This window comes from Bidens hawaiensis, unplaced genomic scaffold, assembly GCF_021521415.1.
Source record: "Bidens hawaiensis isolate Kalapana, Puna unplaced genomic scaffold, B.hawaiensis_p1.1 tig00019670_1, whole genome shotgun sequence".
NCBI classification, from domain to species: domain Eukaryota; kingdom Viridiplantae; phylum Streptophyta; class Magnoliopsida; order Asterales; family Asteraceae; genus Bidens; species Bidens hawaiensis.
The window spans coordinates 255,398-327,486 of record NW_027492986.1 but is presented as its reverse complement, the minus strand read 5'-3'; the positions used below and the strand labels follow the sequence as shown (position 1 = coordinate 327,486).

At 37.4% G+C, this 72,089-nt stretch overlaps 3 protein-coding genes across 3 annotated transcripts; 1 reads left to right on the top strand and 2 right to left on the bottom strand.

The window, feature by feature from the left end:
* Positions 1–1,105: 1,105 nt before the first annotated feature.
* On the bottom strand, positions 1,106–1,678 carry LOC143558914 (uncharacterized). Its single transcript, XM_077047651.1, has one exon. The coding sequence runs from the start codon at positions 1,676–1,678 to the stop codon at positions 1,106–1,108; it is 573 nt and encodes a 190-aa protein (XP_076903766.1).
* Positions 1,679–24,690: 23,012 nt separating this feature from the next.
* LOC143558913 (uncharacterized) lies at positions 24,691–28,044 on the bottom strand. Its single transcript, XM_077047650.1, has 2 exons — positions 26,568–28,044; positions 24,691–24,797 (listed from the first exon to the last, which is right to left on the bottom strand). The coding sequence occupies exons 1-2, from the start codon at positions 28,042–28,044 to the stop codon at positions 24,691–24,693; spliced, it is 1,584 nt and encodes a 527-aa protein (XP_076903765.1).
* A 24,386-nt stretch (positions 28,045–52,430) lies between these two features.
* Positions 52,431–57,302, top strand: LOC143558903 (uncharacterized). The gene is made up of 4 exons (XM_077047643.1): positions 52,431–52,873; positions 53,388–53,648; positions 55,100–55,966; positions 56,704–57,302. Exons 1-4 carry the CDS (start codon positions 52,450–52,452, stop codon positions 57,174–57,176), a joined length of 2,025 nt encoding a protein of 674 aa, XP_076903758.1. The 5' UTR covers positions 52,431–52,449; the 3' UTR covers positions 57,177–57,302.
* The last annotated feature ends 14,787 nt before the right edge of the window (positions 57,303–72,089 follow it).

The window sequence follows — 72,089 nt, the reverse complement described above, 5'->3', positions numbered from 1 at the left end:
CAATTATACGAGGCTCCTATTAGATAGCTATGTAGCCCCAGTTTGAAAGTAAACCGGTCATAGGCAGCCAAAAGTGTGATTATGGTTTTTATTAGATAACCATGAACATGGTCCCGGTTCCTGTTAACGCTTACATTTAGGGTTAATCGGTCATAGGCTGTTATATTGAATTAATTCAAGAGTTAACTAAATCTTATCGTATGGAATGTGTGTCGTGCTTTGTGAGAATAGTAAATAGATCAATCAAATGCAAACATAAATTCACCAATACCATTGAAAATTTAGTGTACATGAAGATATTATTCAAATGGAAAGAACAAAGACAAAATTACAAATGAAAAAAGAAAAAGAAAGTTGTCCGCAGCGTTTATCTTCTCGAGGGTAGGTGTGTCCTTGGGTAAAAGGGTTAGTGTGGACCGGTGCCATGATTTCTTAGCTGAAAATCATAGGCTTTGATGTATACGCGTCCTTGCGTACCTTGACTGGTTTGACCTGCTTGGGTTTGATCGGTTTGGTTTAATTGGGTTTGAATAGCTTGGATAGGTTGGGCTTGCATTGGTTGGGCTTGATCGGCTTGTGCTTGATTGACTTGGGCATGTGGTTGGAAGGTTTGGGCTTGATATACTTGTAGTTGATTGGTTTGGTTTGGGTAGGTTTGGATTTGATAAATGAGTTTTAGGCATGCGTTGCATAGATGATTTGGGCTAACATAATGATAGCAGGCTCGTAGGGTTGGGAGAGTGGAGGCGGGTGGTTGGGCATATGATTATTGGAGTGGTTGAATGACGGGTTGTGGGATGAAGGGTTGGTGTTGGATATGCATTGGTGCTCGACATGTGTTGGTGTGGTGACCAAAACGATCACAGTTGGAACATCTTTGGCATTGAGCGGCAGTGGGATGGTGGAATTTACACGTGTTACACAAAGGGTGTGTTCCCGTGTAAGGCTTTTTGTTAGTTTGGGTTTGGGTTGAGTTTGTGTTGGTTATGGCATAGTTTTTGCGTTTATTGTTTATAGTTGGTGTATGAGGGTTTGGATGACTCAGGCTTAGTTTCTTTTTGTTCGGATGGTGATTTCTCGGTGTTTTTCTCCAAACCCTTCATTGTCAAAGTCCCAGCTTTGACATGGTTATCAGTGAGGGTTGCAGCAAGGTTAATGGCGTCACCGAGTTCTTTAGGAGAACTGCTGAGGACACTGTCTTGGATTTCTCTCGGTAATCCTCTGATATACTTGTCGAGGCACGCGAAGTAAAGGTAACAAGGTGTGGCACCAACACGCTAAGTTCATTGAAATAGGTGGTGTAAGCAGCGTGCTCTCCACCTTCCTGCTTGAGGTTCCAGAATTCTGCTTCCAAGTTCATGAGTTCATTTGGGGGGCAAAATCGTCGGTTCATGAGATCCTTCAATTTGTTCCATGGCAAGGCTATGGCAGCTTCATCACCACGGGTCGACTTTTCCTTGACCCACCATATAAGAGCACCTTCCTCAAAAACATCTGTAGTGAATCGGGTTCGCTTATCATCAGGACACTCAATTTGGAAAAACACGCTCTCCATCTTTTCGTACCACTGAAGTAGAGCAGTGGCACCTTGAGTTCCGTCAAAATTGGTAGGGTTGGCATCAGTAAAGTTCTTATAGGTCACAACAGGAGCTGAAGGCAGAGGGTTAACGTTAGCCATGATGTTATGGTGCTTCTGGGTCATGATATTAGGGAGAACCGTTGTTAGGTGCTTAGTGATCTGGGAGGTTATCTTGTGGCTAGACGAACGACGTTGGAGGTGACGGGAAGCCATGCTGCGAACAAGGATAACAGAAATCGTGAGACTCGGAATAGTGTATGCCATATAAAGAAGCCTTTGGTAAAATATGAAGTCCATAACAATAATAAGTGTTGTGAGGGACTTTAGGGTTTTCATGAACCACCATGGACCCTTATTGTAACGATTCCGGCAAAATCAGGTACACCCTAACCGGTATATACTATTCTTGTGTTATTTAATAATGAATATGTGAATTATGATGCGTTTATACAGGTATGTATGATTCATAGTACGAATTATACTCGATTATGCAGTTAATCGTATTGGAAATACGATTAACCGATTAACGGTTATTGAAGCCCGAACGATCGCGGATTGCATTATAGACGAAATATATAATATTTAGTGATGTTTGCGAAGTATTAAAGCTTCGGGATAAGTGAACTAAAGCACAGAAAAAGGATTTCGATTTAATGATACGTCGGTACGTTAAACGAAACCTTTAATACCAAACCAAGCAAGAGACGATCGATCAAGCCGAAAAAGATGCATAATTATTAATACTATGATGTTTTAAGTCCATGAAAGTCATGGTTTAAGTTTTTAAAGTTTTTAAATCGGTTTTATATAAACTTCATTTTTAAGCCGAAAAACGACCGTTTTAGCCTCGTTTTAAGCCGAATTAAACGTTTAACCGAAAACTGAACTGAACCAGATTATCCAAAACATTATCTAGATTACGGGAATCTGAATATGTGGCTAAAAATGGAGATGGGGGTCCCACCCCACCACCTCCTTACACCGATCGGACCATATGGTCCAACCACATTCCATTTTTCTTTTTTTCATCCAATAATCCAACAAACCTTCAACTCTCTCAAGTTCTTGACCTAAAAACCGAGGCATTTAGCAAGAAAAACAAGGTAATGATCGTGTTATGTACGTGATTATGTTCGTTTCTTGAGTATTCTTGCAAGAAAATGAGGTTTCCAAGTGAAAAAAGGGTGAGAACCCGAGATGGAACCAATTCTTGCATGATCAAGTGATGTATACGGGTTATACAAGGGATCTTGGTCCAAGAAAGGAGTTAAACGAACCAAAAACGAATTTTTACGGTTAAATCTTTGTTTTTAAAGCATAATCGAAACCATGAAAGAAATGGCTTGATTGTGGGTGTAACTTGCTTGGTGTGGTGTTATTGTGCTTGTAGGTGTTGTATCTAGTTGCTAGCAAAGGCTAGAAAGCGAGATTCTTGCGGTTTGAAGCTAGAAACACAAGGTAGTTCGGTTTTGTGTGATATTTGTATTTTTGGACAGATTGTGATACGTGTAGAGTTAGGTCATGAAATTTTACAGAGGTATTAGATATATAAAAATATGAGTTCTGTGAATTTTTGGTAATTTTTGGATAAAGGATGAATATTTGGTGAATTTAGTGCTCGGTTTTGGCCAAAAATGGTGAAAAATGGTTAAATATCATGAAAAATTTTGTAAAATTTCAGATAAGCTTTTTATAACATGAATAAGCCACACACAAAATTTGAGGTCAGTTGGAGAAGTCTAAGTAGGCTTTTCGGTTAAACGAGTTCTAGGGTTTTCTAGTTCGGTTTTAGTGAAAATGGCATTTAAAAAGGGATTTTGGTTCTGGAAAAACTACAGGGAACTATGGAGATGGCAGGGGTCATCCAGGAAAAATTTGGGATTTTTCTAAGATCGTTTGGTATTTACGACATATTTAGTGTTTAAATGGTGTTTAAAAATAGATAAATAAATTTTAAATACAAAATTAATTCTTGAAATATTTTTATAAAATTCCCCACTTTCAAAAAGTTATTTGTGCAAAATTTTAAGATCCGAGACTAAACGGATAATTATTTGTGCTAAAACAAACTTTTAAAGCTTAAAACGCGTAAACCGGTAAAGTTCGCATAAGCGAGCAGACTGGTGTATAAAAACCCTAAAAATGAACTATTTTCATATAATTGAGTTAAACAAGTAAAAATGAATCATCCGAAAATAATTCGGATGATTTGAGTGTTTTTAAACTATTTAACAGTTTCCAGTACGATAATGACGGAAACGGGTCCCGCGGCCAATCGGGACGTCTAAACCGAGCCCTAATTTCACAACTTTAGATAAATTATCAATTAACCACTATTTTCGGGTCGTGTGTGGCCAAACTCATTTTTGAAACATAAAAATGGATAACCGTGCTAGGCACGCAAAACGGGAAAAACGACTAATAGTAAATCTGACTAGTGAACTCTAAACGATATCATAATCTGAGTCCGGAGAAGTGTTTCTGGGTTAACATTGCCCCCAGAACGGATACAGTACTGGGTTAACAGTGTTCCCAGATGTACCGGTTATCACGGTTACAGTTATATTAAGAGTGATTATAAAGTAACGAATTTAGGGATCGTATTACAGATCCAGATTAATAGCTGTGTATTGTGTACTGCTTGCTACTTTAAGGTGAGTTTCACGAGCCCCTTTTCTGAATTGTTTTTAAATAATTTCCCGGGGCGGAAAGCATGTTGTTATTGAAATGTTTAAATACATACTGAACGCATGGATTGCGTGGATTTATATATGTTTTATTGTACGGGAATCGTACGGAAATGTACTAAGATGGTAATTGTCTGAGTTGCTAACATTCTAAGGCCCCGGAACACGAGTGATTAACTGAAAGCCGGTAGAGTGTGGATAGTACTATTGGTCTGACAAACCCAACTGGTCCGGCATGGATTTGCTGATGTTTCCCAGCCAGTTGCACATGTCTACATTGTTGATTGATATATTTTGCTATGTAATGTTAGACATAGCGGTTTGGGGCAGTTCCGTGGGCGGGGGATATGCCACGGGTCCATGGGCGGGGGATATGCCACAGGGGGTTGTGTGTGATAGTCAGAGGTTTCACTTGTGGGCTCAGCATAATTACATCGCTAATATATGATTATTATAATGATTTGTCACTGTTGTTTAAATTAGTGAAACTCACCAACTATTCGTAGTTGACCCGTTTTCTTTCCATGCTTTCTAGGTACTCCCAAACTGGAATAAGTGCTACCTGCTTGATTGTGCGTGTTTTTGTGGAAGCCTAGTGATCATTTGTATTAATTATGTTAATGTAATATTGGTAAAACTTATGTGCTATCGCCTAGACGGTAACTAAACTCGGAACAATGTAATATGATGTAAATTAATGTAGTGGTGTTTTCTTTATAAGCAATGCTGTTGATATCAGATGTGTCTGTTGCATCCCGTTTACGTTTCCGCTGCGGTTACGGGGTGTTACAGAACTTGGTATCAGAGCCATTGGTTATAAATGAATTAGGATGTCTTAAAAAGATACCTAAAATATAACCAGTAGCTCAAGTATTATAGGATCTGAATATCAACTAATAATATATAGTGACGAGATCTGGATGAACTTGGATGGACAAGTGAGTTATTATGGTCCGGAACATAATAACAGACTTGTCCGCACGAGGGAATTCGGGGGAAGTCACGGGGAACATTAATAGGTAAAATCGGCAACATATGTGTAAGTATATGATAATATTTTCATGTGACAAGGTTGTATAAATGTGTGTATATTAATTTAATTATGATTACATTATGGAAGGAACTATATGTTTGCTAACTTGTGTACAGGTAAGGATGTCAAGATCACGAAGTTTATCAGTAGAGGAGGACCCGGAGGAGACCAGTTCCGGGGACTCTAGGAGTTTACGCTTAGCTTCCAGCACTGAGCCTACTGAGACTAGCCATAGGAGTGCTAGCTTGTCCTCCCCTGCTAGGGTTACCAGATCCCCCACCCCACCCGCACCACAGGTCACCCTTACCCCTCCCAGACCCGGTCCCCGCCTCACGGCGCGGATCAGTGCCCCTTATGTCCCACCTACCTTTACCCCACCCAGACCCACTTACCACAGGGGCGAGTCCTCCGGCCCCCAGCCCGGGCCTGTGCCTCCACCCGTGTGGGGTACCCCCAGGCCGGTGAGGGATGAGCGTCCCTCCACCGAGGCTGCATGGCTCCGAGTGCTCACCGAGCAGATGAATGAGCACACCACCGCCTTGACAGTGGGTATTCAGAGGAGGAATCACTTGGCGGACTGCATACTGGACAGCCTGTATGCGATCGCTCAGCTGAGGAGGGAGGACGCATACTCCCAGTGGATGATTGACCAGATGGAAACACGGATCCGGGGTTTGATGGCAGTGTTAGTGGGGATGGTGGCAGTGTTGGTGTGGTTGATATACCACCGTGTTTAGATCATGTTAGGGTGGTAGTAGTCAGGGTCCGCTTTTTGATACTCTGTGTAAGCAGTTAGTGACGATGCTAACATAGAGTGAATCTTGGGTAGTTATAGTACAGTCACTAGCCCATAGGGGGTCTTTTTTTTTTTTGGGATACCATTGTAGATATTTTTGATGTATCATTCAAGCACTGACCCATAGCGGGTTATGTCGAAATGATGCCGATGTAGGACTGATGTATGAAAACTTAATCTATGGGCTGACGTTAATGTAATGTGACTGATGATTATGTAAAATGTACTAATGTTTATTAATGAATGGAATATGTGTTGTGTATCGAGATTGGAATTTGTATTAATTATATGTATTTTTCTTAATGTTGTGTAGAATGGCACCTAAACGGTCAGCTCAAATGTCAGAAGTGGATGTGAGTCGTCTGATTGCTCGACAGTTAGAGGCGGCGATACCGGATATAGTATCGCGCATCGCCGCCAGTATTAACAATACGACCAATCCAGACCCTGCGAGCAATCAAACGACCACCAATAATGCTGGGGAACAAAATGTTAATCCTCCACCGAATGGTAACCCGATTCCGAGTAATGACGCACCACCTAGGGTGGTCGTTACAGATAGCAATGGCCCTATACCCAGTGTAGAAACGAACCGCACTGAACCGACTCCTGCAACAAGGGGATGTTCAATTAAAGATTTAATGTTGTGCAAACCCCTAGAATTTAGCGGGTCTGAGGGACCCAATGGGTTGGTTAAGTGGATTGAGAAAACAGAGTCGGTTGTGAACATCAGTAACTGCCCTGAGGAGTACATTGTTAAGTATGCTACCTGCACGTTCACGGACCATGCCTTGACATGGTGGAACACCATAGTGCAAACCCGCGGGCAGGCAGCGACAAACCGCATGACCTGGGCAGAACTCAAAACCCTTGTACTAGAACATTTCTGCCCGAAAAACGAACTGCAGAAGTTAGAAAACGAATTGTGGAACCTGGAGATGCAGGGGGCAGACCACTTGGGTTACACGAACCGATTTAATGAGTTGTCACGATTGGTGCCATGGTTGGTCACCCCGGAGTCAAAGAGGGTTGAGCGTTATATATGGGGACTAACTCCAGTAGTAAGGAGTATAGTCAATGCTGGGGGACACCAGACGTTTGAGGGTGCGGTGACGCAAGCTGGTATTGTCACATACGATTTCGTGAGGAGTGGGTCACTGAAGGTGGCAGGATAGTCTGCTGGGGGAAAGCGAGGTACGTATGATAATAGGACCCAGGGGAAGCAGCAGGATAAACGTGCTAGGCCCGCTACCCAGAACTACGCCATGACTAGTTCAGGCGGAAGGCAGGAACCGCAGACAAGGACGTTTCCTAGGTGTGGGAAATGCGGTTACCAGCATGGTGGCGAGTGCAGGGGGGTAGTGTGCCATCGGTGTGGCAGGAATGGGCACTACGCACAGAGTTGTAGGACAAACCTGAACAATCTGACCCGACAACCGCAACCTATCCGTGCGCAGCCATTTAGGACCCAACCAGCCCGACAACAATACCCACAAGGAAACCAAACGATGACCACCAGCCGTGCTTGCTTTGAATGCGGCAGCATAGATCACTTCAAGAGAAACTGTCCGAAACTGAACCAGGGAGGGAATGGGAGGCAAACCGTGGGTCAGGCATCGTTGTCCAATCCGGAGAGAGGTCGAGCATTTGTGATGGGGGCGAACGAAGCACGCCAGGACCCCAGCGTAGTGAGAGGTACATTCCTCGTCTCTGATCATTACGTTTCTGTATTATTTGATACAGGCGCCGATAGAAGTTTTGTTTCTGTTAAATTCCTATCGATAGCAAACCTTCCGATTAGTGAACCCATAGAACCTTATACCGTAGAAGTCGCTAACGGTAAAACCATGATAGTTAACCAGATAGTTCGGAATTGCCCTTTTATTCTGAACGATCAATCCTTCCTGATTGACTTATTACCGGTAGAATTAGGTAGTTTTGACGTGATAGTGGGAATGGATTGGTTAGCACGTAACAAAGTAGAAATAAACTGTGAAAAGAAAATCGTCAAGATCCGGGTGTCGGATGACGAAGAGGTGTTAGTGCAAGGAGAGAAGTCGGGCACAATGATACCATTTATATCCCACCTCAAGGTGTTAAAATATATATGCCAGGGATGCGTGGCATATCTAGCAAGCTTGACGGCCGCAGATTCTGATGAGAAACGGGTGGATGATATCCCGGTGGTACGCGAATTTCCACAAGTTTTCCCAGAAGAACTTCCTGGATTACCGCCAACCCGACAGGTCGAATTCAGAATCGATTTATTACCTCAAGCTGGCCCTGTTGCTAAAGCACCCTACCGACTTGCACCGTCCGAGATGCAAGAATTATCCAGTCAGTTGCAAGAATTGTTGGATAAAGGATTCATACGTCCTAGTCATTCCCCGTGGGGTGCACCTGTATTATTCGTGAAAAAGAAGGACGGGAGCCTTAGAATGTGCATTGATTACAGGGAGTTGAACAAGTTAACAATCAAAAATAGGTACCCTCTTCCTCGAATTGATGACCTGTTTGACCAGCTGCAAGGTGCGAGCTATTTCTCAAAAATCGATCTTAGATCGGGATACCATCAGGTTAGAATTCAGGAAGAAGATATCCCAAAAACCGCATTCCGGACTCGCTACGGCCATTACGAGTTCTTAGTTATGCCTTTCGGGCTAACAAATGCGCCGGCAGTGTTCATGGACCTCATGAATCGAGTCTGTAAACCCTACCTCGACAAATTCGTCATCGTGTTTATTGACGACATTCTAATTTACTCGAAAAGTAAAGAAGAGCACGAGCAACACTTAAGAATAATTTTAGAGCTTCTGGATCAGGAGAAGTTGTATGCAAAATTCTCCAAGTGTAACTTCTGGTTACAGGAAGTGCAGTTCCTCGGTCACGTTGTAAACCATCAAGGAATACACGTTGATCCGAGTAAAATTGAAGCAATTAAGAATTGGTAAGCGCCTAAAACGCCAAAGGAAATCCGCCAATTCTTAGGCTTAGCCGGATATTATCGTCGATTTATAGAAAACTTTTCTAGCATCGCGCAACCTTTAACTCTCCTGACTCAAAAGGATCGAAAGTATGAATGGGGAGAAGAGCAGGAAACGGCATTTCAAACGTTAAAGCAAAAATTGTGCCAAGCGCCGATTTTAAGTCTCCCCGATGGAGACGATGGTTTTGTCGCGTATTGTGACGCATCGCGTAGAGGGTTAGGATGCGTGTTGATGCAGAATAATAAGGTTATAGCCTATGCTTCCCGACAGTTAAAAGTACATGAGAAGAATTACACTACTCATGACTTAGAACTGGGAGCGGTTATCTTCGCACTTAAAATCTGGAGACATTATCTCTACGGTACGAAGTGCACCATCTTCACCAATCATAAAAGTTTGCAACACATATTCGATCAGAAAGAACTGAATATGAGACAACGAAGATGGGTCGAGTTGTTGAGCGACTATGACTGTGACATCCGTTATCACCCCGGCAAGGCTAACGTTGTAGCCGATGCCTTGAGTAGGAAAGATCGGGTTAAGCCATTGCGAGTGCGAGCACTGGGGATGATAGTCCAGTCGAACCTTTCGGACCTAATCCGAGTCGCTCAACGTGAGGCGTTGAAAGAGGAACAATTGGAGAAGGAGGGACTTTACGGCAATGAGAAGAATTTCGAACAGCGCGTGGACGAAATTCTCTATTTCAAAAGTCGGATTTGGATCCCGACCCTCCATGATCTTCGTGAATTAATCATGGACGAAGCACATAGATCAAAATATTCCATACATCCGGGATCGGATAAGATGTACAAGGATGTGAAGGAGTTCTATTGGTGGCCGGGTATGAAGAAGGATATAGCAACTTACGTCGGTAAGTGTACGACGTGTGCGAGAGTTAAGGCGGAGCACCAGAAATCCTCGGGGATGTTACAACAACCAGAAATTCCCGAATGGAAGTGGGAGCAAATCACGATGGATTTTGTGACACATCTTCCTAAGACGTCCCGAGGACATGATGCAATTTGGGTTACCGTGGATCGATTAACCAAATCGGCACATTTTATCCCGATTAGGAATAATTATAACACTGAGAGACTTGCGCAAATTTATATAAATGAAATTGTGTCTCGTCATGGGATACCCATCTCAATCATCTCCGATCGGGATAGCCATTTCACCTCCAATCTTTGGCAAGCTGTGCAAGAAGCGCTGGGAACACGTATTGATCTAAGCACAGCTTACCACCCTCAGACCGATGGTCAGTCTGAGAGGACTATCCAAACCCTGGAGGATTTGCTTCGTGCATGCGTACTGGATTTTAAGGGAAATTGGGATCAACACCTCCCACTCGTTGAATTTTCCTATAATAACAGTTACCATAGCAGTATAAAGGCAGCACCTTACGAAGCATTGTATGGTCGGAAGTGCCGATCACCACTCTGCTGGACTGAAGTGGGCGACACTCAGGTTATTAGATCAGACCTGGTCCAGGAAACGACCAGCAAAATCCTTGAAATTAGGAACAATCTGAAGGCCGCGCGGGATCGGCAGAAGAGTTATGCCGATACCCGTAGAAAACCGTTGTCATTTGAGAAAGGTGATAAAGTGTATTTGAAAGTATCACCTTGGAAGGGTGTAGTCAGATTTGGAAAGGCGGGGAAGTTAGCCCCGAGATATATTGGACCCTTCAATATTACTGCAAAAATCGGTCCCGTAGCGTACCGATTAGAACTACCCGATGAATTGAGTGCAGTTCACAACGTGTTTCACGTATCGAACTTGAAAAGATGTCTGGCGGATGAGACATCGGTGTTACCTTTAGAGGGTGTCCAAATAAATGATAAACTCAATTTCGTAGAGGAACCCGTAGAAATAGTGGACGGAAAAATCAAGCAACTTAGACACAACAAGATTTCGTTGGTTAAAGTTAGATGGAATTCGCAACGAGGCCCAGAATATACCTGGGAGCGAAAGGACGAATTCCGGAAGAAATACCCCCATCTATTTCCTCAAAAAGAAGTAGTCGTCGCGTAAAAATTTCGAGGACGAAATTTCTTTTACGGGGGGAGAATGTAACGATTCCGGCAAAATCAGGTATACCCTAACCGGTATATACTATTCTTGTGTTATTTAATAATGAATATGTGAATTATGATTCGTTTATACAAGTATGTATGATTCATAGTACGAATTATACTCGATTATGCAGTTAATCGTATTGGAAATACGATTAACCGATTAACGGTTATTGAAGCCCGAACGATCGGGGATTGCATTATAGACGAAATATATAATATTTAGTGATGTTTGCGAAGTATTAAAGCTTCGGGATAAGTGAATTAAAGCACAGAAAAAGGATTTCGATTTAAGATACGACGGTACGTTAAACGAAACCTTTAATACCAAACCAAGCAAGAGACGATCGATCAAGCCGAAAAAGATGCATAATTATTAATACTATGATGTTTTAAGTCCATGAAAGTCATGGTTTAAGTTTTTAAAGTTTTTAAATCGGTTTTATATAAACTTCATTTTTAAGCCGAAAAAACGACCGTTTTAGCCTCGTTTTAAGCCGAATTAAACGTTTAACCGAAAAACGAACTGAACCAGATTATCCAAAACATTATCCAGATTACGGGAATCTGAATATGTGGCTAAAAATGGAGATGGGGGTCCCACCCCACCACCTCCTTACACCGATCGGACCATATGGTCCAACCACATTCCATTTTTCTTTTTTTCATCCAATAATCCAACAAACCTTCAACTCTCTCAAGTTCTTGACCTAAAAACCGAGGCATTTAGCAAGAAAAACAAGGTAATGATCGTGTTATGTACGTGATTATGTTCGTTTCTTGAGTATTCTTGCAAGAAAATGAGGTTTCCAAGTGAAAAAAGGGTGAGAACCCGAGATGGAAACGATTCTTGCATGATCAAGTGATGTATACGGGTTATACAAGGGATCTTGGTCCAAGAAAGGAGTTAAACGAACCAAAAACGAATTTGTACGGTTAAATCTTTGTTTTTAAAGCATAACCGAAACCATGAAAAAAATGGCTTGATTGTGGGTGTAACTTGCTTGGTGTGGTGTTATTGTGCTTGTAGGTGTTGTATCTAGTTGCTAGCAAAGGCTAGAAAGCGAGATTCTTGCGGTTTGAAGCTAGAAACACAAGGTAGTTCGGTTTTGTGTGATGTTTGTATTTTTGGACAGATTGTGATACGTGTAGAGTTCGGTTATGAAATTTTACAGAGGAATTAGATATATGAAAATATGAGTTCTGTGAATTTTTGGTAATTTTTGGATAAAGGATGAATATTTGGTGAATTTAGTGCTCGGTTTTGGCCAAAAATGGTGAAAAATGGTTAAATATCATGAAAAATTCTGGAAAATTTTAGATAAGCTTTTTATAACATGTATAAGCCACACACAAAATTTGAGGTCAGTTGGAGAAGTCTAGGTAGGCTTTTCAGTTAAACGAGTTCTAGGGTTTTCTAGCTCGGTTTTAGTGAAAATGGCATTTAAAAAGTTATTTTGGTTCTGGAAAAATTACAGGGGACTATGGAGATGGCAGGGGTCATCCAGGAAAAATGTGGGATTTTTCTAAGATCGTTTGGTATTTACGACATATTTAGTGTTTAAATGGTGTTTAAAAATAGATAAATAAATTTTAAATATAAAATTAATTCTGGAAATATTTTTATAAAATTCCCCACTGTCAAAAAGTGATTTGTACAAAATTTTAAGATCCGAGACTAAACGGATAATTATTTGTGCTAAAACAAACTTTTAAAGCTTAAAACGCGTAAACCGGTAAAGTTCGCATAAGCGAGCAGACTGGTGTATAAAAACCCTAAAAATGAACTATTTTCATATAATTGAGTTAAACAAGTAAAAATGAATCATCCGAAAATAATTCGGATGATTTGAGTGTTTTTAACCTATTTAACAGTTTCCGGTACGATAATGACGGAAACGGGTCCCGCGGCCAATCGGGACGTCTAAACCGAGCCCTAATTTCACAACTTTAGTTAAATTATCAATTAACCACTATTTTCGGGTCGTGTGTGGCCAAACTCATTTTTGAAACATAAAAATGGATAACCGTGCTAGGCACGCAAAACGGAAAAAACGACTAATAGTAAATCTGACTAGTGAACTCTAAACGATATCACAATCTGAGTCCGGAGAAGTGTTTCTGGGTTAACATTGCCCCCAGAACGGATACAGTACTGGGTTAACAGTGTCCCCAGATGTACCGGTTAACACGGTTACAGTTATATTAAGAGTGATTATAAAGTAACGAATTTAGGGATCGTATTACAGATCTGGATTAATAGCTGTGTATTGTGTACTGCTTGCTACTTTAAGGTGAGTTTCACGAGCCCCTTTTCTGAATTGTTTTTAAATAATTTCCCGGGGCGGAAAGCATGTTGTTATTGAAATGTTTAAATACAAACTGAACGCATGGATTGCGTGGATTTATATATGTTTATTGTACGGGAATCGTACGGAAATGTACTAAGATGGTAATTGTCTGAGTTGCTAACATTCTAAGGCCCCGGAACACGAGTGATTAACTGAAAGCCGGTAGAGTGTGGATAGTACTATTGGTCTGACAAACCCAACTGGTCCGGCATGGATTTGCTGATGTTTCCCAGCCAGTTGCACATGTCTATTTTGTTGATTGATATATTTTGCTATGTAATGTTAGACATAGCGGTTTGGGGCAGTTCCGTGGGCGGGGGATATGCCACGGGTCCGTGGGCGGGGGATATGCCACGGGGGTTGTGTGTGATAGTCAGAGGTTTCACTTGTGGGCTCAGCATAATTACATCGCTAATATATGATTATTATAATGATTTGTCACTGTTGTTTAAATTAGTGAAACTCACCAACTATTCGTAGTTGACCCGTTTTCTTTCCATGCTTTCTAGGTACTCCCAAACTGGAATAAGTGCTACCTGCTTGATTGTGCGTGTTTTTGTGGAAGCCTAGTGATCATTTGTATTAATTATGTTAATGTAATATTGGTAAAACTTATGTGCTATCGCCTAGACGGTAACTAAACTCGGAACAATGTAATATGATGTAAATTAATGTAGTGGTGTTTTCTTTATAAGCAATGCTGTTGATATCAGATGTGTCTGTTGCATCCCGTTTACGTTTCCGCTGCGGTTACGGGGTGTTACACTTATGTTCCAGTACAAAAATCAAAATTCGAAATTAAATCAAACCAAAAGCTGGGTATTCGTGTATCACCATGAATTGACAGACTTTCGATTAAAACACATTGTAAAACATTGAGGGTCGGAGTCATACGTCACATGAATCACCATGACTTGTATGACATCCTAAGGAGTGTGACCATATCCTTATCACAAAGAGGACATGATCACGTTTTAAAACATGAAGATACGATTTATGAGGAAGAAATATTGGAAAACCCAAGTAAAAAATTCGATTTGAAAGTTTTCAAAAATCTTGGTTTTAGGCCTAAGCCTTGGAGTTTGTGTGTGAAAATGTGTGTAGGTGACGTTATGAAATATTATAAATATGATTAAGAGCCAATGAATGAACTTGTAATGTAAGTGCGGGCAAATAGCACATAGAGTATACACGCAGTTTGGGCCCTAAATAACTATAACTATACTAGGTCGATACGTCTAACAACCTATCTTATAGTTACAACTCTGATACCAATCTGTAACACCCCGGCTAAAGCGGAATACGCCCGGGTGTGACGTACTGATCACTCATAACCTCGTAACGCTATTAAAGCAACAATAATTATATTTATTTCATTTCAATACATCACAAATACACAATCAAGTAACAATACGATAAACATTGAATTTCATTATGTTGTATTTTTAATACCCTAATGGTCCAACTAATCTAGTCTTCAATCCTTAGACTTCAACCTGCAGCACGTTTAAAATAATATAATTTGTCAACAATAATGTTCGTGAGAATTCATAAAGTTTTGCATATATATAATACGAAAAGTGTAAAATTCACAAGTCAAGATGTATAGTCTCAATCATTTAGCGAAAGAAAAGTAAATACATGATATTCCTGTTCGCTTGACATAAGTCAAATCTACTAAGGAACCTCCGTTTGCCGAGCTACTTGGAGTATAGAATATGATAATGATACCGCCATTAACAAATGGACAGCGCAGGTACGTCTCGTCGGACCCTCCCACTATAAGTATATGTATGATACCACCATTAACAAATGGACGGCGCAGGTACATCCCGTCGGACCCTCCCACTATGAGTATGCGTATCCACCAACAACAAATAGTAAACAGCTAGCACATAATCACATGGGTTACAAGGAATATGATACAAAACAAATACATACAAGACACGCATGTGAATTTTAGTTTGACACAAGAAAACCAAGTTTGGACGTGCTACACCCCAAAACGTGTAAAAGTAAAAAGGGGTTATGAAAACTCACCTTTGATATGGAGTAACAAGTAAGTAAAAACCCGAAAAGCGTTAAGTGAATCAAACCGGTTGAACCTCACGAGCTGGAATTAGACTTAATTGATGTTGAACGCGACTTGGCCGGAACCGAACCTTGGACGGATTAATTGGGATTACGGAGTGTGATTTAGAGATATAAGTTGTTATGAGCAAGTTGGTATGAAGAAGCGTGATCTATTTATAGTGTAAATCGAGCCATTGGAGAATTTATTGTTGTTAATGGGTTACTAGCCGTTTTCCGACCGTTGGAGCGGATTAATTAGGCCATCACGTGACGTTATTATTTGTTTTAAAGGTTGTTTATGGTTAACCGTTAGTGGAGATGAACGTTGGAACCTTTATTGGCCGCTAATTTGGCGTTTTGGTGTGTTATTAAGGTCGCCGGAAAAGTCCTGTCGCCGGCCGGGTTCTTCGCTGGAAAACCGAGGAAGGGGAAGGGAGTGGGGGTGGGTTTTATATAATATTAATATAATTTAAATAATTTTCATTTCTGGTCGCTGGAGTTTCTTAAACCTTGTTAATGTAATTTAATTCATTTTAAGTTAATAAGGTTTACACTTTCAACCCAAAACTTTATAATTAAATTATATAGTTTTCGGTTTTGGATTATTTACGCGTTTAAGCGGGTTATCGATAAGCCTCGAGTAATGGAACGTAATAATAAATGAACGACGTTTGAATATAAATGTCGGGAATGCTTTATTAAATGATCAATAATACACCGAAACGACCCATCGGGTCGGGTTTACAAATACAAATGCGAGTCGAAATTGACGAATGTCACATCGTACAAAGAGGCTGCAAATATTCCTGCATGGCAAGATGCCATGAAAGCAGAGTTTCTAACTCTTGAGAATACTAATACTTGAGCTGTTGTTGATCTTCCTCCTGGAAAGAAGGCTATTAAGAGCAAATGGGTGTTTAAAGTTAAACACCGAGCAAATGGCACTGTTGAACGTTGTAAGGCCCGATTGGTGGTCAGAGGCGATACCCAAAAGGATAGAATTGATTACAATGAGACTTTTTTCTCCTGTTGTCAAAATGACTACCATTCGTGGTCTTGTTGCTGTTGCTACCAAACGAAGTTGGCCCCCTTTTTCAACTTGATGTTGATAATGCTTTTCTTCTTGGGGATTTAGAAGAGGAAATTTATATGCATTCACCTCCTGGTATGGATCTTCCTAATCATCAAGTTCTTAAGCTTCAAAAGTCTTTATACGGCTTAAAACAGGCATCTCGGCAATGGTATGGAAAATTGTCCACTGCTCTAAAAACACGAGGGTACATGTTTTCTTAAAATGATCATTCTTTATTTTCAAAATCTATGGGATCCTCGGTGGTTTATGTCGCTGTATATATTGATGACATATTGATCACTGGGAACAATCTGAAGGATATTAATATTCTCAAATCCTTTCTTGATTCTTCTTTCAAGATTAAAGATCTTGGGCGTCCTAACTATTTCTTGGGAATGGAGGTCGTTTATACTACGAATGGTGTCATCATGTCCCAACACAAATTTTGCTAGGGATATGCTTTCAGAATTTGATATTTCCAATCTTTCTGTTAGTTCAAGGTTCATGAGGATTCATGAGGGTCTTCCTCTCAATGACCCTATACTATTTAGGAAACTTGTTGGGAAACTCAATTATCTTACTCATACAAGACCCGATATTGCTTTTGCTGTCCAATTCTTAAGCCGGGTCATGCAAGATCCAAGGCTTCCTCATTGGAATGCGGCTCTTCATACTCTTTCTTATGTGAAGGGTACTTTATCTCAAGGCTTATTTTTCAACAATAATCCTTCTTTTGAATTACAGTGTCACACCCCACCCTAAGGCGGAAATGCCGGAGTGTGATCCGTTTGCTCACAGCTCGAATATACTATCATAATTTAAAGTTGACAATATCTATTTAATTATTTTATTTCAAATGTACACACAATAATCAAATACAACAAAACAATTAAAATAAATAAATATAACAAGTTTAAATACATGTTTGTCTTCATTATAACCCTAAGGTCTTTCTAAGTGTCCATCCTTCAACTCAAGCAACCTGCATATGCGTAGAAAATGGAGTTTTGTCAACAAACTAGTTGAGTGAGTTTATCACCAATTTTTGACACCAAAAATAATGTTAATATAATAAATAAGCAAAACGTAATAAATGTGGTAATGAAATCAAACCATAAGAAAATAAGTTGTCGACTAAACCATTGCCAAGCGATTTCGGGCCAAAAACGAACTAGGAATCAATAATAAACGAAACGAGCTGTGCAGGTAGCCTATAGCACCGTGTGGTGGGCCTAGGCCACCCCACCACGTGGTGTTGAGCCAAAGGAGGAAAATTTCATATTTTGTCAACTTTAGTCCCTATAGTTTGGATTTAGGTCATTTAACTAACTTTTTATGCATAGTTTAAGATTTGAACAACATATAAAGCATAAGGGACCTAAATTGAACATTTTAAACATAATTACTTATAAAAACTTGATTTTTAATTTATAATAAAGATCCCAAAATACTACGGGTTGGGTTAAACGCAAACGAATACGAATTTAGAAAATCCGAAATGTTACAGTCTCCCCTACTTTAGGGAATTTCGTCCCAAAATTAAGGAAAACCAAAATATCATCGTTCTGAAAAGAATTTAAACTTTTAAGGAAAATATCATAACATAGAACTTTCAATAACCGAAGCAACGCTTCAAATGACAATCCCGATAAGAGCATTTATATATAGGATGTACCAGCAGCGTATCCACCATGTCCTTATCATCTCATCATTCGTACCGTTACCCAAGCTACCTTAGGTTCTAAATCATGACACACAATTGTACGTATTATGATTTTCATGCAAGGATTTGAATAATTATGTTCCGGACAATAATTACTCTTGTCGTCGGATGGTCCGCATAACTCGTTTCATCATGTGGGTTATAAAACATTTAAAACATTATTGTGAAAGAAACATACGTTTTGATAACTTTAAATATAAATACAAAAGATGCTTAATAAATGTTCGAGTTTGATTAACAAAGCCAGGTGATTTCTATTATATCTTTTGATTAGAAAAGTTACAAATTTTAGAGATTGAAATGAATTTCTTGAAGCAGACATTTGAAAGGAATTATGATGATTGAGAATAAGCTAAGAGTAGAATATGAAGTTAACCGTGATAGATAAAAGAACTTGATTCATGAGATGATATGCGCAAAAGTTTAATTCATAACAATTCTTAAGATCGAGAGTATAAATTCAAACAAAGATTTCGGTGAGTCAAGTTTAGTTAGTTGAGTATTTATGAGATTTAAAGAGAAGTTAATATAAAGTTATAGCTTTTCAAGTTTGTGATTTTGAGATGAGATTAATTTGATTAAAATATTCTTAAAATATTATAATAGTTAGTAATTAATAATTTAAATATTAATGATAATGCGAAAATATACGTACTTGAATTAAATTGTTAATAGATTAAATTGGGAAACGGATATTCCCGAACCACCGTGATAGTCCTATTCAAATTAAATCTTTAAAATTAGATAAAATATAAATTGGGTAATTGAAGATATTAAATTGGGAATTCGTGGATTTTTCCTTTTTCACAAAATCGTTATAAATATTTGAAAATATGTAAATTGAATTATCAATAAAGGAAATTTAAGTAAATAAAAAATTTTAAATTAAAGTGAAGCATATTATAAAATAAGATAAATCCGATGTTAGAAATGTATGAACCACCATGAATTATTCTAACAAATTACGAATTTATCGTTTAAAATGTTCAAAATTTTCAAAATGTATTAAAAGTCAAGTAGGGAGTTGAAATATTTATGAACCAACGTTTAGTTTCAAATAACGAACTTAATCAATGAATAAAGTGTGTGATGGGTTTTAATGGAAATTAAATCAAAAAGTCATTTTTAATGGTAAACGTTTAAATTAATCAATGGAAGATTTTTAATTTAAAAATGGAAATTAAATTTAGAGAATATATAATAAAAATTTACAACAATTGAATTTTAATAATAAAGATTTATAAAATGGAAATCAAGTTGTGAAAAGTAACATGAGGTAGTAAAATATTTATAGTTTAAAATTGGGGGTAATGATTTAAGTGCATTTATAGTTTAAGGGAATAAATGAGAGTAGATAATTTATTATAACAGATATAGTTAGTATAAGATTTCTTGTTCGAGGTCTTTTAGTTTTGTCGAGGTTGGCGGTTGGTCGATTGATGGCATACAGCAGCAACTCCTTGGCGATTCTAGTAGTCGTACGGTGATCGTGAAAAGCAGATGAACGACATTAGTTATGATGATGAACTCTTAGGGAAGACATTCTAGGAGGACCAAAGATAAAACTTTACGAGATGATGGGTAAGTTGTGTGGATAAGTTGATGCGGGATAATAGAAAAGTGTACTTAAATAGAATTGTGCAAGTGATGACTCGAGAACGAGTCGTGATTTAAAATAATGTGAATAATTTTTGAAGATATTTAATTTAGTAACTAATGTTTTGTAAAAATTTCAAAAGTAAAATGTTATTGGGTTGGGCTTTCAAGGGCTTCCCATGGTAGCTCGAGATCCCAAATAAAATAACGAAACATGTTCAATGAGTTGGCCTCCCATGAGTATTCCATGGCAATTTGAATGACCCAACTAAATAAAGCAACATAAAGTTTGTGAATTGGCCTCCCATGAGCATTCCATGGCAATTTGTTGGCCCGATCCAAATAATGTGTAATAAACAATTGAGTTGGTCCGCCCATAAGCGTGTACATGGCATTTAACTGACCCAACTAATTAACGAATTATCGAACCAATGGAGTTGTTCGGACCATGAGCATTACATGGCATTTAACCGACCCAACTAAATATCGAATCAACGAATCAAATATAAGTAGTTGGTGTATCTCGGGGACTACCCCGGACGATACGTTCCAATCCAAAAATTAAATCGAAAATGGTTTAAGAAATGAATAGTTGAAGTGCCCATGGATTTACATGGATTTTTCACCTAACTAAGCATTTAAAATAATTTAAAAACACAATTTGGAAGTATAACCGTTTAGCCGGTTATGTTTACCACGCAACCGTTTAGCCAATTACGGGTACCACTTAAAGTTATGGTTGTACGACATTTGTCATACTCCCACGCTTCAAGGTGAAAGAGCAAAACAAACACAGGAATTCTTAAGGAATTTCCCATAATAAAAGGCAATCTACTAAAATTAAGAGGATCTAAAAATATTTTGAAAGTTGAGGCATAACCTTGGAATTTGTGTGTGTGTGCAATAAATAAACAAGATAAATACAATTTAAATAATTAATCTAAGCAAGCTGTAAACAATTTATTAAATAGCACATAAGGCAGTTTCGATAAGCATGTATAGGGTTCCTAACATATGTCTAGGACAAATTCTAACGACCTATCTTATAACCTTTGGCTCTGATACCAATCTGTCACACCCCAACCTAAGGCGGAAATGCCGGGGCGTGATCCGATTGCTCACAGCTCGAAGATACTATCATAATTTAAATGTGACAATATCTATTTAATTTTTTTATTTCAAATGTACACACAATAATCAAATACAAAAAAATAATTCAAATAAACAAATATAACAAGTTTAAATCCATGTTTGTCTTCATTATAACCCTAAGGTCTTTCTAAGTGTCCATCCTTCAACTTAAGCAACATGCATATGCGTAGAAAATGGAGTTTTGTCAACAAACATGTTGAGTGAGTTTATCACCAATTTTTGACACCAAAAATAATGTTAATATAATAAATAAGAAAAATATAATAAATGCGGTAATGAAATCAAACCATAAGCAAATAAGTTGTCGACTAAACCATTGCCAATCGAATCGGGCGCCGGTAAATCAACTATGAGAAAATAAATAGAATAAGACCGTTGCCAAGCGAATCGGGCGGTGGTCAATGAGAACCCTCTCCAAGGGGATATGTCAAACGATTACATACAAAGACAAATAAACATGTAACAAATAGATTTGATTAATCACACACAATTACACGTTTGCTATTTTTGATATATATATATATATATATATATATATATATATATATATATATATATATATATATATTATAGGGGACGGTTTATGAGAGAAATGATATTACTGTGAGAAGTGTGAGAAATCGATCTAAACCATTGATTATGTGTAATCAACAGTTAAAAACAGAAATGGCATATTTGTAATTACCAAGACATCATTATAACATATTTTTTTATATAAAAAGGGTAAATTTGTCCATTTTGTGTAGGCCAGAATCAAATAAACACAAATAAGTTGAATCGTTTCCTTTTTTTTAGCCTTAATCAACTCTAATCATATCATTCACTGTCACTAAACCCTTCTTGAAATCAACTGTGATTCTACAATATTTATAAGATGATTCAATCACACACCTTTACTAGCAAATTTACCCCCTCGAAATTATACTCTCTACTAGCCACCGGCGGTCGCCGTTAGTTTTCCGGCTAAACTCGGTCGTCGCCTAGTCGGACACCATCTGAGGTATGCAATTTATCATTCTATTCATTTTCACATCCCAATCAAATGCCCCAATGTAACAAACTCTGTTTATATTGAACAAATTTTTGAGATGGAATTTTGGCAGTTTCTAGGGTTTTAACGGGAAAGATGATGATCTGAATGAGTGGGTTAAGAAATCAGTTTATATTATAAAATCATGATTTTTTTTTTATAAATCTAACAAAACAAAATGAATATCTTGCAACCAATTTTCCCGAATGATTGTGACCAACCTCTATTCGTTCTTGGTTCGGCCCTTGTTTCCAACTACCATGTCATTAGCCTCTAAATCTTTCGAGTTAAAACTATTCATTTGGTGTCTTATTTAATTTATTTTGATGTCTATTATATGCGTTTTATGTAATGATTGTTGTGTGGGAAAGTTATGTTGTGTGCTATATTTGTTTTACGGTGTAGTACATCATGGTTTTGTGTATGATAACTCATAATTGCGAATTTGGTCAACATTTTATCAGTGTAGGAGTTACTTATGCAATGTAGGAACTCATTTTGTATTTGTGTAGGATTTAAATTGTATTCAACTAATTAACATATGACTGTAGGATATAGTTATGCTATGTAGGAAGTCATTTTGTATTATGTACTTATTTATTTATGTGCAAATATTATGTTGTGTAGGACACATTTTAGTGGCGTGGGTTATTTTATCTTATGTAAAGCCCCATTCCCGGAAGCCCTACTTTGGCGTTGAATTTACTCATAAACACAGTTCTAAAATCAGAGTTAATAAAAAACCTTTCGCGGAATACATAATATTAAACATTCTTACATAACATAAGTGCTTGTTTTTAAACAAAATACATTAAGTCTTAAAAGATAACGTAAACGACACGTGAATCTTCTTTTCTTCGATGCCAGTCTTCACTTTGTTGTCACGAGGCTTCCCTCAAGCAACCCGTCGCATCCTATTCACCTGCGTGCATACTAAAAGTCAGCTACGCTGAGTGAGTTCTAGTTAATCAATTAACATACAATACATTCATGTTCTTACTCATACGTGTCCGGAGATACGTATTTCGGACTTTACTTACTATTACTTCTTTCATTCTTGCTTTACATACATACATACATTCATTCGTGCTCTCTTGCTTTCTTTCTTAATCCCCTACACCATCTCTACCATTACAGATATTTTTAAGGTCTGGTCCCTCCTGTCTCAGATATTATTAGGGTCTGGTCCCTTCTATCTCAGATATTATTAGGGCATGGTCCCTTCTGTCTCAGATATTATTAGGGTCTGGTCCCTCTGTCTCAACTAACCATACAACCATACCTGTCTCTTCACTCTTTCATACATTTATTTTCATACGTGCATACTATACATATCTTCTAATCATGTATATAAATATATATATACATACATACATACATACATACATACATATTCATTCGTATAAACATTCTATCATAACATTCAATACTTAATCATACATATATCATACACATATCATACGCGTATCATACACTCTCCACTTAAGGTAAGTGTATTAACAACTATCACATTGGGTATGCACACAGCCCCGAAAACATAACTAATAAGGGGCTAGAAACTCACCTGGAGTCGGTTTCTCTCGCCGTTGATGGTAATGCCATTCCTTAGTTGTGCACGGCTAACTGTACAATACATTACGCGTGTCAATTATCTATTACTAGTATATCTTATATCTATGCTAATGAAACCCTCAGCTAACGGGGGTCATGGAATTTAGCATGGAAGAATTTCTCATTGAAGAATTTCTCTTCTCATGGAATTTATCTTCTCATGGAAGAATTTCTCTTCTCATGGAATTGCCTCTTCTCATGGAAGAATTTCATCTCAGACTCAATTTCCCAAGTGAATTCCGGACCACGTTGAGAATTCCATCTTACTTTTACCAATTTCAACCTTTTGCGCTTTAAAAACTTGGTTTGCCTGTCTTCAATCTGTATCAGCTCCTCTACAAACTTGAGTTTCTCATTCACTTGTACATCTTTTAAAGGCATAGCAAGTGTCTCATCAGCTAAATATTTCCGTAGATTCGATACGTGAAATATGTCATGGATTCCTTGCATTTCTTTGGGTAACTCAAGTCAATAAGCTACAGGACCTATTCTTTCAACAATTTTGAATGGTCCAACAAAACGCGGACTTAATTTCCCTTTCTTTCAAAAACGAACTACACCCTTCCAAGGTGATACTTTTAGCAACACTTTATCTCCTTCTTTGAATTCTAACGGTTTTCGTCTTACATCAGCATAACTCTTCTGTCTATCACGTGCTGCTTTCAATCTTTCTCGGATTTGAATTAATTGGTCAGTTGTTCGTTAAACAATCTCGGGACCTGATAACTGATTATCACCAATTTCAGACCAACATACAGGTGTTCTACATTTCCGTCCGTATAGTGCTTCATATGGAGCCATTTGTATGCTTGTGTGATAGCTATTGTTAGACAAAAATTCCATCAATGCTAGGTGAGTACCCCAGCTTCCACCTAGATCTATAACACAAGCGCGAAGCATATCTTCTGATGTTTGAATTGTTCTTTCACTTTGTCCATTTGTCTGTGGGTGATAAGCAGTACTCAAATTTAACCGCGTACCCATCGCCCCTTTTGAAAACTTCTCCATAAGTTGGAAGTGAAACGACTATCTCTATCAGATATGATTGACAATGGCACACCATGCAATGATATAATGTTTTCCACATATAGTTGTGCCAATTTATCCATGCTATATGTTTCTTGAATTGGAATGAAATGGACTGATTTGGTCAGTCTATCAACAATGACCCAGACAGCATCATTTTGTCAGGATGTCTTAGGTAATTTCATAATAAAATCCATGGTAATCATATCCCATTTCCATATCGGAATCTCGGGTTGTGTTAACAATCCCAGAGGCTTTTGATGCTCGGCTTTAACCTTTGAACATGTTAAACATTTTGCTACATACAGGGCGATCTCTCTCTTCATTCCGATCCACCAATAATCATCCTTGAGATTATGATACATCTTATCACTTCCCGGATGCATCATATACTTAGAGTTGTGAGCTTCTTCCAATATTTTCTCCCGCAAGCTCCCAACCATTGGTACCCAGATTCTTTTCCCTAATCTGAGTATATCATCGTCACCTTTAACTAATTGATCTATTGTTCCATTTTCTTTTTCAGCCTTTATATTTTCTTGTTCTAGGGACAACTTTTGAGCTTCCTTAATCTCGATTAATAGATCAACCTTGAGTTCCATCCTCAAAGCTCTTATTCTTTTTGGCTTTTCATGTTCTTTTCTACTTAAAGCATCAGCTACCACATTAGCTTTACCTACATGGTAAACTATTTCACAATCATAATCATTCAACGTCTCCATCCATCGCCTCTGTCTTATGTTCAATTCTTTCTGATCAAATATATGCTTCAAACTTTTGTGATCAGTATATACGATAAATTTTACACTATATAAATAATGTCGCCATAATTTCAACGCGAAAATTACAGCTCCAAGTTCGAGATCATGTGTGGTGTAATTCTTTTCATGAACTTTTAATTGTCGTGAAGCATAAGCAATTACCTTCTTCCCTTGCATCAAAACACATCCTATTCCTGTATGCGAAGCATCACAATATACAATGAAATTATCTTGCCCCTCAGGTAAGGCTAAGACAGGTGCGTTTGTTAATTTTTGTTTAAGAGTCTCAAACGCCTCTTCCTGTTTTGGTCCCCATTCAAATTTAACAGATTTTCGAGTAAGTGAAATTAATGGAACCGCTATTCTTGAAAAGTTTTGTATGAATCTTCTATAGTAACCGGCTAATCCCAGAAAACTTCTTATTTGAGTCGGGGTCTTGGGTTTCTCCCATTTGGTAATAGCTTCAATCTTCGCTGGATCAACTTGAATGCCCTTCTCATTAACCATATGCCCAAGAAATTGTACTTCGGATAACCAGAATTCGCATTTTGAGAATTTGGCAAAAGCTTCTCTTTCCTTAATGTTTCTAGTATGGTTTTCAAATGAGTTTGGTGTTCTTCTTTCGTCTTGGAATAGATAAGAATGTCATCAATAAAGACAATAACAAACTTATCCAAGTAAGGTTTGTAGATTCGGTTCATCATATCCATATAAGCTGCCGGAGCATTAGTGAGTCCAAAAGGCATAGCAGTGAACTCATAATGTCCGTATCAGGTTCTAAATGCAGTCTTGGATATATCTTCTTCTTGAACCTTCAATTGATGATACCCGGATCTTAGATCAATTTTTGAAAAACAACTTGCTCCTTGTAATTCATCGAAAAGATCATCAATTCTCGGTAACGGATATCGATTCTTGATTGTAACTTTATTCAATTCCTGGTAATCAATACACATCCTCATTGATCCGTCTTTCTTCTTAATAAACAATATTGGAGCTCCCCATGGTGAAGAACTTGGTCGAATAAATCCTTTTTCCAATAACTCGTCCAGCTGCTTTTTCAGTTCCTTCATCTCAGTTGGTGCTAATCTATAAGGAGATTTAGCAATTGGAGCTGTTCCCGTAACTAAGTCGATTCTAAACTCAACTTCTCGATCAGGTGGAATTCCAGGCAATTCGTCAGGAAATACATCCTTGAATTCAGTGACAATTGGGACCTCTTCTAGTTTCTTAGACTCGGGCTCCTTGGTTACATAAGCCATGAATGCTAAGCAACCTTTTCTCACACAATGACTAGCTTTTATTTTTGAAATGATTCCTATTTTACCAGATTCTTTATCGCCAGCTATTCGCATCATTTTCTTATCTGGAGTTAAAATTTCAATAGCCTTTTCGTTACATATTATTTGGGCTTGGTTGGTGGCTAACCAGTCCATCCCTAAAATAACATCAAATACATCTAACTCCATTGGTAACAAAAGCACTGGCATTTCATATCCGGCTAAGGTAATATAACTATTTAATACCTCAGATATTTTGATTAATGACCCATTAGCTGTTTCTACTTCATATTGCTTACTTAATTTAGCTAGAGATTCATTCAATAGATCACAGAATTTATAATCTATAAAACTCTGATTAGCTCCATAATCAAATAAAACTCTAGCATAAGCATTATTAATAAGAAACGTGCCAGTAATCACATCTGGTATTTCTCCCGCCTTTTGAGTGTTAAGCATGAATGCACAGGCATTTCCTCTCTTGGCTTTATTCCTGGCACCACTACCACTGGCGCCTCCAGCTGTCGGTTTCTTCTTAGTGTATTCCGCACTAAAGTGCCCTTTCTCACCACAATCAAAACAAACAATTAACTTCTTCCTACAATCCTCCTCCTTGTGCCCTGGTCTCTTGCAAAAATTACAAGTCGAGAATGGATCAAATGTACGAACTTCGGACCTCACAACCGGTCTCATGCACTTTCCCTTATGTTTCTTTTCATAGTTTTTGCACAGTGGTCGATTGAAAACCACCATCTTCTCGTTACCCCTTCCAAACTTTTGTCTACCATCATTCTCTCTCTTCCTTTCTACCACCATCTTTTTCTCTTCATCCTTATTTCGAATCATACTTTCCATCAAATATCCTGCTAATTCAATGGCAGACTCAATGCTAGCAGGCATGTGTGATTTTACATGATCACAAATTTCCTTTGGCAACCCATAGATGTATTTGGTTACTTTATTGTACTCCGGTGTAACTAGGTGCGGTACAAGTCTACAGTATTCAAGGAACTTCGTGTTGTATTCCTTGAGATTAGTGCCGATAACCTTATGATTCCATAACTTGGTCTGAATTTGATCAACTTCATGTATCGGGTAGAACCTTTGTTTGACCAGTTCTTTGAAAGTTTTCCATTCCAGATTGTACATATTACTCCTTCCTTTGATTTCAATCAACTTGTTCCACCATTCCAGTGCCTCTCCTTTAAACATTTGAGAAGAGTACTGGATGCTTTCTTCCTCGGTACATTTACTTATAATAATTATGGACTCCCATCTCTTCGAGCCAACGGAGAGTAGTTATTTCCCCTTTATCCCCATAGAATTCCTTTGGTTTATACACTTGGAAATCTTTGAAGGTACATCCCATGCTAACTTTTGATCTTTTTGTTTTGCTCGGGACGTGTTCAGCAGTTGAACTTTCTTGTTTCTTTTCTTCTTCATCTTTTGTCTTTTCAGTTTCTTTTCTTTTTGTATGTACTGATACGCTGTGGCTTGGCTGTATTTGTTTAACTGATTTTGACTTGGCTAAACTTTTAGAATTAGCCGTATGGTCTTGCACCATCTTTATTAGAGGAGTTACAGCTTCCTTGATTAGTGGGAAAACCGTTTCTTTTATCATATCACGTATACCTCCAATATATTCTTCAGGAAGTGAATTATTATTTTCAGGGGTCTTCGCTTTGTCAGCTTGACTCCCTTGACTGACTCGGATTTCTCGTTGTTCAGACATTCTGTAAATCATATGAATACATGAATTTAAAACACAACACGCAAACTTTTATTCATAGTATTACGAAAAGATAGAAATACAACAACATCAGTTATATAATCCTAATCTTTAGCCCATTTCTTAACCATCTTCTTCATCTTATCACATTTTTTTATGATCTTATCGCCCATATTTTTCTTTTTGATCATTTCGTTTCTTAATTCATCCATCACCGAGTTGGGTGGGTTAGGATACCCTACCGGTGCGGATGCCGAAGGAAAAAGATAAGCGTTTTCTCTCGCATACAGGTGAGGATTAGCTATATAAGTCTGCATTTCCTCATCAGGAAGGTTGGTTGTATAAAATTCTTCAATCAAGCGGCCTTCTTCCCGTATCTCGTTCGCTTGTTCAGCTATGGTTGGTACAGGTCCGTGATACGGTGGAAAATTAGGATTATCAGAATAATAAACCGATCTTCGACTTGGTTCAGCTAAAGTTTGATCACCTGGTGGGGGTGATCCAAAATGCCATAGACTCTGGTTGGAATGACAGTTCATCCAATTCGAAGATTCAGTACTAGTTTCTTGTTTGACTCTACTTTGAAATTCCAGATCATATGGGTAATAGTTCAGGGTACCGGTCATTGGAACACTTTCGGAAGTGTCACTGGATATTTCGATTCATTTCTGGACTTCCTGGAGCATAAATTGGTTGTCTTCCGTAAGCCAAGTAAGGATCGATTTGATCAACAGGGTGTAGTTGGTTTGGATTCATCGGGTTCAGATCAGCCGGGTTTACATACACCGGTTCAGTCGGAATTTCCGAAACAATTGGCCATCTAGGACCAAAGTTTGTGCTAACTCGGTCAGACGGCTCAGCATCGGGGGCAGGATTAGATCGCCTTGCGACCCGACGTTTTTGTCCGTAGTAGTTAGTGTATGACATATGCATATATAATAACTTAGGGACAGGCAGACTATCAATCATAACTTATCCCTACTTATCAGATAAATGGTTAAAGCTTAGGTACTAATTTTTAATACCTAATTCACTAAAACCGATGGCTCTGATACCAACCTGTCATACCCCGGTCCAAGGCCTAGTGGTGTGACCAGCAGTTGGTACATGTTTTGTAAATATGTCAGAGTAGCGGGTTCATTTTAGGGAAAGTCTTTTAATATTAAAATATTAAATTACATTACCAAAATTTCTCGGGAATTAAAACACCCAAGTTTTAGTTTTACAAACAGTGATATTAATAATACAATGATTTATAAGTATCCAAAAACGAGCCATCTCGAGCGATCTTCTAAGACTCCAATCCTTGTATACATCTGTGGTCATCTAATTACCTGCAAGAGTGAGAAAAGCACGTCAGCTATATGCTGGTGAAACGTTGACTCGATAAAACATTTATAACAGTCGTTAAATACAAACATAGTTTTCTGTTTCACAATCTCAGCAGGAATGCATGTTCATTCCCGGGATTTGTACCACTGCCCTACACACACAACTCAAAGGTTTCCCGAGTACATAGCCCCTATTCGGAGACAACCTTCCCCTAGGCTATGCAACCCTGTTGGAGAACCGGCTATGACTGACTTGGTTTTGTATGCCAATTATCAGTTATGTTTGGATCCAGACACATGTGTATTCGGTCTGAGTTGCTTTTTATTATCTATTTTGTATTTATAACGATTTTAGAGATTATATCTCATGCAAACATTTATCAGACTCTTTGTAATAAACAACCAGTCTATTACAAGAGTAAAATCAGTTCAAACAGTAAAAGGTTAACGTGTTCACCTTATATTATCAGTTAGAAATATTAACCTCCTTGGCTTCAGTATGCTATTAACCTATATATCATAAAAGGTTTGCATAAGTACCTAATTGGTATTATTCAGCAGACTTTAAGTATGTTTCAGTTTCAGCAGACTCGAAGTCTGATTCAGTTTCAGCAGACTGAGGTCTGATAAGCAGACTTGAAGTCTGATTCAGTTTCAGCAGACTCGAGGTCTGATCAGCAGACTTGCAGTCTGATCTAATCCTTAGTATAGTTATAGTCGTTTTATGAAAATAATTTGGATTTACATATGACTTTTGGAATAGCACGTTTTGGCCTAATAAAGGATATCACGTTGGTAAACTTCTCCAGGTAAGCAAACGGGTCCCGCGGTTGATTGGGATTTTTACGAATTGCTTTCCTTAGGCAAGAAGAGTCTACTAATGATACCCCTCTTCCAGTTACTACATGCCCGTCAAAATAATAGTTTTTGTAACATTACTTCACGTGGAAGCAACGTCTTTGCTTTGTAAAACATTACTTGGAAAATATTAACAGTTTAACGACCATATCCTTAACTAAGTTGTAACTAGATATTTAAAGTAACTAGTAAAATAACTTAACCTTAATCCTACCTTAATCGGCTTGATGGGACTTAAGAACTTAAGAAATCAGCAGCAATTCAGCTTGTACTTCGTTTACATGATCAACAGCTCGTTAACAGCGTAACGACTCCTCGTTTCTTCGCAAGAACAGCCCTCGGAACCCCGGAACAACCTTGGCACGATTTCCTAGGTTATGTGTGTGAAATGAAGGTGAAAATGAGATGCATTGGCTTGAACCGGTAGCTGCCCTTTTATAGGCGAGTTTTGCAGACCATCGCGTAGCGCGATGGCCTTTTCCCCAAGTCCGTCGCGTAGCGCGACGCCGCAATTAATCAGAAGCTGCCACGTGTTGACACGTGGTTGGCCACGTGTCCCGGGTTACTTAACCTGGTCATCGCGTAGCGCGATGGACCAGTTAGGTTTGGCCGTCGCGTAACGCGGCGCCCCCTTTTTTCTTGAACTGTGTGATTCTCTGTCGCGTAGCACGACGGAGTTAGTCAGGAGACCATCACGTAGCGCGATGGGTCTCAAAACTCAATTTTTTCATTTTCAGTCCTTTAACTTTCAGAATTGACATTTTTAGCCAAAATTAGATGGGGTATTTTCACGGTGTTACATAAAACACTCGATTATGTCCTAAAATAATCGATTTTGGACCAAAAACGAACTAGGAATCAATAATAAACGAAACGGGCTGTGCAAGTAGCCTATAGCGCCGCGTGGTGGGCGTAGGCCACCCCACCACATGGTGCTTCGGCCAAAAAGAGGAAAATTTCATATTTTGTCAACTTTAGTCTCTATAGTTTGGATTTAGGTCATTTAACGAACTTTTTATGCATAGTTTAAGACTTGAACAACATATAAAGTATAAGGGACCTAAAGTGAACATTTTAAACTTAATTACTTATAATAACTTGATTTTTAATTTATAATAAAGATCCCAAAATACTCCAGGTTGGGTTAAACGCAAACGAATACGGGTTTAGAAAATCCGAAATGTTACATATGGGCTTTCTGTGATTCGGATTGGGCGGCCTGTCCTAATACACGAAGATCGGTCAGTGGATTTTATGTTTCTCTTGGTGGTTCTCCTATTTCTTTGGAATCCAAGAAACAACCCACTATTTCCTTGAGTTCTGCTGAAGCTGAGTATCGCTCACTTCGTCGTGTTACAGCTGAACTTGCATGGTTAACTCGACTTCTTACTGAGTTTAATGTTCCTAACATTACTCCCGTTACCATCAAGTGTGACAGTCAAGCTGCTATTTACAATGCCAAGAATCCGGTCTTTCATTAGCGAACAAAACATATAGAGATTGATTGTCATTTTGTTCATGAAAAATTACAAGAATGTCTCATTAATCTCATACATATGAAGACTACTGATCAACTTGCAGATTTATTTACAAAGAGCTTGCCAGGGCCTCATTTTCATGAGCTATTGCGCAAGTTGGGGTTTTCTCAACCTCCAACTTGAGGGGGGTGTGAGCGCATATGTCAACATATGCGGCGCATATGTTGTAGTATATATTGGTTGTTTGTTTTCATTTGTATGTAATTTTTGATTCCAGAGTAATAAAATTTCTCGCTTCTCTGCATTTCTTTCTTTCGTGTTATCGTTTATACGATTACACATCCAACAATCAATCATGGAAACTGCTAAGGCCATTGATGAAATTAGTCTATAAACAAAGGACACTAACAAAAGTAGTCATGTCCCTATCCTCATAAATGCTAAGAAGTTTGAAGTCCAACCGAGCAAGCCCCCCACCCATCTTGTGAACACACGGATTCACTTATATGCAACCAATGAATGTGTGTGTTAGATAGCGGTCGTTAAGACTCACTTGTAGCTAATGATCATTCAACTTATTAGCACGCTTACTAGCATCAGCAGTCGTTAAGATTTTAGTATAAGTTTCCACTTGAATAATTTGAGAGTTAAAATAAGTATTAATTGTACCCTACAAATATGGTGTGATGATATGGTGTCTTTTCCGTCTTAAAGGCGAATAGTTTAAATCCTGCAAAAAGTATGTATTGATGATTAATAGAAGAAATGTTGTGGAACTTGCTTGGCCGCTAGTAGAGCAATAGGGTAGAGACTGGCGATTAATCATATTAATCACATTATAATTTATATGTAATTTTTTAAAAAAGTAAATATGGGGTTGTAACATATCTAACTTAGATACAAACTCATCAAAACTACGTAGTTTTGATAAAATGTAACTAAAAAATAAATTGTGTGTTTATCTCCTATTTCTTCTTCCTTAAATATCTCCTCGTTTGATTAACTATATGCTATTCAACAGTCAACACTAACCAGCAATGACATATGAAACACTATTCCCATTATGGTTTCAGATTCATACGAATAAAACTATTTACAAATTAATTTAATAAAATATATATAATTGTCTTCAACTCGAATGTGTTTCTTCCTAATATAGCATCTTTCCCTTGGAATAAAAACTTTCTAACAATTGAAGCTTCACAAAATTTCATCTAATTCTCCATAAACATAAAAATTTGGAATTGACATGTTTGTAATCAGAAAAACTGAAACTCATAACGAATTGGTACAATTTTGGCTTTAGATTCATATGAACAGATTATTTATGAAATCAATTTCTTAAAATATTTTATATTATCTTCAACTCGGATGTGTTTCATGAAAGCATGCTACTGTAATCTAACCTCTTTTGCCTTGTATAGAAATATTCCATCGGTTCAATTGCACAAAATTCTTTTAATTGCTTGCAAACATAAAGTATTGAAATTAATATGTTAGTAAATAGTAATCATAAAAAATATATTAAATCTTAGACGATTTTTAGTCAAAACGTTACCAAATTAAGGGAGAGGAAATAGTAAGTAAAAAGAATTAACTTATTTTTTGGTTGCATTTGGTTTTGCATCTAAGTTAAATACGTTACAGCCTATATTCACTTTCCTCGTAATATATTTATATAGAACTAGATATAACATTTGGTTATATAAATATTTCTTTTCACCTAGATTTAGCACTTTTGTATAACAATAAATGTTAGCATTTCAGTTACAACTATATATGTAACTTATTAAATTCAAATTAAATATGATAAAAAATTACAGTTATAATTTGTTAACATTTTTCCTTTAAAGTATTAAGTATATAAAATAAACAGATAGTGATAATAATTTTTTTAACTCTCAATTAATTATGTGCTTGTAACCCCAACATGTAGTTAAAATTGAATCATAACTTCCTCTCACTACCTTCACAACGTGATATAAATAGGTTGCTAATACACCAACATCAATTCATCACTCACACCTTCTTTCATTTACATTTCATCTCTATTGATGGTGTGCCTCTGTAGATCAAGGTCAACTGGAAACAAACACTTTAATGGGGATGAAGTTAGTGTGTTTTGTGTTATTTTACATGCTTCTTTTGAATCAGATCACCGGGGAAGCCCCGCAAACCGCAGAGGTGATTTTTTTTATTCAGTATTACCTTTTTTTACGATATACTTAGTCTAATTTTGGTTTATTATTCACATGCAGCTTTTGGTTCGGTTCTTTTCACTTATGAGTTCGGAGTATATGATTGCACGGACATTTCTTGTTCGAATAAATGCTATGATATTGTTCCTTCTTTTTATCCTATTGGAGCATCAGGTTGTCTACAAGACCTTTGTGTTTGTTGTGCCACAAGGTATGGATGAGTATCGATGTAGAATCATAATAATAATAGATTAATAGTAATAATGATCAGTAAGGAATGGTCATTTTTGTTCACGTTCCAAACCAACAACTATGATTGTTTGATGGTATTAATAATGTTGGAATTGCTTGTTATAGAATTAATATGATGTAAGTACACACGACGATCTCTGTTATTGTGGGAGGGTTAATTGTTATTATAACATCATAGTTGCATCAAAATCAAAATGGTATAATACAATCACCTAATCTTTTACCATCTTGAAAACAGCATGAATGCAAGCTCGTAAAAAAGAGTTTTTTTTTTTCTTTGAACATGAAGAAATTATATTACAGATAACCGAAAATGGTTTGAAAAAATCTAACCAAAATCAAAAAGGAATTACTTATATAAAATTGGATTTTTCATCCGCTTGATCCCACCAATATTAACCTTACTATTACTATTACGGATCCAAAGATAAGAATAATGAATGGTCGTCTTTAAAATAAGATTTTTTTCGAGGATCATTGGCTCGAAATACAACTTCATTCCTAGAATACCATAACACCCACCATGTAATTGAGAAGATGCCTTCCACCATTGATTTTTTTTAAAACCCCCAACTTTGAACTATCTAACCATTCGAAGAGAGCAGCAGGGCGGTACAGGCCTGTAAAATGAATCTCTAGCCACTTGAAAACTAATATCAAAATAGACTGAGCGATACCCCTCTCTTTCTCCAGTGGGCAAAAAGGACATAAGATACGGATATCAAAACCTTCATCGCGTAGATTATCTCTCGTCGGGAGCCGATTCAAAAGTAGACACCAAATGAAAATATTAACTTTTTTGAGCACCCCTTTACACCATTTTGTTTTCAAATGATAGTCATTGAACGCTCTGGTGTCCAAATAATGCTCAAAATAATTTCCCAACTTATCTTGGAGAACATTTAAATAGCAGTTAAAAAAGTAAATAGGTTAATATAAAAAGGCTTAGGTCAAATACTCTGTATTCACTGTAATATAAATCAATATTCATGAAATCAATGTAGTTATAAACCCCATGAAAGCTACAACTACTCAATTTAAACTGGAAGCCTAACACAACCAAAGCATATTTAGAAATCCAAACATAGGTAAATAATCAAATCTGGTTTCTTCACTTCTCAAACATACCAAAGCTTGAGAGTGAGTACAATATAAAATACAACACATATGCTCAAGAAAGTTGTCTTTTAATATACATATATATATATATATATATATATATATATATATATATATACGGTTAGGTTAGAATAAAAACTCATTTGAGTTATGAAAACTCTAGACACACATTCTCAACCACATGTTTTTAATTAAAGATTAAATCTTGTGGTCCACAATTAAAGTTAATAAAAAATGTAAAAGTTTATTTACATTTTCTTTATCCTGAAAACATATATAAAAATTACTAAAAAAATTAGAAAAACATTTTTTTTATGTTTTCAATGTTTTGTATTAAATGTAACAACATATATTACATGTAACAAAAAAAACGATGTTACATAGGGTTTTCACGGGTTTTTTCAACTCAAGAGGGTTTTCAAACTATACTTCTCCTATATATATATATATATATATATATATATATATATACTTAAGTTCAGGCGAGAAATCATATTAATGCGATAAGTGTGAGAAATCATTTCATCCAATCACAAAATTTCGTTTCTTTTTTCTTTTTAATTAAATAAAAGGGTATAAAGGTAAAGATTAAATTAGTTTATTCTGGTAAGTATGGTTTTTTTGTTTTTGGAAGTTTCAATTTATTCTTTATTAGTGCATTATTTGTTATTTGAATTTAAAAAACATGATAAGACATTAAACAAAATCGCATAACATTAAACTTTATATGATCACCTTTTATTTCTTTTTAAATTGGTATTTTTAGTTAAAACTATGTCACGACGAACAGTGCTTTTTTTTTGTTATGTAATTGATTTTCCCTTATATTAAAGTATGTTTACATATTAACAATTTCACATATAGAAAAGGCAAAAAATAAAATAATAAAATAATAATAATAAATAAAAAAAGTAATAAAATTTTATAATAAAGAAAAAAACAACAATAATAATAATAAAAATAATGTAATAATAATAACATCAATATGTATTTAACTACACAAAGAGCCACCACATTAATTTTTTCGAGTTTCAATTTTATTTTTTATTAGTTAATTTATGTGATAATTAAGTTTATCTAATAACCTACATGCAGACATATTAAGAACCTACACATATATTCATATTAACCTATACAGACTATACTAATAACATACGTTTTAGAAATGCTACAAGCAGATATCCTAATACTACCGACACTTAAAATAATATATACATATATACTACATAAACATAACTACACATAGCATATTAAAAAAATGCATAATTTTCAGATAAGCACTACACATACTACACTTAACATAATATATACTCAAATTAACACGTACACCAACACGCCTACACATTGTTAGTTTATTTTATTTTCATCTACACACAACTCATATACGCCTACACATATTACATATTCGCCTACACAGATTGTCAGTTATTAACTTTCAACAACACGTACTAATATTCACCTACACATAATATTGTGTTTGCTTTACAATATGTAGGCTTTTGTGTTAATTGTGTAGGATTATGTTGTTTTGAAATTGACAGACTTTGTATAAATTGTGTAGAATTTATGTAGTCTTGATGATGTGTCACATATAACATACCATAATTAAATCCTACACTAGATATATTTTAATTACATTAACAATAATAATGTAGTTATCCTTCACAAATTGACATTATAGCCTTCACCAAATTATTCACCTACACATCAATGATTACGTACCACATAATGGTATCAAATATACATATCCTTAACATGAAATTAAAAACCCCTATTAACATAATAAACATACATCGTAAAGAGCATACCAAAAAAAAACACCTAATTTTAGTCTAGAATTATTTTTATTTTCATGATAAATATCATGTAGGGAAAACAAGTTGACACGTGTAACCATGATATCATTTACGATGGATGAGATCATGAGATTGATAAAAAAAACACAAAGAAAAAGTGAAATTACTTTGTTTATTACGTAATCTTCAAAACCATCAGTTTCATCCCCACTATTGTAATTTTGAAACATTTAATTTTGATAGTTAATGGTGGCCACGAATCAATGATTTGATTATCAATCAAGTGTTTCAGATTCTATGTATATGAAGTAAAATACGAGAATACCCTTTGTATTAAAATGCAATAAAATTATAAAGCCAGTAATTACAGCATTGCCATGTTGAATCTAAGCCATAAATCAAACTAAAACAAGGGTTATAATTAACTTCTCACACTTCTCGCAATAAATTCACTTCTCTCTTGAACCATCTCATATATATATAATAGGTTTTAAAGTCCGTGCATTGTGCGGGCTCTTGTTTATAATGTAAATTAGCCACAACTTCTAGCAAAGATAATATTAAGAATAAAGAAGTCGCGCCAGGTTTGTGTATACAACATAAATCAGCCACAACTTCTAGCTTTGATTATCCGATAAAAAAAGATCCCTTCTAGTGTAGAGGACTTACGGTATTCTGACTAATTCCTTTTTCTCCTGAAAATTAAACAACCATCCACTATTTTATAACTTCATAATATAAACAAGGGAAAATTCTTAAAATAAATATTTTCGAAAGCAAGTTTTAAGTTTTAGGTATCATTTGCAAAGAATTCCATAAATAAGTATTTTAAAGTAGTCGTGACGATTGAATTCTTGATGTCAACTGGTCGGGACGACTAGTAGTTTACAAAATCCAATTTCCAATAAAGAAAAAGGATATGCGGACAAGAGGATATATTTAACTGATTCAAATAAAAATTTGATAGATAGACCCAAAATTAAAAATGGAAAATTTTTCAAAATGTCTTTTTTAACGAGAGATTGTCCCAAAATGTTCTTACTTTTTTCTTAAATTCCCAAAAAAATACATTCAAAACTCGTCGGCAATGACAACTTTTGAACCAAATTTGTTTTCGCAAACGAGTTTTGTTTGAGCCATTTAAAAGTTTTCAAATCCGTCTTTCCCGGCAAGTTTTTTGATCAAAATATGTCTTTGATGGTCAAACTTTGTTATCCTTTATTCTTTAATATTTAATTATTATTGTTAATTTCACTTATATTTATTTTTTCTTTTATAACTTTTAAATATAGGGTTTACAAGATTTTGAATATATCATTGAGACGTGTTTATTTTTATCTGCAATTTTACTCAAAACCGAGTCAATTTTAATGAGTTTTTTTATTTATATACATTATAATATATAATATTAAAAATAGTAATATTATATAATATTAGTATAGACTATATTTATTTGTTTTAATTTTTTTATTTATATAATATACATTACAGACTGTATTTAAAAATTAGTAATTGTGAAATATGAAGTGCTTTTGTGTATATCTTATGCTTTTTTCTGTTCTTACAGATTACAATCCAACTGGGTTAACTCTCAACTCAAGTCTCAACTTCCAAGCTCTGTTTCTACTTTTAGTGGGCTTTTGAGTTGGACGTCTTATTCTGATATGGGCTTGCGCTTCTTCTTCTTATTATTTTTTTTTCACTTTTATTTAGAATAATAATTTAATTAAATATAGAGAAATTATTATATTACCAAATGCCATTACAAATAGCTACAAAATAGTCCCATTTTCAGATAATTTTAACAAGGATGACTTGAATTCATTAGAAAGTTTAACTGGTATGATATATATATGATATAACATCAAGAATTATATTAGGTCATCAAAGATGGCTTGAATGAGTTGTTTTGCAAACATAGATCGTTCATGTTGTGCATGAATATATGGGTTAAATTTACATTTACATCCAACAATATTGATGAGAATGCGAATTTGGGTGAACCGAGTCAAACTCAACCACATTTTCTAACGTGTTTGACACACTATTAACTAGACTTTAATTTGATTTGTTGTGAGTCAAGATGTGATTTGTTGTTACTATCAAAATTTTAAACAAGTGGAATTGGGTGTACATAATAAAGAAAAAGGGGGAAAAAATAAGTGAATTTGTCCAATTTGATATCATAACATGCAATATCTAGCAATCAAACTCCATTAAGTCCAAAATCCAACAACTTTTTATTAGTGAAGTTACAAAATGTATAGTCATTGTTGAATCTAACTTAAATATTGATACATTATTTTGAGTTTAATCATCATAAACAATACCAATTTCCGGCTAAGTTTGGAGGAAAACGTCGGGGTGGGGGTGAAGTTTTCTAATGAAAACGGGTAAATTTGCACTTTTTCGGACGAAAACGCATAAATTTACGCTACTCGGCAAAAAGACGGAGCCACCCCGGGCCACAATACAAGCCAATTAGATTTAGTCCCCCTCACCATTTCATCTTTTTAATTATTAAAAAATATTCACTCACTCCATCACGTTTCAACTGATTATACGACACTCTAATTTGTTAAAATATGAAATCTCGCGTTGCCAAGGTGGCGCCTACATGTTACAAAATACTTCTTTCACTTCCTCCCACAACAAACAGTCTTACTAGAGGTATTCAAGATAGTCATTTTTTTTAGTTTGACTGTACTCAACCGCACGCAGCATGCTTAAATTCTGCTATAATCCAGATAAAAAGTTATTGTTCCATTGGTGATCATACCAATTAGGTGATTTTCTTTTTAGTGAAATATTGTGATATATTGAAATAAATGTTCATCATTGATCTTATTTAATTTGCATAGCAATGGCCTAGAATAGTTTGCATCATGTTGGGCGATTGGTAAAGTTTACCACCAAGTTTTAATCATTACTTCACTATTGCCATTTGCCATTTACTTTGAATGGTGGAAGTGTATCTAATATGTGATGATGACCATCTACTTTTAATTCATTTCTTCTTGGAGTATCCGATGTATTTTGAAAATGAACATGCGGTTTTATATAATCAGATTATCAACTACAAAGGATAATAGATAATAATATTATTTGGGTACTATAAAATATAGGTCCGTTTGGATTTGTTCATGTTTCTTTAAGCTTTTTAATACACATGATTAACGGCTTAATGTTTGGCAAGTTTTGACTAATTAAAACTAGTAAATTCAAATAGTGGTACTTTATTTTCCATCAACTATAATATTTTTATAAATTATTTACTAAATGTTTTAAGAATCTTATTTCTCAAAACCTTTTTTCTCCCTTATCTCCCTTCCATTTTTATAATTTTATTATTGCATATTAAAAGCCTGTCTTTCTGGTTCCATGTTAGAAAAATGTTTCCGTTGTTATCACAGTATGCGACTATGGCATGTCACTTGGTTGGTGCCTTTTGTACCATTATGTCCATAAAGTTTGGCCATCAACCTTTCAATTTCAAATTTGAATTTTGATGCGTCTTTTATTAGTTTTTGGTTAGTGTCTTTATCTTTCTAAGTATTGAGTGTTTAACATATTTATTTTTAATTTTAAATTATTTTAGTTATAGTAAACAAGTAAAAACAAAAATATGTAATGTTTAACTTTAAGCAATTTTTATAATACTTCAATATAAGTTATACTACTAAAAGTATATATTTATATAGCTTATTTTACTATAAAGTTTTTTTATATATTATCATAAGTAATTAAATATTAAAACATAATACGATTTTGGAAAAAAAAAACAAATGTGATAAGTGATGAGAATGTAAGGATTTGCAAGAATGTTTGTAAACTTGAAGAAAAAATGTATTATTATTGTAGGATGAATAGAAATCCAATATGATAAATGGCTAAACGCATTTGTTGTGTTTTTGAGAATTAGAATTAGAGATTGTATTACAACTTGAGCTTTAAACATATGCAATTAGATGTACATCTAAAGTAAAAGATGGAGGTAGTTGATCTAATATTTTAAAATCAAATGCTTGCTAAATCAAATTTTAGGAGTCATAAAAATTTATTGTTTTTTTTTTACGATATTCATTTCATTTCATTTACATGTTGAAAACTATAACTTACCGGTAAATGCCAAAAGTTCATTGACACGTTTGTAACTTAATTGTTAGAAACTAGTTAAGCGCTCACTAGTTCAAGATTTAGTTGCACTTTACGTTGGTCTTAGACCACACAGAGCCATGTCGTGTTACTATCAAGTTGAAACAAATGCAATGGATGTAACATGAGCCTAAAATGCAAGTTGACTCTATATGATTCCATAGTAGTTGAAAAATCGGTCCAACATTATAAGTCCTTAGTGGTTCTACCACAATATATCTTCTTCCATGATTTCATATGTCAAAATAAGAAGCTATCACTTTGAAAACACTCAAATTGACCTTTTAAAAGTCATGGGATCTAATCAATGCTATGTATAATTGAATATGTTATACATTTACTTGCTTTTTAATGTATTTCTTTCCTTTATTCTCTTTGGTTAACAATTATTATATGTACTAAAAGACGGAACATTGTCATATAGCATGTTATGAGTTGTCATGTAATATAAATTAAGGCACACATGTCATAATATATAATATATGTTTTGAAAAAACAAAGGGGATATGTCACTTAGAAGAAAACGGGTCTGCTTCTAGAAGTAGACATAGACATAGAAGTAGACAAAGATATAGTCAAAGATGAATCAATAAAATCGTAAGCAATTGTTTACAAAAGACAATAATCTACACCTAATTTGTTTGTTGTTTTCTTTTATTTAATTTACAGAAACTAAAAAAATGAAAATATTAACCTATATGTTTATAGGTTTAAATAAAGCAATTGAGCAAGGGTGTAGCTAAAAATTATGATTCACCCTAGTTAATCATAATGTAAATAACTAACCTAGATTCCTAGTATAATTAATATTGTTTAGTATGTCTTCATAAGTCTAGCATGAGAATGACCTCTAATTTAATGAGGATATGTTATTCATACACCTTTTGATTATCCACACACCCTACATACGATCGTATATGGGCTATACTATCGTATGAAACCCCATGTTAAAGTGGGTATGGATTGGTCAAGGGTGTGTGAATAACCATCGCCTTTTAATATAGTTTGATGGGCAATGATGTATCTCTATAGTTTGAAAGCGATTGATGGAGATGTTAGCATGTTTTGGTTGGAAAGATCAAACATTTTCAATAGACGAGATGACATAGATGTATTCAATGCGGCCATTCTCATCAATAGAGGTGGCAGCTATGACTAATTGTTCTATGTGCTGGCAGTTGTTGTGGTGGCGTTTAGTCAAGACAACCACAAGTCATGATCGAAAATGGGAGCCATGGTGGCATATTAACGTCATCACTACTTGGCTGTTGAGATTGATAAATCATTTTGAAAATGACAATTAGGCTAGGGTTATTGACGGTTTGATGATTAGACGGTCACCTAGGTTTGTATTTGGCGTTTAAGCCTTAAGGTAAGCTTGAATAAAACTTAAGACACGTTTGAGGCTAAAGTTTTATCTTTTATGGTTTATAGCTTTATTATCATACAATCTCTTATGTAAAAACAAAAGCATTATGTGTGTCATCTGATGATGATTTACGCATCAAAGCCATGCAAGTGAAAGTCTAAAACTCAAACCATAATAATGTGTCATGTACAGACTACATGATTACCTTTTATGTTGGTGGTGGGACATTGTGGGTGGCAAACCACTCGACCCTATGCTAGGACCCTTTAAATGAAATTATGATTATAAACATATAGAAAAAAAAATAAAGAAAATACAAAACATATCCAATATGATCAAATTAATACCTTTTAAGATATATATATTCTACAAAACCAAATAAGACATGACCTCTATTTATGCTATAACAGTCATATATTCTACAAAACCAAATAAGACATGACCTCTATTTATGCTATAACAGTCACGTGTTATTTGAATAATTACTCCTCATATTGGTTGTGAGACATGTGACTGGTAGACCCCTTATGCTAGGACCCTTAAAGTGTAACTATGGTAAGAAACATATAAACAAAACATAACACAACCAATATGGTCTAATAAATACCTTTTAAAAGTATGAACATGCTCAACAATGTCAAGATTCACTTTTTAAGAATGTTTACTACAAAAAAACTGAATTCTATTTTGAAATATTAAAGTCATCAAGGCTAGTTTGTCGAGTCAGCACATACATGGGCGATTATTCCTTACACAACCTAAACCATGACATGAAATAATCAGCTTTTGCATTGGTCATTGTAACCCATTTAATAAACAAGTCGACTAGCTGGTGTTTTGGCCTGGTTGTCGGTCTCATTTAACAAAAGGGTCATGTTTGGGTTATGCTATAATTAAACGGATCAAACTATTTAAAGTCTGAAATACACAATTTAAAAACATATAATTTAAGTGTTAACACACCAATCCGCTTACAACTTGTTACATGTCAACGCATTTATGATTCCGTTTAACCCAAATTGAGTGGTTTAGATGAACAAGTTATAAGTGAAATGTTCATATCACAATATAGTTTTAAATGTTTTTGTATTGTGGTTTACTCTTTCACAAACAAAATACATATGTTATGTTTGGGTTCATCGATTTCAACCCGTTAACTACTTAACTTGACATGATTATGACTACCCGAGGTTAGCAGTTAGGCCAGCTTAAATCTTTGTTGATGTGAGCGCATATAATTATTTGTTGTATATATATGCCTCTGTATGCATGTCTATAAATATTGTTTCTTGTTTTTGTAATTATTCACGGTAATAAAAAAAAATTGCTATGCTTCATTTCTTCTTTTCTTCTTTTATTTATGTATCATCGTTCTTCTAACAGTTACAGTTGACAAGTCCTTTTTACTTGAGTCACTTAATGTAACTTAATTTATGTGTGATGTGTTGTTCTTAGAACAGAATTGACCTATGATTATATATTTATATATGATTTATTTATCTTAATATTGAACTGGCATGTGGCCCTTTGAGTTATTCAATCATATGATACAATTATAATTTTTCATAACTATTATTATATGTTTATTAGGATTTGGATTTGTATTTGTGTTTACAAGAACATCCTATTTTTACGATAAAAACAAACGTTAACAAAAACATCTAACCAGAAGCTAGAATAAATTAATACAAAATTTTAGTGAAATATATTTCTTATTATAATGGCCATTTTACTATCATATTTCTCTCACGGGATGGCATTTTAGATTTTAAAATGCAACCTACAAAAGATTCCCCTTTGTAAGTACTTGATTGCTAAAAAAAGTTTGGCGTTGTGCTAACCGGGGCCGGTCAGGACACTTAATTTTCGGGAGCACAAAATTATTTTTATATATATTTTGTTGAAAAATAATATGTATATTTAATGATTTACCCTAATTATTCAATAACTAGCTTGGTCTATTGGTAAAAGAGTGACACCCAACCAAAATGTTGTAGGTTCTAGTTTCACTTTAGACACTTTTAAACTTATTTTTATACAAAAAAGTTTTTTACACAACCTAAATCATAACTAAGTAAGCCTATTTAAAAATTTAATTGTTTAAACAAAAAAAACCATTTATATAAGACCCAATTTTATTTATTTATTTTTTTTTGCTCATATTATTTCATTACACGTTAAGGTCTACGAGCCTTTTTGTTTTGGCTCAGTCGAGGTATATAAATTCTCGGAACGACCCTAGTGCTAATGATTAGGGATGAGTATTTGGTATCAAACGATTAGGTATGAGCTTTTGGTATTGAGTGCCGATAACCATACTGTATTCAACCAGTGTGCATTAATAGACTCAATATTGTATTAGGTATCGGTATTTTCGATATCGATACCATATAAAGATGAACATTTTGTAACGAGTACCGGTAATGTGCCAAGAAATACGGTATGGTATTCGGCGCGCATTTTGATTGAAATTCGGTACCGGTACAATCACATCCCTACTAGTGATAGGTATTCTCACGCATGATTAATAATTATAAAGATTTAGTGCAACGCTATAATACCATAGCTTAATATCAATAAAGCTAGATTAAATATACTTTCTAAAGTCTAAACCACCATATTCAATTTTTATGTTTTAATTGTAGTGATTATTAAAAATGTCGTCTTTTTAAGTTATGTTTGAAACTCACTTTGTGATATTTGGTAAAATGTAGGCCTGTAAACGAACCGAACGTTCAGGAACTATTCGTAAACCGTTCGGCAGGAAGTTCGTTTAGGTTCGTTTATTTAATAAACGAACGAACATGAACAAAAAATTTGTGTTCGTTTAATTAAACGAACGAACATGAACACATGTTCCGTTCGTTCATTTATGTTCATGAACGTTCGTTTATGTTTGTTTATTTATGTTTGTTTATGTATTAATAGAACATAATTAAATATTATCTAGATAGGTAATGTGATTAAAGGTTTTATATTTGTTAATTTGTATTCATTAGAGTGTTTTCATTTAAGTTCATTTATATTTGTTCGTGTTCATTTATGTTCGTTTATCTTTGTTCAGTTATGTTCGTTTAGATTTTAAACAAATGAACACAAATGTCCCTTTTTAAATAAACGAACATGAACATAAATATTTGTTCGATTAAGTGTCCGTGTTCTTTTAAAGTTAAATGAACGAACTCGAGCATGTCTTTGTTCTGTTCATTCGATTCGTTTACAGGCTTTCATTATTCACATTGATGAATGCATTGGTCTCAATCTCTAGGCTCTGCAGATTTTATTTGTGTTCGTTTGTGTTCGTGAACACATTAATTTCATTAATGAACGAACACGAACATAAAATCTCGTTCGGTAAGTGTTCGTGAACTATTCGCGAACACATTATTTTCTTAACGAACGAACATGAACAAAGCATTGTTCATATTCGTTCGGTTCGTTTACAGCCCTACACTAAAATGTAATGGGGATAATCATAAGTTATGTATCAACACCGTCAATACTTGTGTACATGTTAGTTTTTAGAAATACTAATAAACTAAAAATATTTTTATTTTTTATTTAAAGAGAAGGGGACACATTTATGGGGCCAAAAGCAAATAAAAAGACTGATATGGTGACAATATACCTTGTTACTTTGATCAATAATAAAAGTATAAAACTTTACACAACCCACTTACTTGACTTGCAATGATCTCTCTCGTTTCAAAATTATTCAATTTTTGAAAATTTTCTTTACACTTTCTGCTTTGATAAATTTCATTTCTACATTTATCTTAATTTCTTACTATTTCTATTTACAAATATTATCAAGGAAAAATTGAGACAAATGTAAACTAAGTAACTAAATCTATTAATTAACACTATGTTTAATTTACCACTTTTTATAAAATGGTACTTTTTAATGAACAGAGACCAAAAATTAAATATGATAAAAGGTATAACCTGTCACACTAAAAAAAGTGGCATGCAAAAGTTTATGTGAATTGAAAACAAACAATTAAACATTTTAAGTGTAGATAGTACATAATTTATAATCAATTAATTAACGAGTTTCTAATCTAGTATTATCAAGATGTGTGCATATTGTTCTTCACATGGTTGAGGGTTCAAGTTTTATAGTGGATTCAGTTACCGATTCGAATTTTAAATATTAATAAAAATTCCGTCTATTTTGACTTAGGATAAAAAGTGTGACCTTTGGACCTTGTTGTGTAGTACCCCCCCCCCCCTGTTTTCCTTTCCTCGGTATTGTAAATTTACCCGGTTTCGCCCGGAACTCTTTATACGTAGTGTATTCATTTTCCTCCAAAAGTATTGATCCCCCACCTCCAACTCACGTTTTCGTTCAAGTTTTATTACTGGCCCTACACCTCTGCCAAGGGTGGCTCTACCCCCTTGGAACCTCGGTTCATTAGGTGTTTTGTCCCTAACATCGTAAGAAACTAAAACAAGTGTGTAATTCGCACATCTTGACCTGCATGATGTACTTTATGCTTCACATTAGGGATGTTCTTCGGGTTTGTTTTTCGGGATTTGGGTTTTCGGGTCGGGTTCTTTGGGTTTTAAAGTTTTAAATCTTGACCCGAAACCCAACCCAAATCTCTCATAGGTTTTTCGGGTTCGGGTTTTTTCGGGTTGGGTTAATCGGGATTTAGGTATCATAGAAAAAAAACCACAGACAAAAAAAATTAAAAACTACAATGCTAAAATTAAAACAACGTATTCTTCTTTGCTTATAACACAAATAATCAAATAATAAGCCAACATAACCTGATGAAACAATTCAAAAGAAGAGTAAAACTAACTGGAACTATAATCATATTCAATCGGGAATGATTTGGTTGTTCGATTATGATTGCTATTAGTAATAAAAGAAAAACATAAATTAATAATAAACAATCGATCCATAATAGTTAGAATGACAACAGTCGATTAGAACCGGATTCTGATAACTTTAGTGGCTAAGAGCCTAAGAGATAACTTATTATCTATACTATCTATACCACACACACACACACACACAATAGGAGTTAGGAACCTTTTAAAATTTAAGAGGTATCATTATTGTTACATGTTATATAATCAAAAATGCATAAAAGTTTGAAGATGTATGGGTAATATTGTCTTTTAATCACACCTACACAGTTAAACATTATAACTCAAAAATAGTTACAATAATGGTCCTTCAACTTTGTTACTTTATTAAGTAGTTACACATTTAACCCTTATTCTAAACCAACTACCCCCCCCCCCCCCCCGACTTTTTTACGATCATAACGATTTCATGCGTCAATATTTTTTTAAAGAAAAATACATCATAAAAACGAGTATTTTATCCTCTTTAAAATGAGTATGGTATTGCTATACCTTATAAATTTTAAAAAATTAACATGTTAAGTATGCACAATGGCAGGTCAGGTGGGCTTGGGTCATGGGATAGCCCAGATTATGGTCGGAATGGGTCAATACAAAAAGAGTTAATTTGGTTCATGTTAAGTTAGTATAGGTTCGGGTCGAAAGGGATTAGGTCAAAACAAGCTTTGGGTTAAAACGGTGTGTTGACATCAGTTACGTGTATAATGACACGTTACGCATGTACCAACACCCTTTTGCACATGCACAAGTGTTGTGTGATAGACTTACCCACACCGGTTACGTGACGTGCCCGATGTCACGTTATGCGCATACCATCGTCGGGTAACGCACATACCATTGAAAGGTTTTGCACATGCTGACACCGGGTTGATGTGTTCGATGATGGATTTGTGTGCACACTCTGCCGCATTGCGCGGGCTCCCGTTTAGTATCTAAAAATATATTTAATTTTAAAACTAAAAGTTTATTCGGGTTTTTTGGGTCAACCCGAAACTTATAAATCAAACCCGAGAACCAACCCGAATTACTTCGGTTCGGGTTCGGGTTAGTGTTTTCTTGGGTTCGGGTTCTTCGGGTCGGGCTAGTTCGAGTTCGGGTTCGGGTACAGATATTTTCGGGTTGGGTTTCGGTTTCGGGTAAAAGTGATAGCCCTACTTCACATTGGTCAACATAACAATCCAGTTACAGTAAAATGTCTAATTGTTGGACATAATTTCCAACTTAATAGGCCTGCCACGTGTTGGTGACCGGGTTGGACATATTGGGCCTTTGGGATTCATTAATATGTAATGGGTTTATAGGGTTACAATTAGGTCCTGTTCGTTTCAAGGATTTGAAAGGAATTCTAAGGAATAGGATTTTAAATCCCATGAATTGATATGTTCGTTTCATTAAATGAAAGAATGGGAATGGAAACTAAATCCCATCAAATCCCACATTTCATGGGATTTTAAAATCCCACATATTTTATAAGGATTGTTATGGAAAATAAACCCTTCAAAAAAATTAATAAAAAATTCATAACTCAAAATACAAATCAAAAACGAAAAATGTAAAAAAAACTAAAACGTTTCCGCCGTTTCCCTCGTTCTTGAAAAAACTAGAATGAAGAAGATTCAAATTCCAATACATATTAACCAACCAAACACATGATAGGGATTCTCAAACATTCCATTCCATTCCAATTCCAAATCCTTTAAAAAAAGTCCATGAAACGAACGCGCCCTTAAGGTTTTATTATATTTGGTAATGTCTTGGCTAGCAAGTTTGGTTAGTCTATATAAACCAAGTCATGGTTAGACATTATAGAGGTGTGAAATGCAACCGAGTTAGGGTTCATCTATAGAGACACACGAGATGTAACCGAGTTAGGGTTTTCTAGATGCAACCAAGTTAGGGTGCATCAAGAGTCAACCCGAGTTAGGGTTTGAGGTATTGTAATCAGTTTTTTGAGTTATATTTTCTTGTTTAATAAAACGACAGTTAGTCGTTTTATTCGTGTTGATTATTGATCTGGGACTTGAATTGGTATTAAGATTATCTAAAACTAACTGATTAATATAAACGAGAGGTATTCATTTAGTTTGTACTTGATTATCGATCTGGAACTTAGACTAATAACAACAGAACTATTGCCATCTAAACCAATTTACAAAAAAAAAAAAAAGTTTAAAACACAACCAATCTAGCAGTTTATTGCTCTTTGAGAGAAAGCAAACATGGACACGTATCAGAGAATGACAAAATCATATTATTAAATTTTTGACTTTGTATAGAATGTGGTAGGAGTTTTCACATCATGTATATGCAATAATAACTCATTAAAAAACCCAAAATTCAATTATAATAATAATATTAATAATAATGTATATTGGTTTTTAGTGATCTCAACTATTGCCTTTTGGTCACTGTTGGTCCTAACTAATGAATTGGCTACTGATGGTCTCAACTTTTAAAGTATTTACTCTTAATGGTCCGCGACTAACAGAATCCTAACGCCGTTAGTTTCAAGTCGTCGGGAAAACCTTTTGGCCTGGAAAATTCAAATTTGTTGCCGGAAAACACCACCTGAACACCGCAACCACCGCCAATTGACTCACCGTTAACCAACTACCACCACTTGAGCACCATCAACTGATTCCGACGATGGTTCTAAGGTTTCCGGCGACCTCAATAATTGGGGCTTTTAATAGGAAAAGGTTCCTAAAGGTCCAATACAAAGTTACCAAGATGTTTGGGACGAAAATGTTGAGTTTTCGGGAAAAAAATTGAGTTTTTCGGCCAAAACCGTTTTTCCGATGACCTGAAACTAACGACGTTAGGATTTTGTTAGTCGCGGACCGTTAGAAACAAATACTTTAAAAGTTGGGACCATTAGTAGCCAATTTATTGGTTGGGACCAGCAGTGACCAAAAGACAATAGTTGGGATTATTAAAAACCAATATACCTAGTAGTAGTAGTAGTAGTAGTAAATAAGCCATTTCCAATGTGGTGTGCTGGTGGCAAGCCTGAGTTTCTCAATAGAGACTCAGGTTCAATCCTTATAGGCAATACTTTGCGAGGTCATGGGAGGCTCAATGAAGAAAGAAAGATCTTTGTGATCTTCAGTTCGATCCTGTGTTTTTTAGAACTAGAGATAATTAACTTGGAGGCGCTTCCGTACGACTTAGTTGGGCCAATTGTTGTGACATATTGTCATTGGATCACCTTGTACGTATGTCCGTACAAAATTACCTATGTAATTCTCGTTTGTTAGTCGCTAAAAAAATAAAGTTTGTATAGAACTAGTGTTTCACCTGGCGCGTTGCCCGGGACGGATCAGTAAAACCTAAGCGAAGGTAAAACCCAAGCGTTCTCTGTCATGGGCGTTGAGGTGGTAAGTCAACCAAATTTATTTTGGTTACGTGTGTTACGATAGCAGAACTTAAACCAAAAATAAAACAATGGGGTGACGTGGGTCGGTAAAACTCAGGCGGTGGTAAAACCCGAGCGTTGAGGTGGTAAGTCTATGCAAATTATGTTGGTTTGCGTCACATTTGTTATGGTACCAGAACTAACAAAAAGAAACAAATTTGTCATTCGGTCGGCTTCATTACGGTACCGGAACTAAAACAAAATACAGTGCGTCTACGTGAATTTGGTCGGTTTACATCACGTTCATTACGTTACCGAAACTAAAACAAAAAATAAAACAAAACTGACATTCGATCGGTTTACGTTATGTCCATTACAATACTAAAAATAAAATTAAAAAAACAAAATACAACCCCTAATGTGCAACCAAACAACCCAATAAAGGCCTTGCGACGCCAAAATTGTTTTTTATTCTATATATAATAATAATGTGGTAGAGTTTTCACATCATGTATACGCAATAAGGCTGAGGGGTGTGGGGCGCTAACCGGGGCGCTAGAGCCCCTCCGCTCGCGCCCCGGGGCGCTAACCCCACACCACCGGGGCGCGAGCGGGACGCGAGCGCGGAAATCCAGGCAGGCGTGAGGCTGGTCGCGGGAGAAGAGAGATAAAAGGTGTCTTGGAGTTCGAAAAAGAGCCGTTGAGGGGTGTGGAATTAATTAAAAAATATATATTAGCTGGAGCCCCTCCACACCAGGGCCAGGGGCTCCAACACCCCCCTTCTCCAATTTCTCTCTCTGCCACACGTCATAATATCATTGGCTGGAGCCCCCACTAGAGCCCCCCACACCCCTTAGCCTAATAACTCATGAAAAAACCCACAATTCAATCTAAAATAAATAAAAATTAATAAAAAATACCAAAAAGTCAGACGGATCTAACTGTTAATCATTGACTCTTACACAAAGCACAGTTCCCATTTCATTTCACTTCTGTCTTCACTCCCTCACTTTCAAACTCTCACCTTTCATTTCACACTCCATCTTATTATTATTAACATTATTATTATTCTCCAAGCCAGTTTCCACACGAACAAAAAATGCTACATCTTTTGTTCATCATATTATTTCTGACACTTTGCACATCACCAAATCTAACTAAAGGTAATGCAGAAGTCAGTGTTCTAATGGACATCAAGGCATCATTAGATCCAGAAAACAAGTATTTAATGTCATGGACCGAGTCCGGTGACCCTTGTAGCAATTCGTTTATTGGTGTCGCGTGCAACGAGTACCTTAAAGTGTCGAATATTTCGTTACAAGGAAAGGGGTTAACGGGGCAACTGTCTCCAGCATTCGCGGGGTTGGAGTGCTTGTCGGGTTTATATCTTCATTATAATTCTCTCAATGGTGAGATCCCAAAAGAGATTTCGGGTCTTACTGAGTTGTCGGAGTTGTATTTGAATGTTAATAATTTTACTGGGGATATACCGTCCGAGATCGGAAACATGGCTGGCCTTCAAGGTTAGTAGGGGTGTGAATTTTTGATACGACATGAACCTAACATGACATTCATGGGTTTGGGTTTGGAATAAATGGGTTACGCTGGGTTTTGGGTCAGACCCGGTAGGTTCATGGGTTGACCTGTTTAATCCGGTTACTTTTATTTTTATTTTATTTAAATGTGTTTTTGTGTAATAAATTATATTCACGGGGTATCTTATGCTTAAATTTGAAAAGAAATTAACATAAGATCTAGTAATAATTCAAATGTAATTGTTATACATAAATTTGTATTTTCTTTTTGTTGTCAAAATGTAAATTTGAAGCATTAACATGTGAAACAACTAAAAATAAATAAAAACTTTCGGGTCAAACAAGTCGTACTCGGGTTCACGTATCTGACATGATTTTGTGGTTGAACCTGCGAACATGACCGGTTTGACATCCCGAAAGGTTAGCTTATTAATTAAAAAGTTTATAATTTACAACAGAGTTGTTTTATTATTGTTGTTAATTAATAATTTTTTATTTTTAGTTGTGGAGTTGTGTTGCAACCAGTTGAATGGAAGCATACCATCTGAATTTGGAAAGTTAAAGAAGCTTAATGTTCTAGCATTGCAACATAACCAGTTAACCGGTCAAATCCCGGGGACCCTTGGAGGGTTAGCCGTGTTAGAGAGGCTCGACCTTGGCTTTAATCAGTTGACGGGTCCGATCCCTGTGAGCCTAGCCAAAGTGACCAAGTTGGAGTTTCTTGATGTCCAGAATAACAACCTTTCAGGGTTCACTCCAATAGGTAAACCAATTAATGTATTATAACATTTAACTTCTCGTATCAACCAGTATTGTTTGCTTTCTGTTTTTTCATAAAAAGGTGTTTATGATACTAGTGGCGGATGCACTTCATAACTAGGGGTAGCATCCGTTACCCCTCAACTTTTCATCGGCAGTGTAATTTTTTTCTTTTTGGGTCAGTTTTTGTATTTCGCCACCCCTGACAATTTTTTTTACGTTACCCATATTTGTTTAAAGGCCAACCAATTTAAAAGTTCAAATTAAATAAAGCCCGAACAAATTGTAGCCCAAAGCAAATAAACACAACAAATCTTATTTTTTTCTTTTGTTTGAACGAGAAACATTAAACAGAAACAGACTCAAGCATAAATAAGCTCAACAGAATATCATATTTTAAAAGTTCAAATCAAACAAAGCCCAAAAAAAATTTATAGCGCAAAGCAAATAGAAACCTTTATTTTTTTTTCCTTTTGCTTGAATGAGAAACATCAAACAGAAACAAACATAATCATCATTTTAAGGTTGAAAATTTTAAAACTGTTTTGGATATGCAAATTCAAGACTTGGAAATAGATTTAGTGAGGTCTTAACTAGTTTGTTAAAAAATATGTCTGGTTTAAATCTTGAGATTCGTATGGTGTATTTCGGGTGATCGTATGACCTTTTATCACACTTTAAAGGAAGATACATTTTCAAATTTGGGCGAATATGCGACCTTGCTCGTGTAATGGTGGAAACCGGATAGCACGTCACGTTTTCTTTTGTTTATCAAATATTGAAGCTAGCGTTGGTTTTACCGCTTGCAACCGCAACAGTTGAAATATGTTTTTCTAAAATGAAACTTATCAATACGGGTTTGCGTAAGTGAACGAGTGATAAGTATTTGAACACTGCTTTAATTTGTGCAGCGAAAGAGAAACGTTCGATAAATTAAAAGAACATGATGTAATGGCTCAATTCAAGCTTTAAAAAAATTTATAGGAGAAATTTCTATTTGTGTTTCGTTTACATTGTATGAAATACAGTAAAAAAAATGAACATTACTCCTGAGATTTATGTCTAGATCCGCCACTGTATGATACTTCAGACGAACCCTAAATCGTTATGTTATTGTTAAAGATATCTTTGGAAATTATTAATATTATAAATATTTATTGTCAGCAAGTTAACTTTACCAAAAGTAATCATATAACAATAAAAATTGATTTTAACAAAGTCCAAAAATATCTTTAACTGGTACTGTTTTGTACTCGAAAAAGATATCAAAGTGAAGTAGTACTACGATGGGTGACATCAAGAAACTCTTCGTTCGTAAAATCAAAAACACATTTTGGAGCTCTGTGTAGACAAAACAGACAGTATTGGTTGGTATAGCAGTCCAGATGTTACGATTATTCCCTTTTATTTTTTGCATTATCAGCTGACATGATTTTTTTTTTGTTGTTGTTGAAGGTTTAAAACGGCTCGGTGACAGGTTCGGTTATAAGAACAACCGCGATCTATGCGGTAAGGCGTTTTTGTCACTAAGACCATGCACCGCCCTTGATATGTCAATGATGAACCAACTCGAGCCATTTACACCCGCACCAAACACCACCTTACCTCAAAACATACCGCAGTCGGCTAGCATCACGCCACATTGTACTCAAGATCACTGCACCAACGCATCATCTAATCTCAAAAGAGTTGGCATCATAGCAGCCATAGTCACAGTCATTGCAGCCTTAACCGTAACCGCATTGGTCGCAATACTCGTCCACCGAAGGCGCAAACAAAAAATCTGGAGCAAATCCGAGACACCCGAACACAGATTCAGCATGCAAGAATCATCACGCATTAGCAGCGAATATTCTTGCACGTGGGACCCGACACAAAAATCACCCAAAGCGTGCGGTTTTTGTGTCGAGCTAGACCCCAAGTCATCGGGTCCGTTACAAAGTTTCAACATGGAGGAAATAGAGGCCGCCACTCGGTACTTTTCGGATGGTAACTTACTAGGAAAAAGCAAGTTTTCGGCCGTGTACAAAGGGGTTTTACGCGATAGATCAGCTGTAGCGATAAAGAGTGTGAGTGTGACTAGTTGTAAAGCGGATGAAGCCGAGTTTACGAAAGGTTTGAGCTTGTTAACATCTTTGAGACATGAGAATCTTGCAAGGCTTAGAGGCTTTTGTTGTTCAAAAGCAAGAGGTGAATGTTATTTGGTGTATGATTTTGCATCTAAGGGGAACTTGTCACAATATCTTGATGTTGAAGATGTTAGAAGTAGTCATGTTCTTGACTGGCCCAAAAGGGTTACCATCATCACAGGCATAGCCAAAGGTTAGTTAGTTCGTTAGTTAGTTATATTTTGTACCTACTAATATTGTCCGTTTTATCAAAGAGTTGTTTGAGTGGGAGCAATCCAGTATGGCTGTGGAAAAAGTCATATACTGGATTGCTTGAAAAAAGCTCGTATGTAAATAAACCGAGCCATGGTCAGCTTGGCTCGTGGGTCGGCAGGTCGCTTGTTAATAAGCCTGTTGACTCGCTTGTTTGGCTCGTTTAATTTAAATACCAAATTTTAGTATATAATAAAATAATGCATACACTATTTTAAATCTACCTCTTGATCTTTGTAAAATTGAAATAATAATAATAATAATAATAATAATAATAATAATAAAACATATAATATTATGCATTCTCTAGTATATAAATCTGTATCATTTGTATGTTAAAATTTAGTTTTCTTTTTTTTTTTTGTCTTTGCTATATCATAAAATGTGAAAAAAGATAAAAACTAAAACAAAATTAACTGGTCGGGTCACATTTTTTACGAGCTCAAGCTCAACTTTTCAGCTCGTTAAAACAAACAAGCAGAGCCACGCCGACTCGTTTAATTTCAAGCCTGAGCTCGAGCCCAACTTGGCTCGGCTCGGCTCATTTTACAGCCCACTTAGTTAACGAAAAACAAGTCCGTGAGGTATTTATGGGCAAAATCAAACAATATTGATTGGTATGAGATTTCGTATGTTACGTATTGCACGAAACTCATTACTTTTCTCGATATTTCTCAGGTTTGGCTTACCTACACAGAGACGAGCCGGAAAAGCCCATGATGATTCACCGAAACATATCGATGGAAAAGATATTAATCGACCAACAATACAACCCGTTAATCACGGATGCTGGCTTGCTAAAGCTTCTAGCTGATGACATCGTCTACTCGGCTCTCAAAGTGAGTGCAGCATTAGGCTACATGGCACCCGAGTATATCACAACAGGCAAGTTTACTGAAAAGAGTGATGTTTATGCTTTTGGAGTTGTAGTACTTCAAATACTTTCGGGTCAAAGTAACCTGACCGGGTCAATACGGGCAGCGGCTGCTGATAGAAGGTTTATTGATTTTATTGATAAAAATCTTGAGGGGAAGTATTCGGAATCAGAAGCGGATAAGTTGACCCGAATCGGGTTGACATGTGTCGATGAGGTACCCGAGAATCGGCTAACGATGGAGGATGTGATTCGGGAACTATGTTTGGTTGATTGAGTTAGATGTTTGTATGTTGTTAATACCTTTATTTAATTCAGATTGTAATTAAATGATGTAATCCTAGATGATTAAATTTCCCTAACCTTTAAGCATCTTCCTTGAGCCGGTTCGGGATTGGAACCGGTAGTGAAACCGGTAAGGAACCGAGCCAGCCTAAATGCGAGAAAAAAATTGGGCTTTTAATAAAAAAACATTTAATATTGGGTTTAAGCAACTAAATTTTTAAACAGGTCATTTATAATGCAACAACCTCTTCATCAAATAACTTGTATATACATATTAGACGTGGCGGTCGCGAGCCCGAATTCGTAACTATGTTAAAGGAAAGGATCTTTAGATTCATGAACATATCATCAGATGAATACTTATTGGTTTTGACTGCTAACCAAATGTTAGCTTGCAACGTGTTGGCTGATGCTTACCCTTTTCAAACAAACTGAAACCTTTTACCGGTTTATGACCACAAAAACGAGGGTGTGGAAGCCATGATCGAGAGTTGGCGAAGATGATTGGGCCGGGCCGAGCCCGCGGACTTTTCGTGGCCCAATTTGAGAATAATGTCAAAAAGATTGAGAAAAATGATTGTTTCCAAGAACAAGAAAAAGAAAAAAAGAGGGCTTTTTGCTTTCCCACTTCAATCTCAGGTTACCGGGTCGAGATACTCGTATTATTGGATGGGTTTGGCCCGAGAGAACGGGTGGGACCTGTGTCTTGACACGAATGTGTTTGGAGCGAAAGATATGGAGGCGTTGGGTTTGTCGCTTTCGCGGCCCGATTTCTTGATATGTTCGTTTTATAAGGTGTTCGGAAAACCCTTCGGGTTTCAGGTGTCTTTTTATAAAAAAATCGAGACCGTTCGTGGTTAAAAACTCGGTTATGGTCACCAGGTTGGTTAGCGTTGCTCACGCGGTTAAACGACCGTTATTCCTCTCAGAAACAAGGAGTACCGACCGTGGGAAAACCGTTTTGTTATCATCGTCGTCGTCATCATCATCAAAACAAGAATCATTTGTGATACGAAGAAATTAAAGAAAAAAAGACGGAAATACGAGAAATCGAAGAAATTAAAGAAGAAAAGACGGAATTATTGTTTTTTGAATTATGGAAACACGACGTGCTGGTTGAGATTAAAGAAAAGGCGCGAAAAAACGACGCGAGCACTAGTGGGGCCCACTCAGATATCGAGTTTCAAGAGTTAGATCATGCGGATTCGTTGGGTTTGTTGCTAATAAGCACCACGGTCAGGTACTTGATGAACTGGTTGGTGAATGCGTTTGGTAATTTGAAGCACCCTCACTCAGTAGACGCGGCTTCTTTAGTTAGGATATACGGTCCGAAAGTGAGGGTGGACCGTGGGCCGGTGGTGGCTCTTAACATCGTTGATTAGAAAGGTGAGAGAGTCGAACCGACACTTGTACAAAAGTTGGCGGGCAGACACAACATTTCGCTAAGTTATGCGATTTTAAAAAACGTTAATTTTGTGGATAAAAGTAGTGAAGACGAAAATCGGTCATTGACCAAAAAAAGGAGGTTGACCTCGGGATAGCAGTGGTGATGGCTACACTATGTTTTTTGACAAATTTTAAAGATGTTTATAGGTTGTGGGCGTTTGTGTCACAATTCTTGGATGCAAATTTTGTGGAGAGAGAGGTGAAGATATATGTCGATTAATCAGACAGCTGTCAAGGTGTAGGTTTAAGGTTAAAGATTTTATTTGTTTTTTGGTTTGTGAGTTTAAACATTTAAATCATATATGTCAATATAACTTACAATTATAACGAGCAACAAAATGCGCCTCCTTTTGCTAATGTAACGAGTTAGTGAATCTAAGGTTAGGAAGTTTATTAAGCGCCTCTTATCAACAATGACATAGAAGCAAATTAATCCCATGATGATTCTTAATTAATTTATACATTTAAGTAATTAATCGATATTTTTATACAAGTTACTACATATTAAGTGTTTATTAAACATAAGTATCATTCATTATAAAATACTAAAATTCACTAAAAAGAAATGAGTTTAAAGTTTCAAATAGTGGATGAAACCCCTGTAAGGACATTATGAGTCATGTAACGCCATGTCATCATAGGGGTTTTCAATCATTATCTTATTATTTATTATTTATATTTTATCAAAAAATAAATAAATAAAAATAACTTGCCCACTAATCATGTTCCACATTTCCTCCCCCTTCCGGTGCTATGTGAAAAGCGCCTACCTCCATAGCGCCCTAGGGGCGGTGTTCCGGCGCTATGGGGCTCCATGGGGTGGGTAGCACCCCACTACGGGTGGTCTTATGAGTGAGCACAAACAGAGTAAGACACACAAAACAAACGGGACCCATCAAACCCGAACCCGTAAAACACGTAATAGGGCCAGTTCCTGGGTCTAGCATATGGACTGAATCAGGTTCTTGGTCGGGCCCGTTTCTAGAAATGTTTTTGAAGACCCAAACCCGATTGTATAACAAAACAATAGACCTATTGAACCAAAACATTAAAAATCAAACGGTCAGACGATTTGAAGACCCAAACCTGATTGTATAACAAAACATTACACCTACCATCAATTCTCATTTCCAGTTCTTTTGTAAAGCTCAAACATCATAATACTATACTTTCTCTAATTGTAAAAATAATAAACCAAAACATTCAAAATCAAGCATACAAGCGGTTATGGGGCCTATTTGATTATATTGGTGGGATCAGGAGCACAGACGGGTTTGGGGCCTGTTTGATGGTAGCAGCAGGCTAGGGTGGAAGGGAGGGAACGGAGCGGGTAACAGATGCGGGCGGGCAGGTAGTGGCAGGCCCGGGCTGAGAGTGTTTGGCTAAAGAGTCGGGGTCCGGTGCTGTGGGTGGATAGCCGAGCTCGGGTGTTGTGACTGGCTTATCGGTTGCTAACAACTTATATGTAATAGAATCAGTCCCCTCGGTTTGAAGCTATGGATATAGACATTGTTACTGTTGTACTCTATTGAGGTGGAATAAACACCGAGTTCTCCAAAACTAGTTGTCATTCTTATAGAAATTGTGAAGCCGGCTGATGTCGTACTGCTCGGGGGGGGGGGGGGGTTCATCTTTCTTAAATTTAGCAATCAAACACAACACTGAAGCAATCAAAAATCTGGCAATACGGAACACCGGGACAATTCACGTTATTGCTTTTTGAATCCTCTCGAATGCCACCGACAACCACGCTCCAATAAAGATGCCACTACCAAGATAATCGCAAGCAACACAGATACAAATACGGGGATTTTTCTGTTGGCAGAATATAGAAAATTCAATGCTAAGATCCCATAGTGAGCAACAAGGTGTTTCATACCTATAAATAAGTTAAATATAATAGCAAGATAAAATGAAATGATTGATGTTCTTTGAAATTAAAATATCAAGCCGATTGAGAAACGCTTATGATAAAACGAGTTATACACGTTTATACAATGAATGAATTTCATAATTTTTTGTTGATAAACTAGGTGTATAAGTGAGTAACCATTAGGGATGTCAACAACTCAAGTGATCTCAATATAGAAGCTATGAAATACTCATGTTCTGTAAACAACTATTCTGCATAGTTCTGTTTAATAGGGGTGAGCAAACATCGGTTCGGTTCGGTTCGGTTATTATACATAACCGAAACCGATAACCGAAGCTCGATTGTTCTAAAATCTAAACCCGAAATCGATAACCAAAAGGCGGCTCGGTTATTTTGGTTATTTATTGGTTTCGGTTCGGTTAATATTTTAGTTTGGTTATTCATCAGATCTGTTATACCTTTGAATTAAGATACAACAACAACAATCATACCTAGTAAATCCCGCACATAGCAAACCTTTGAATTAAGATCATTAATATAAATCTAACCTAAACCGGTAACAATCGGTTACCAATCCGATAAACTTAATCAAACAGCTAAACAATTGATGATTCGACGATAGATTGTCACCAGTACTATTCGGTACCGGTATTGAACCACAAGTTTGTTTTATGAAAAAATAAAACTTAAGCGTTGGTTTTTGTAAATAACTTTAAAGTGAAATCTATAAGTTTGGTCCGAGTTTTAGTTACACGCAAAACCGAAATGGAACCAAAAGTTTGGTTACCAATTCCTTAAAGAGTTCTTACAGGAGAGCCTTAACTTTAACTCCAGCTGAAAGATGAGACGAGACTCTTATTCTCCTCCCACAGAGGCTCGCTCGGAAAGGCTGCTATACCATACCTTTTGACTTAACTCTACTCTAGTAGTCACTAGACTCACTATAGTAGTCCGTCCGGCTTTATGAATACATAAAACTTATTCATCGGTTTTTGTTCATTATTGTATATAATTTAAAATTAAAAGTAAAAAAATGAAACCTTTAAATTTTGTTAGGTTCGATTTAGTTACACGCAAAACTGAAACCGAACCAAATATAAAAGCCTACGACAGATTGAAGAAAATCAGTTTTGTACGATTTGATTGTATTTACGCGCAAAACTAAAGCTGAACCAAAAGTTCGGTTTTTATGAAAACATAAAGCTAAACCTTCGATTTTCAACATTTATATACGTAACTCATATTTCAAAGTAAAAAAAAAGAACGAAATATGTCATTTCATTTTCATATGATGTTTCAGTTTAAGTTATAGCAAAACCAAAACTAAACCAAGAGTTCGGTTTTTATGTAAACATAAAGGCTAAGTTGTCGATTTTGTAAATTATTACAAGTAACTTAAAATTCGGTTTGGTTTCTGTTACACAAAACTGAAACTGAAACAAAAGTTTGGTTTTCAGGATTCCTGTTAGTGAAATGATGTGTTAATGATTATTTTAATGCATCGAAAGTTTTGTAGGAAACTTATTGCTTGAAGGTACTCTTACTTAGACGAGACTCCTAACCATAACAAATGTGGGTGAGGGCTGTAGGGGATATGTGGCATCAGCAATTGGTTGTGCACCTATCTTGTTTACATAGTATGGGTAGTCTTTCTCTTAAACTTAATTTCATATTTTACAAGACCATTTTGTTGAACTAGGCCCCTAATGTTTAATCGATCATGGGGCATGGTAGCTTTAACTAACATGTGTATTTCTCCATTCTTAATATCAACAAAGCATTAACCAAAATGCAGGTAATAAAATTCTTGGCGGCCCTGCAAAAACAATTTATAATTTTTTTAGATTTAAGCCTAGCAAGACGGGCGTAGCGTAACAGTATTGCTTTTTAAGAAATAGTTCATTTTAAAAGAGGTTCATTTCGACCCGTTTCAGACCGTTTTTTTTTTCATTGGCCCAAAAGTTTTAAACTAGAATCACAAAACCGGAGCTGGACATTTTTAAATACAGAAATATCAGTTTTTGGTTTAAGCCAAAACCAACCTAAGCACACTTCTAATTATGGCTCTAAATGTTCTTGTTATTAAATAATTAATTGATTATTATACATTACGTACGTCTAAGGTGCAGACGAGGTAAGTTCAAAATCAAAGAGGGCCAATTTTGACCTGTTTTAGATGTTGCTCTTTTTCACCTAGCCCAAGTAGACCCATTCAAAATTAACTGGTTTTGAATGACCCAAAATTAGAGTAACACTGGTTGGTTTGGTCTTACCAAAAAACAGAAATGGGATTACACTTGATTTTGATTTTGGTTTTGACTTTTGAGATTTCGTAGTTTAAGCCCTGATTAGGGTATGAATTAGAGCGCGACGTTCAGAAATGGGATTGCATTCTATTTGTAATTAATGAATTTGATCATGTAATTAGTTTTGAAATTTGTTACCGTCAACTTGATTTTTTAAATTGAAATCGACGCGCAGTATTCTCGCGTACGTAATATAGTACAGCTAATTATTATACAATAACCCGCCCATATATGATAAGTTTGTTGCTTGAATGAAAAAAAGTGTCAACTGACTTTGATAGTCAAATAAGTCAAATCAAAATATAGTTTTAGTAAGTTTTAACCAAAATTATGATCAATCATGCAATTCAAATGTATTTGATATTATACATTTAATATAATTATAGACACGCCATACCACTTATTCATATGCATCTTAAAAGATTAAAAATGAACGTACCTTTTTCTGAAACTCAATAACACGTCGTGTTAATACTTGTAGCATGTTCTGAATAGATGTCGTTCCACAAGATTCCATTGAAGGTTTGCTCGACAAATCCTAATAAATCTCATCAATGTTGTCAAATCCTTCTGAATTAAAAAGGAAAGAGGTTGATTTTAGAACATGAACCCAACACCATGGCAACCGTACAAAACATAAATAATACCCGAAGCGTAACCATAAAAAGAAAGGACTTTCTCATGCTATTACCAAATATGAAAAATATTAAGACTAAGTTTCTTAGAACATTCTCAACTCATCCTTTAAAATTATATAAGGGAATTTTGCAAATTATAGGGTGAGGTTATGAGTGTAAATTATAAGGTGAAGATAGAAAATATAGTGATTTTTTGTAAATTTGGTTAAAATGTTGTTTGTCTCTATTTATTTTTTATTATTTATTGAATTGGTTGGCGGTTATATGAACAGCGTGAAAAGTATTAAGACTGGCTTAGGGCTAGGGGTGTAAATCGTGCCTGGTTGGTGGGTTGCAGGTTGTATTTGAATGTTAATAATTTTACTGGTGAAATACCGTCGGAGATCGAAAACATGGCTAGTTTTCAAGGTCAGCGGGGGTGTGAGTTTCTGACACGACATGAACCTAACACGATATTCGTGGGTATGGGTTTGGTATAAATGGGTTCAGGTCCCTTTCAGTTCGAACCTGTTTAGTTAAACGGGTAGGGTTTTGGATCAACCGAAAAACTTCGTGGGTTTACCTGTTTAACCTATTCACTTTTATTTTATTTTATTTTATTTAAATGCACATAATAAATTAAGTTGATTGGGTTTATTAATTATTATGCTTAAATTTAAAAACACACAGGAAATAAAAGTGAGATTTATAATTAAAATGTAATTGTTATACATAAATCTATATTCTATTTCTTTTTTGGTTGTAAATATGTGAAGAGGTAGGTCCCAGCAGAGCCCAGTTGGACCCGCAAGACTCACCTCAAAGAGGGACGTCTGCGCAGTTGAACCCGCAAGACTCACCTTCAACAGGGACGTCTGCGCAAAGGCTAAACTCGCAAGACTCACCTTGAAGAGACACGTCTGCGCAGAAACCAACTGGATCCGCAGGACCCACCATGCTCAGAGACGTGACGTCCTTACGCGCAGTACGCAAGCTGTTCCCGCAGGAAAAGCCTCCCAATGGTCGACGTACTCCGCCTGTTCCCGCAGCAACGGATACTAGCCATCAGGGAAGGCTACCCGCGCAGCAAGGCTACACGCACAAGGCACTTAACTCTTAAATAATTCAGTAATGTCACCTGAAGGAGTGAGCAAGCCGGGAATACTCCCGCACAAAGCCGGGAAAACTCCCGCCCAAATGAGCCAGTCCGTACGATACTGGAGGATCTTTTGTACTGTACCTGACGAGGTATGGACAAAAGATCTGACCAAAGCTACGACAGCTCACTGACAACAGTACAACGAGCAGCATGCTCTATTACTTAATGTCACTATCAGCCGCTGCCTACTCACCAACCTGTCATAGCACGTGCATAGCCTGCAGTTGGTGGAAAAGGAATAGTATACAGCCGGCCTGGTCACTATCAGCCGCTGCCTACCCACCAACCACCAGCATGGCATGTGCGTAGCCCACAGTTGGCAGAACAGGAATACTATTCAGCCGGCTGTACCTTCTTGGAAACCTACCTTCGGCTATAAATACTCCAACACCTTGGAATGGTATGGACACATGATCTGATATCTCATTATCTTATCTTCTCTAGCAATCTCTTAATATACACTTATATTCAAGAGCAATCTAGTCTGATTCTCATGCCGGAGGGTGGTCACAAGGAGGTACCCCCCCCCTTCTCAGTGACGAGCTCACGGTGTCTGTTTTGCAGGTCATCAAAAGAACCATCTTTGCCGGACCTAACCCCTCATGGGAAACATCTACTTAACCCCCAGATTATCCGTAATCTGCCCGGGGTCGATTAGTGTTTCTTCATTGGTGCCATCCGTGCATAAAAGCTATAACTTGAATCTTTTTCAGTTTTATTTTCAAAACTTCTGGAAAGATGGTTAACGTTACTCCGGTCCCAAGGCCAGGGGGTAACCAAGAAACCCCGGTAACCACAACCCCAGCTACTGGGGGGAACACCGGTGAGTACACACATTTTACGAACACTACCCCGGTTACCCAAGCCGGGGCAAGTGCAGTAAATTTTACGAACACTACCCCGGTCTCCCGAGCCGGGGCAAGTGTAGTAAACAATCTTTCACTGGGATTCACCGATGCCCAGTTGGAGAGACAACAGACGAAGCTCCCCCGCCAAACACTCGATCAAGTCAAAGCGTGGGCCGAAGCACGTCAGAAGGAATTCCAAGCTGAGTTGGATGAACGCTTACGTTCACTCCAACAGGCTGACGAATTCGGAAGCACTCGACAACAGCTCAACATGAGCAATGAGTGCGAGTACTTGGACGATGATTCGGAGGAATCCGACACCGACGCAAACCCTCGCCATAGGGCGAAAGGGAAGCGTATGGAAACGGACTTCCAACCGAGAAGGCATTTCGGAGAAACCTTCAAACCAAGGAATGTGGCGAGAAACCCGCGTGACTTCTCCAAAACCTTCAGACCAACTGCTGCAAATGCGGGAACGTCCAAATTTGCAAGGGACATTGCGGAAGCAATCGCCCCGAAAAGTGCCAAACAAATGTCCAATATAGGCACATATGATGGTATATCTGACCCAGACGACCATTTGAACAGATTCATAGCGGGGGCAACCGTCAGCAATTGGACGGAACCCACGTGGTGTTACATGTTCCAAATGACACTTGTTGGGGCAGCCAGAGCGTGGTTTGACCGTCTACCGGTCCACCACATCTACGATTGGGCAGACTTCCAACAGAAGTTCAGCCAACACTTCAGTCAACAAAGAAAGTACACTGAAGAGCCATGGACGATCCTCAACTGCATCCGAGAGGAAGATGAATCTTTGCTAGACTTCATCACTCGCTTCAACTCAAAGAAGCTGAGTCTGGGCGCTATTCGCAAAGATCTTGTTCGCGCTGCTTTCATTCAGGGCGCGAAATATCCAGAGCTCATCCGCACCTTAACGGGTAAAGACGGCATGCCATCCACATGGGATGCCATCATGACAGCAGCTAAACGCTTCGCGGAAACGGAAAAGCAACTGGGTAGAGATCTTCCCCAAAGCACAAACCTCTACACCCAGAAAACAAGAGAGAACAACGTCCTTACCGCCCGACTAAACAAAAAGAGGAAGCTAGGTATTTGGCAGTCAATGGTAAACTTTGACACCTCATTCGGCTCGCATCCTCGGTTAGGCGGAAAGGACAACATGCAGTCGAACCGGAACTCCAGATGGACGCCACTCACCAAAAGCGTCACCGAGATATTCGCCACTGAGAGGCTCCCATGGCCAGAGGCTCCAATTATCCGACAGCGTCCAAACGCTGATCAAAGCAAATTCTGTGACTTCCACAGGACAAGAGGCCACAACACCGAGGAATGCGTAGACTTGAAGGATATCGTCGAAGCATTTGTCAGAGATTGGACGCTCACGCACCTCGTGGCGTAATGAACGCTGAGCAGACTAATGCGTGTTGAACCTCAGTTGGGAAAAACACGAAACTGCAGCTTCAATGTTGGAGACAACACACTGCGTAAACAACGAGATTCCGAACCAAGTGCATATCGGCTCGAAAGGCTCGATGACACTCCCATCCCAAGAACATGGAAGGGAGCTCAATTACACAGTCTGCATGAAGATCAATTCCAAACTTGTAAAAGAAAAGGCCCAGAGCCACTTCTAATGGAAATGATTCTCCTTATCACATTGACGCTGATAATCTTACATTTATACTTATGAACTTTCCACACTGATATGCCGGTTTTCACCGCATACATAAGTGGGGAAGTAAGTCGTTGCGTGTGGAATGCGGCAAAACCCGCATAAACACAAAAAACGGCCAACCTTCACGCAGGTCAGTTATAGGTAAAGTTGGGTCATCCCACTAATGCCGGTCCTACCCGCACAAATCATGATAGAGGAAACCGAACTAACCTATTGACAACCGCGCGTCGAACGGTTAATTTATTCAAAACACTGATATGCCGGTTTTCACCGCATAAATAAGTGTGAAGAAATCGTTGCGTGTGGACGGCGGCAAAACCTGCGTAAGCACAAAAAACAGATGAGGACAACCTTCACGTAGGTCAGTTATAGGTGAAGTTCAGTCATCCCACTAAATGAAAGTGCCGGTCCTAACCGCACAAATCATGATAGAGGAAACCGAACTAACCTATTGACAACCGTGCGTCGAACGGTTAACTTATTCAAAACACTGATGCCGGTATTCACCGCATAAGTGAAGAAGTCGTTGCGTGTGGAAGGCGGCAAAACCCGCATAAACACAAAAAACGGCCAACCTTCACGCAGGTCAGTTATAGGTAAAGTTTGGTCATCCCACTAAATGAAAGTGCCGGTCCTAACCGCACAAATCATGATAGAGGAAACCGAACGTTAACCTATTGACAACCGCGCGTCGAACGGTTAACTTATCCAAAACACTGATATGCCGGTATTCACCGCATAAATAAGTGTGAAAAGAAGTCGTTGCGTGTGGAAGGCGGCAAAACCCGCATAAACACAAAAAACGACAAGAATTTCTAAGGAAAAGATGAGGAAAACCTTCACGCAGGTCAGTCATAGGTAAAGTTTGGTCATCCTACTAAATGAAAGTGACAGTCCTACCCGCACAATCATGATAGAGGAAACTGAACATTAACCTATTGACAATCGCGCGTCGAAAGGTTAACTTATTCAGAACACTTAGAAAATCTCTTAAGGAAAAAATGAGGAAAACCTCCACGCAGGTCAGATATAGGTAAAGTTTAGCTATCCTACTAAGTGAAAGTGACGGTCTTACCCGCACAATCACGAAAGAGGAAGCAAAACTTTAACCTATTATCTGCCACGTTGAAAGGCTAACTTATCCAAAGTACTTAAGAAATTGCTAAGTCAAACTAAAGTATGCACAAGCGAATCATATATTGTTTATGCGGCAAAACAAGTGCCAAATTAAACTATAATATGCATGAGCAAGTCGTATAACGTTTATAAAGCAAGAGTGACGGTCCTACCCGCACAAAAGATTTATATTCCATAAAAATTCAACTGTTACAAGAATGGCCGGCTATCTACCCGCCTACAAGAATATAAATCTATACAAAGACGTAAATCTATCCTAACAGTGGGAAGGGATTTAAAAGATCAAGCTTCAGGGCCACTCCCTCCAAACCCACTTGTACCCGCACCATCAGTTGGCTGTGGCGGTTCAAGGTCTTGAGAATGGTTAGCCCATCATCAGCAGCAGCAACTTCGTTCACCTTCTCCACCACCGGGTGCGGGAAGGCGGCATACTGGTTCACTGCTTGGTCATATACAGCTTCAGTATCCACATCATATAAAGGGAAGTTGGAAGGCGGGATGACCTTCTCAACGAACCCTAGACCAAGCAGGAAGCCAGCCTTTTCCCCATCCTCATGGGAAGCGTTGAGGGCTGCGCTCATGGCATCGTCATATGATGTGTCCGTGAAGACCCGATGCACAACCTACAAAACAAAAATACAAGTATCAAAACCTTTTCTAAGTACAAAGAAAAGCGTAAAGATATTATGAAGCTATGCATACCTGCGACAACGCTTCTCGTAGAAGCCATTCCTTGGTAACCAGAGCCTCCTGGAGGGCAGCTTAAGCTTCATTACGGGCGCGTTCGGCTTCGTTCTTTGTAAGGTTGGCAAACAACACATCTTTGGCTGCAGCCTCTTCGACGCCCTTTAGCTTACGCTCAGTGTGGTCAAGCACCCCCCTCTGGTCTAAGATCTCTTGGAACTTCTTGGCATCTTCCATGGCCAAGGCATCATGAGCCTGCTGGAGCCTCTCTAATTTGGCTTTGAGCTCCTCATTCTCAGTGCGTAGAGGCTCAGCAACAGCTTCAGCCTTGGTGGCCCTCTCAGTTGCGTTCCGTGCAGTTTCCTTAGCCAACCGAAGCTGTTCATTAACAGCTTGGGTAGCCTTGGAACGGGCCTCGAGACGGGCCTGAACTTCAACCTCGAGGGCCTTGAAGGCCTTCTCCTTCTCCGCAGCAACGGCGGAGAGTCTCATGTTCTCCTCCCGGATAGCCCGCGCCTGAGCTACTTCTTGGATACGAGCCGCCTTTAACTTGTCGTTTTCACGACAAAGCAGCTCGACGCGCGGCTGCATCCGGGCAAGGAGAATTCGAAGCTCGTTTGTCAGCCTACCCTCTTGGTAGCTCGACATAGCTTCTCCCAGTGCACCACTGGGGGCGGCGTGGCGCGCCCACTCGACGCAATCCACAGCCGTCCGAAGGGTGGTTCCCCGGCGGATGTTCCACCTCGGAACAAACACCTCATTCGAATCCGACACTGCAAAAACAAAAAGCAGTTAGGAAAAGATGATAAAAAACAAAAATATATATAAAAAGGCCAAAATAACCCTACGCACCTGTAGGGTCGACAGTAGGCCGGTAGCCGCGAAACCCATCACCCGAACCTAACGGATATCCATCCAAGAGGTCAGGCAGATGGGAAGGAGGCAGAGATTGGCTAGAAGCCCCGAACATACCTGCTGAACCGGCCGGGGACGAGGTAGTCGCCGGCGCCGGAGGCACGGTCGAAGCTGCTGCGGTAGAGACCATCGGAGGTGAACTCACTGGAGGTGAACTCACAACCGTGGCCGCCGCTGCGGAAGAACTCGCAAAAAATATCACCGCCGGCTCAGTGAAGGATTCCGTGAAGATCGCACTGACAGCCGGCGGGGATGATGTTACAGTTGGAACAGTTGCCTCAACCGAGTGAGCAACTGAACCAACACTCGAAACAGGCGCGGCCGCCTGGGTCGTCGCCTCGGGTAGGTTGACCAAACCTACCATCATGGGTCCAGAGGTGCTCCTCCCCGCATCACTTTGGAATGCAGTTGCATCCACGCCTGCATGAAGACAAGATAGTTAAATATAATGGCGGAAGGATATGCAGTTAAAGTAAATGAAAATTACACTTACGAGTCCTCTTGAGCTTGAAGGTGCGAATAGGCGGGGACGAACCCGATGGAGCCGGCCTCTTCACGCCGGTCACCGTCGTACTAGGCTGCCCGGAGGTGACAGCTGTCTCAACCTCCGGAACAGTGGTCTCATCACCACCAGGGTTCCCCGCCACCTCTTCACTCTCGGTCTCTGACTCTGACCGATTCCCCTGATCGGCAGTGGAGGCAACCTTCGCCTTACCCTTCCCGCTAGCAGCCTTCTTCTTCCGCGTGAAGAAAGGACCATCTGCGGATTCCTCATCGGAAGATGACAAAATTAGAGGAATTCCAGCAGAGATTTGAGCATTGACAGGGCGAGGGTTAAATAACTCATTACCTGGCCGCGTGGCGCTCAGAATCGGGTGGCCCGGCGGGTAGACCTCCACAAACCGATCCGCCGTTTGCTCTAAGATGGGCAACTCGTTCTCATCAAGAGCACGGGTACCCATCCGAGCGGGACCACCAGCTTCCCGCGGATGCAGGAGCGATTGTAGGTCGTTTCCCTCTGAAAACAAAAGAAAAACAGTTAGAAGAAAACTTTAAATCAGCAAAGAAGACGGAGCATACCGTAAGGGATAGAGTTCAAACCGTATTCAAAGACGATGGGAATCTGTGGCGCCTCCGCCCCAGCATCCTTCCACACCCGGCTCATCCCGAGCATCACCATCCCGGACTCCGCAAAGCGGTAAACCGGAGACTGGACCCGAGAAATCTTGGAGAACCATTCCGCCTCCTCGTAGTTGAAGGCGTGAAGGTTCGGGAGAGCTCTCTCGTTCTTGAACGTCATCGCTATGGGGACGACGCGAGCAGAGATATAGAAGAACTCCCGCTTCCAAGACCGAAGACTGCGCTCGGTAGCGCAGATCTTCAAACCCTTGATCCGAGTGACCAAGGTATACCACCCCTGGATGCACCTCCAGGAATAGAAGATCATCAGGCGGTCGACATGGGGCTCCACGCCCAGAATGAGGCACACCCATTCAAAATGGCGAATCTTGGCGATCGCCATTGGGTGTACCTCCGTCAGATGTACACCGTGTCTCTCCAAAACACGGTACACAAACTTCGTCAATGGGAACCTGAGATTCCCATAAACGAAGAATGCGGCATACACCCCTATCTTGCCCTTGGGGGCATCGTACACCGTCTGATGAGGCTTAGGAAACTCAGGCTCGAAAGGCTCGAGCATGAACTTCCTAACAATTTACTGGTACAGGTCGACGGTAAGAGCACACTGGCACTCACCAGCAGAACTCTTATCGTCCTTATCAGAAGTAGACGACGGATTCTCGGCATACACGTCAGACTCCTCGGCGGTAGCCTCAAGATCATGAACGGAAGACATGTTTTGAATGTAAAGAACGATTTCAGGAGAATGCTCGACAGAAAAGTTAGAGTATTCGCCGGAAATCGTTTAGAAGAAGAAGAGAGAGGTGAAACTGTGAGTTGAGATGCATCCTCTCCTCCCTTATATACTCATCGCAATGAATGCGATGAATTTAATGCGGAAGAGAGAGGAAAACGCTGGTGCAATGAAACTATGACACGTGGAAAAAGCAAGCTGGCAACAGCTGTTGACAGGACGCGTGCCGTAAACTTCGCGGCCACGCGCCCGAAAACTCGCGCCCACGCGCCTGAAAAAGCGTCTGGAGTGACCATATACTGTCACGTCGCCATAACTTCCTGCACGTCCTGACACTGTCAGAAG

What these genes read in the sequence shown, in the direction of transcription:
- LOC143558913 (XM_077047650.1), bottom strand. Translation starts at nt 28,044, where the DNA reads ATGTTTAAAGGAGAGGCACTGGAATGGTGGAACAAGTTGATTGAAATC. An exon ending in AAAAGGATTTATTCGACCAA is followed by an intron (nt 24,798 to 26,567) that starts GTTCTTCACCAT and finishes CATATCTGATAG; the next exon opens with AGATAGTCGTTTCACTTCCA.
- LOC143558914 (XM_077047651.1), bottom strand. Translation starts at nt 1,678, where the DNA reads ATGGCTAACGTTAACCCTCTGCCTTCAGCTCCTGTTGTGACCTATAAG.
- LOC143558903 (XM_077047643.1), top strand. Translation starts at nt 52,450, where the DNA reads ATGCTACATCTTTTGTTCATCATATTATTTCTGACACTTTGCACATCA. An exon ending in TTCAGGGTTCACTCCAATAG is followed by an intron (nt 53,649 to 55,099) that starts GTAAACCAATTA and finishes TTGTTGTTGAAG; the next exon opens with GTTTAAAACGGCTCGGTGAC. An exon ending in CATCACAGGCATAGCCAAAG is followed by an intron (nt 55,967 to 56,703) that starts GTTAGTTAGTTC and finishes GATATTTCTCAG; the next exon opens with GTTTGGCTTACCTACACAGA.